This window comes from Chelonia mydas, chromosome 2, assembly GCF_015237465.2.
Source record: "Chelonia mydas isolate rCheMyd1 chromosome 2, rCheMyd1.pri.v2, whole genome shotgun sequence".
Lineage (NCBI taxonomy): Eukaryota > Metazoa > Chordata > Testudines > Cheloniidae > Chelonia > Chelonia mydas.
This window is the reverse complement of record NC_057850.1, coordinates 117,158,650-117,230,738: the sequence shown is the minus strand read 5'-3', so window position 1 is coordinate 117,230,738 and position 72,089 is coordinate 117,158,650. Positions and strand designations below refer to the sequence as shown.

The 72,089-nt window shown below is 41.3% G+C and overlaps 1 long non-coding RNA gene across 1 annotated transcript; it reads left to right on the top strand.

Moving 5' to 3' along the window:
• Positions 1–16,011: 16,011 nt before the first annotated feature.
• LOC122464565 lies at positions 16,012–60,870 on the top strand. The gene is made up of 7 exons (XR_006288729.1): positions 16,012–16,341; positions 27,871–28,072; positions 28,175–28,269; positions 48,445–48,695; positions 52,958–53,129; positions 53,647–53,736; positions 60,259–60,870. It is a non-coding gene; the product is annotated as an uncharacterized LOC122464565 (long non-coding RNA).
• The last annotated feature ends 11,219 nt before the right edge of the window (positions 60,871–72,089 follow it).

The following is a 72,089-nucleotide window of genomic DNA, read 5'->3' as shown; positions in this document are numbered from 1 at the left end:
GTAATTTGCTTTCAAGAATACAACTTGTACATGCAGATACATAGGTGTGCAAATAGGAGGTCACATCTGAAAAATGTGGCTCTTAATGTTTGAAAATATTGACTTTTACAAATATAGCATATGAGAGGTGGAATGAAAAAAGTCCTTGTATGAATTGATCTAGGCACTTAAATGGTACTCCTCATCACTCTGTGAACACCTCCCAAGATTCCCCCCACACCAGCTAAAGGAGTCTGCCAGCAGCTAGTGAAAACCTTCTCACTTCCAGAACACAAATGAACTGTTTTCCCAGATAACTAGCTACAGCACCTGACTACAAAAGGGGACTTGCTTCCCAATCAACTATGCCACATTCAGAGGCCAAAGGATAACCCACCTGCCGCCACCATTGACGGAAAAGGCAGTAGGACATCTGCCTGCCACCATGAACAGTAGAGGACCTAGCTGGTGGGTTGGCGTTCGGGTGAACTAGCATGGAGATGAGGAAGTCTGTGGCAGAGAATGGGCAGACGGAAGGATGTAGGGGTGTGGTGTCTGGTTGGCAGCAAAATCTTTAACTCTAATAATAGCGCTGTTCTGAACTCCTGATGTTAGAGGTATTTTTTATTATTCCTTATGAATAAATGCTAGGGAAAAAAAGATAAAAATTCAGTGAGGACTGTGGAATTGCAACTACTTACACCAGGGCTAAATTTGGGCCTAAAAGATTCTCTCTGCTAAAGGCTTTCCTGTGCTCACAGTTCCCGTATGGCAATTGTGAGTACCCTTGGTGCATAATTTTCCACCTCCATCAAAATGTTATGGAAAAGATAATAACCATGGAAATATATTTGTCACTTGCTGATGCTAACTCTGGTTTGATGGCATCTCAAAGGTGACCCAGATCACTAAATCTCTGAGACCCCTCAAACTATTCCTCCCCGTCAAACAGCTCTTCCTCCCAGCTTCCTGCTCACCTCTTTGATCTTACTACCCCCTTAAAATAGACTCTTTCCCCAGTTCCTGTCCCCAGGCAGATTCTAACTTTCCAATGCACTTCTTCATCTCTCCCCATCCCCTGGATAGACTTGGACTCGCTATTGCATTCTGCTGCCTCTCAAAGATCAGTGCCTTAATCTACCTCGGTTTGATAGTTCTCAGGACAGCATGACTGAGCGGAAAAAAACCCAGCTGACAGAGTTAAGGCAAGTTTGGGAAACTGCAGCCTTATCGCTAATGACTTCACCTGTACCCTGGTAATAAGGGAACAACCTCTTGTTAATGCAATAGGGCATTCAGCTGCCATAGAAACCAGACCATAGAGAAGGCATGAAAATAGATGATTGAAAAAAAAAAAGCCTTCCATCAAATTCAAAACTGCTGCATGGTGTTGAGAATATTATAAAGCATAAATGGATAATCTTATTTTTTTTGTTAGCAACCCCATTGCTTCTTTATCTGTTGTGAATTTAATAATTTTTATAACAAAGGCTATTAGACTTTAGAGTTTATTAATCTCAAATGTAATAAACAACTGAACATTCTGACATCTGACCTAAAGAACTCTTAATTGCTCAGCTTAGAAAAAAATATCCGAGACCCAGCACAGAACAGATGTATGGTAATAAACTTATCTCATAATGTCAAATGATTAAACATTGGATTCTTTTTTGCATTTAAATATACAAGATTTTCCATTAAGGCGCTTTGTTGACTCTGATAACGGTTTCACAACCATTAAGTTTATTTCTACAACTATTTGTTGAAAGCTAATAGGGAAAATAATAGAAACTAATTGAAAAGCAAAGCAAACAGAGCAGAGCCTAGAATGTTTCAGTTAATAAGCAATAGAGATTGTATTGATTTCATTTTATAAACAACATTAATCCTCAGTAACAATTAATGTGCAGACAGGTTGCTTGTTTAAGTTATCTGATAAGATGGCATAATCAGGTCCATACATTTGGAGTATTAATTTGAAAAGGATATGAGGATTCAAGAAATTATTGATCTGTTCACCAGGAGTCTGTGCCTGTGGAAAGCCCTCTTGGGTTGAATGAGGGGTTCAGGTTCAGATTTGATGGCACAAAATCTCAGAAGCTGACCCTACAACATTTCTGCACCCCAACCAGAAATGGAAAATAGGCCTCTTCTGGTTTCAGTTCTGGCTTAGAATCAAACCTGTAGGGTAGGTTTGGAACTGGGAATGTAAATACAAATCTATACCCCACAAATTCAAAGGCATTTGGAGTCAAGCTTCCAATTTGGAGCCAATCTATTGCTTTTATATAGGCTAAGACTTGATAGCAACACAACAGAGTATAGATCTAAGGGCTACACTGCAGCTAGGAGTGAGCCTCCCAGCCTGGGTAGCCAGCCTTGTGCTAGTGGGCTTCGAGCTGCCACACTAAAAATAGCAGTGTGGGCACTGCGGCTGTGGTGGAGACTCGGGCTAGACATACATGCTCAGACCTAGGGTGTTGGATGGGCTTGAGCACCGAAGCTGCTGCCCGAATAGCAATGTTCACACTGCTATTTTTAGCAAACTAGCTAAAAATGTCTATCTGTCTATCTGGGCTTAGCCTATGTCTACACTACGGACCTTACAGCAGCACAGCTGTACCACTATAGCTGTACTGCTGTAAGGTCTCCTGTGTAGCCGGCGAGAGAAAGCTCTCCTGCCAGCATAATGAAACCACCCTCAACAAGCGGCATGAGGTATGTCAGCATTAGAGCCTCTCTTGCCAGCATAGCGCTGTCCACACCAACACTTTTGTTGGTGGAACGTATGTCGGTCAGACGTGTGGTTTTTTTCACACCCCTAACTGAGAAAAGTGCTAGGGTAGACAAAGCCTCAGGGGCTTGCTCCCAGCTGCAGTGTAGACGTGCGCTAAAAGACCTCCCCAGACCTACAGAACTGTAACAGCTCCTGTGTTGTACTTCTGGCAACATTGTTAAACCACTCTACACATTAGTCAATGATTAAAAGTCTCTTAGTGCTATTATCACTGTCCTTAATTGTCCCAGTAATATATATTATCTCTAAGATTTTAGTTGTTCTTCTTGTATGGTAAGGGCACGCCCACAATACAGAGATGTACTGATACAGGAATAGCACTGGGAGGCGTGCTTCAGAGAGCTATTAAGGTGGTCCATTAAGGTGGAGAGTAGTAACTTACAATACCTGGTTAATGAATGTAGCATATTTCTACCCATACAACCAACCAGTTCAGCTGGCCAGTGCTTAAGGTGGGAACATGCCCTTGGCTCTGCACATTCTCCACTACCTTTCCACCAAGTTACTCTTGGAGGTAAGTATCTGAGGTCCAGCCCTTCTCCTTCTAGTGCCAGGGTGACAAATGCTGTCAGCTCCTACCAAGACTGAGGGCCTCAGTCTCTTCTACCTCTTACTCTACTGTGTGGCTGCATGAGGGCCCAATACAATCATGGCCTGATTCAAAGCCTAGAGAAGTAAACGGAAAGGCTCCTGTTGTCTTCAGTGGGCTTTGGATCAGGCCCTACATTATTTTTCTTTAGAGATGCACTTAAATAAACTCTATTTGTCTTACAGAATCATAGAATCATTGTTCGAGTTTCTGGAGATCATTTTAGTGTGAAATTGCTCAAACACAGCAGGCATATTGTAGAAGTTACTTGATGGCAATTGCTTGGGGAGGTGTCTTGAGTTCATTTCTGAAATGAAGTCCTTTATGAAGGTTTTAAAAGAATATCTGCATCAACCGAAAGATTTTTAACGAAGAGGGAAAATGTAATTGGGCCATGTTAGGGGTATGTAAATAAACAATTATTTATTCTGGATAAAATGGATTAGATCAAAGATTGAGATGAAATTAAATGTGAAATAAAATTTTTATACTTTTTGAACATATTCTCATCCATATGTTGTTGAATACTTAAAAAACAACCCACCACAGATTGTCAGTATTGTGAGATGACTAAAAGATAAGCCAGCAAATATGGCATATAAATGAAAAACAAGTTTCATTGCAAACAAATTTCCTTTTATGATGAGATTTCCTGTACTTAGCAGAGGAGAGATGGTGTAACACAAACAAACAAACAAAGCTCTATGATTTTTAGGCAGAAATTAGTTACCTCTTAGGTAAAGATTTCCTGTTAACTTTTGCAATCCTTGGAGAGTAGTTGACTGTCATTGATTCTTAGTTCAATATTTGTGTATTACTCTTTGGCAAATCACTCCATTTGCTATTTGCTCAATCAATGTATAATAGCTCAGTAACTCAACATTGTAAAACTCAATGATCTGTGAAAACATCAACATTTACATTTACATTTTTTTTAAAATCTCAATTTTTTATTAGCAGGAACTAACTAAAATGCCAATCAGATAAGTACAGTGACAATTATTAGCTATTTTCTTAAGTTATACAGAGGCAGAGATTCAGGTAACCTTATTCACACTGAGTAATATGAATGAATGGGACTACTCACAGAGTAAGAAACTACTCAGTGTAAGTAAGGGTATTAGATTCTGGGACATAACTTGTTTAAAAGCGGTGTCAAAGGGGTCCCTCTCAAACCCTGACTGATGTACCACTCTTTTTGCTTTAGTCTGTCAACCACAGTGAATTTATAATGCCATGTTCTAGTTATAGTGCCAAAATAAGCACAATGTGTTTTCTGTCTATAAGTGCTAATCAAGTGCTTTGCGGAATCTTTCTGACTGGACTCAACCAGGCATCTGGTTAAAAATGTCTCTACAATCTTATCATCGCTAAAAATATGGGGTGAAATCCTGGCCCTACTGAAGTCAGTGGCAAACTCCCCAAAGGATACATCATGGGCCTGGTAAGAACAATATGTGCTGTTCATTTAAGACATTTCCAGAAGTATTAATAGCCAGATTCTACCTCTCTTGTTCACAGTGAGTAGTACCTTACTGGGTGAGTAGTCCTATTGATCCCAGTGGGACTTCTCACTGAGTAAGGCATTGCTTAGCATGATTAAATGGGACAGAATCACCACTTTTGCACAAATACTGCAAGATACTGTTATTTGCTATGCGTATTAAGGCAGTTGCTGAAGATCCCAATCAGGATCGGGCCCCATTGTGATAGGCACCATACAAACAAGAATTAAAAAATACAGTTCCTGCCCTGAAGAACTAGCAATCTAGTTAATAGTGAAGGCTGGTGTATGTAGCATAAATGGAGATGTATGGGATAGGAATGGGAAGACAAGGCTAATGACAGAAAGAATACATGTTTACTAGAGATCTTAAGTTGGCAAAGTTGTAATGAGTGATTTTTTTCTGAATATTAGAAATCAGGCTCCGGCCAACCCCCACGCCCAGCAGGAAGGAAGTAACCAGAACTGGGCGGTATGGGACAGAGACAGCCCCAATGGAGAACAAAGCAGAGCCTGGCACAGATCAGGAGCCCACGCACCAGGTCAAAGGCCACTCATTGGCCCAGCTGCCCCTCCGTCACTCATGCAGTGGGGGGGGCTCTGCCCTCATCACCCAACTCTGATCATTGCCATCCCATTGGCGCCCAGCTCCCAGAGCCAATCAATGGCCAGTCCATCTGTCTCTTCTGCCCCCAACCATGGACACCGAGTCACCGTCACTGTGTCATATAACCATGGAGCTCCTTCCTGAGTGGCATGACAGAGCAGTGGCCAAGCCAAATTTGAGCGGTGCTGTGACCTGGCACATGGGCTTCTGCTCCCTATCCTGGGCTTGGCCCCACATTTCAGAGCCTGTGTCCATTGACAGGAGCTGCCACTTCCTGGTGAGCGTGGGGTGGGCTCGCTCTCCAACCTCCCCCCACCCCGGATTCTCCCTGCACAGGCCCAGGTCCATGTGTTAGATTTTGTGAGATTAATGTATGTGAGGCAGGCTTCAAATGTGCAAGTATCACAACTCAGGTGTGAGACTTGAGATGTCTGTGATTACATAGGCTAACTACATGCAAAATGAGCAGGTTTCAGTTATTTTAATTTAATATAACTCTGTAATAAAGTCATAATCAAAGGGTTAACTGGGTTACTAAGAGTATTATGGGTTGGCACCCTGTTCCACTCGTCCCTTACTTCCTGTTTTAGCTGCGGGGAATTCCTCTGCTCCCTGCTCTGTTGTGATGCAGTTTATTAGAACCACAAATTCATAGCCTGGAGTCCTGTGAGCAGACTTTTTCAGTGGCCTCTTTACAAAGATATCAGTTAGTGAATGAGTAATAATTAGAATATCCAAGAAGGCAAATTTTGAATTTGTCAACATAAATATTTGCAGCAGAGTTTAAAGTACACTCCTCCATTCAGGGATCAGCAATATACCATGTGATGTATGTATCCACTCAAAACAGCTCCCATTTTATACACTGAATACTTGTAACAAACTGCTCATGAACAATCTGCAGAACATAAATTGTTCACAGAAATGGGGAATTCCAAGCAACAACTAAATGAGAGAAAATTACTCTTTGGTGGTGGGCAAATCCCAAACAGAGAGAGAGGCAATGTTTATCAGATAAACTATTTATAATGAATTATTCACCTAGCTCTAGTTGATTCAGACCATATCAGTCTTCAGCTTGGCCCTTCCCTTTCAGTAATACTTTGTGTTTCTCCTTGGTACAATGTGTTTTACTTACCTTGTACATTTGAGTACTCAGTAAATATATGTGGATGTAAGTACAGGTTTGTTACATACACTGACTACTTAAGGCTAGGAGCAACTGTTGTGTCACTATTTGCATGAGGAATGTGTGTGGGTTTATCTTTATGCAAAAGCTACCTGACACACCTGCTAGGGTAAACTAAACATTTCTAGAACCAATAAATCGGCCTCTTGCCCTCGTGATGTGAAGTATCTACCATATTCATGGTTACATATTTTGCAATTCACTACGCTTAGGATATAGGAATTGCCACACTGGTCCAGAATAGTTAAATAGGCTTGATTCAAGAAGGCACTTAAACACATGTCCCATACTACTGAATGCCTGAGGGGAAAGTTTTAAACCCCCATAACAAATGACTTTCAGGGATTCTAAAGGGGGGAGAAGGAGGGAATTTCCTTCTTATGCCAGCTCATGACATGAGGACTGTATCCCTTAATTCTGATCCTAGTTTTTGTAACTGGAATGTTCAGATGATTTATAATTATTATTACTTGAGTGCTTCATTTTTAAATCTTTAAATGGTAATAAAATTTATAACAACAAGAAATCAGAGCTGAGTGAATACTGCAAAAATATATATTGAATATTTGCTTGAATTTTTAAAATGCTTTATGCAATTTTTTTCAGTCCAAAGTGGTTCTCTAGAGCAGAGATTTGCAAACTGTTTCTAGTGTGGTCCACTTCCCATCCTCATTTGCAATCATATAACATCCCTATAGTGATGGCTCATACTGAAAGTCCATATGTCCTTTTAGTTGTCTTTTAATACAATTTAGGACCAGAAAGAAGTACAGAAGCCAGTTCCCTGTGACCAGCCAGGTCCCTGTGGCCACAGCAAGTGCTAGGTGACTCATCTATGGTCAATGGATCACAATTTGGGAATTTCTTCTTTAGAATAAAAACTAATTTCTGCATATAAGAGTGAGACAGGGTGCTGTTAGCAGCTACAAATAGAGCCCTTGAGAGGCCAGCACCCCGGTCACTTAGATCACCCAGGCCACTGGCTCTGGTTAGAATGGGATGGAGATAGGTAGCTTGATTAGATGTGAAGACAAAATGGAGGTGATGCAGCTGCTTTTTTATATTCTCTGTCATGTGGCTTGTACGTCCTTTCTCTCAAACACAAGCTCACAGCACATGGGCATCTGGAAAGGTACTTGGAGTCCCCTGTCCATAGATATGACCCTACATGTCCTGCAGACTCATAGGTGTAGCCCCAACGTCTCTCAACGGGTTCATTGTACAGCTGATTGCCCTTGATGGGCCATCAAGCAGGCTGAATAGTGCGGATGCCAATCTGTCTGGGGGTGTCACCCAGAAACAGCACAAATCCGAGACACAAATATATCACAGTATTATAACTCCCAATAAAAAGATGATACATACATATAAACAAGATTATCGTATTTAGAAAATCATATCTTTTTCCACTGATACCTTGCATAGTTGGTTTATGATTGGCACTTCTAGGCACTACCACAATACAAATAATAGTAATAATTAACTTACATTTTTAGGCCACACAAAAAAGTAATTACTCAAAATTGCATGCCAAAAATTTTGAAGTGTAATTTTGAATGCACAGATTTTGAGGTCCGGTTGCGTTCACTGAAAATTTGACTTTATATACATGTTCATGAGATTTCCCTGGATCACAGTTTCATTTGACATTATCTGAAATGTAATCAGAAAGGGTGTAGTTGATGTTGGCAGAGGCAAAGATGGCCCTGAGTAGCAGCAATTCAGAGCAGAAAATCAGGCCATGAATGAGAAGTTTATCACTCATTCCCTGATCTGTTCAGTTCACCTTAGCTAACACTTTTGTACAATGGTATATTCTATACAAGGATGGTGCATAACTAATCACCACCACAAGAAGCCCTAGAAGACATGGTTGCTCAATCCTGGGAATGCTCTGCCTGCCTTTTATTTTCTCTGCATGTGGTGTAGTAAATGCAGCAACACCCACACGCATGTTGGCCTGTTGGGTATCAGTAAGAGAGAAGTTCATTGTGTAAGTGTGCATAAGAAAATTGGTGATATCAATCATAGAGAAAAAAATTAAATGGGGCGTGCCATTTTGGGGGCTTGCAATGAAAAAAGTCTTACAACACATAAAACAATTTGCTAAGGTTGTTCAGTGTCCAAAGAAACAGAAATATTGAGTTTGTGCCTCTTTTGCTTTTTTAATGGTATATAAAGGCCTAAAATGTGATGCTTTTTTTTTCTTGTTGGTTGCTTTTTTTTCTTAAGATCTTATCAACATCATCAAAAGCTTTTATTTCAACTTTACATGCAGTGTTGATCACAGTGAGCTCAGTTTTGAAGTCAAAACAGGAGTATGTCAGGGGTGCGTCATGTCTGCAATCCTCTTCAACAGTGCCATCAACTGTGTAACGTAGTGTACAACAGAAGATATGCCAAGAGGCATTAAATGGACACCCTCTCATCCCTTGAAGACCTGGACTTCGCAGATGATGTCACTCTCCTATCACATACCCAACACCGTATACAAGAAAAAACAACTCGACTCAATGCATTCAGCCAGCAAACAGGACTGAAAATCAATCGCAATAAGACAGATATCATGACCTTTAATATAGCCTCACCATCACCAGTATGGATAGAGAATTATGTTCTCACTAATGTAGAAACTAGGGCTGTCGATTAATCGCAATTAACTCACGTGATTAACTCAAAAAATTAATTGCGATTAAAAAAATTAATTGCGATTAATCGCAGTTTTAATTGCACTGTTAAACAATAGACTACCAATTGAAATTTATTAAATATTTTTATGCTTTTCTATATTTTCATATATATTGTAATCTGTGTTGTAATTGAAATCAAAGTATATTATTTTTTATTACAAATATTTGCACTGTAAAAATGATAAACAAACAAATTGTATTTTTCAATTCACCTCATACAAGGACAGTAGTGCAATCTCTTTGTCATGAAAGCGCAACTTACAAATGTAGATATTTTTGTTACATAACTGTTTTGTTTTTGAGTGCAATGTAAAACTTCAGAGCCTACAAGTCCACTCAGTGCTATTTCTTGTTCAGCCAATCATTAAGACAAACAAGTTTGTTTACATTTATGGGAGATAATGCTGCCCGCTTCTTATTTACAATGTCTCCAGAAAGTGAGAACAGGCATTCGCATGGCACTTTTGTAGCCGGCATAGCATGGTATTTACATGCCAGGTATGCTAAACATTTGTATGCCCCTTCACCCTTCGGCCACCATTCCAGAGGACATGCTTCCATGCTGATGACGCTTGTTAAAAAAAAAATGTGCTAATTAAATTTATGACTGAACTCCTTGGGGGAGAATTGTATGTCCCCTGCTCTGTTTTACCCTCATTCTGCATATATTTCATGTTATAGCAGTCTCGGATGATGACCCAGCACATGTTGTTCATTTTAAGAATACTTTCACTGCAGATTTCACAAAACACAAAGAAGGTACTAATATGAGATTTCTAAAGGTAGCAACAGCATGTGACCCAAGGTTTAATAATCTGAAGTGCCTGCCAAAATCTGAGAGGGACGAGGTGTGGAGCATGCTTTCAGAAGTCTTAAAAGAGCAACACTCTGATGTGGAAACTACAGAACCCAAACCACCAAAAAAGAAAATCAACCTTCGGCTGGTGGCATCTGACTCAGATAATGAAAATGAACATGCGTCGGTCTGCACTGCTGTGGATTGTTATTGAGCAGAAACCAGTCATCGGCATGGATGCATGTCCCCTGGAATGGTGGTTGAAGCATGAAGGGACATATGAATCTTTAATGCATCTCGTACATAAATATCTTGCGACGCTGGCTATAACAATGCCATGCAAACAAACACTTTTCAGGTGACATTGTAAACAAGAAGTGGGCAGCATTATCTCCTGCAAATGTAAACAAACTTGTTTATCTGAGCGATTGGCTGAACATGAAGTAGGACTGAGTGGACTTGCAGGCTCTAAAATTTTACATTGTTTTATTTTTGAATGCAGTTATTTTTGTACATAATTCTACATTTGTAAGTTCAACTTTCATGACAAAGAGATTGCACTGTAGTACTTGTAATAGCTGAATTGTAAAATACTATTTCTTTTTGGTTTTTTTACAGTGAAAATACTAGTAATCAAAAATAAATATGAAGTGAGCACTAAGAAAAGGAGTACTTGTGGCACCTTAGAGACTAACCAATTTATTTGAGCATAAGCTTTCGTGAGCTACAGCTCACTTCATCGGATGCATACTGTGGAAACTGCAGAAGACATTACACTTTGTATTCTGTGTTGTAATTGAAATCAATATATTTGAAAATATAGATAACATCCACAAATATTTAAATAAATGGTATTCTATTACTGTTTAACAATGCGATTAATTTTTTTAATCACTTGACAGCCCTAGCAGAAACATTCACACACTTGGGCAGCACCATCAGCCGGGGTGGAACAAGCCAGGACATCAGGAACAAAATCAATAAAGCCAGGAACACCTTCAGGAGCTACAGTCTGGAAATCATCAAAATACAACACCAAAACTAAACTCAAGATTTATCAGAGCTGTGTACTTTCAACACTACTTTATAGTGTAGAATGCTGGGGAATGAGAAAGTATGACATGTCCAAACTTTCTTCATTCCATACAACCTGCCTGAAGAAAAATCCTCCGTATCTTTTGGCCCAGAACAATCTCAGACCAAGATCTATTGACACAGTGCAGCCAAGAGGATATGAGCACCATCATTGCCAGGAGGTGTTGGAGATGGACTGGTCATGTGCATCAGATGGAAACTGATTCCATCACCAGAATAGCAATAAGGTGGAGACTTGAAGGCAAGTGAAAACGAGGTTGCCTGAAAACAACATGGCGAAGAGCTGTGGAAGCTGAGCTGAAAAACCTGGAGCACAGCTGGGGAACCATTGAAAGACCTGCCAGAAACAGACAGGAGTGGAGGAGTTTCGTAGCTTCCCTAAACGCCAGAGGTGTAATGGGAACATGATGATGATGACTTTGGTTTCCTAATGCATGTCAATCAGACCTTTCCATTGGCTCCCTTCCACAGGTTGGCTGGCTCTTTAAAATGAGTCGAAGAAGGTTACTGAGGTAGTCCTGAGATGAAGACCATTTCATGCAGAAATGTTTATGCTTTTTCTGTTGTAGGAATAAGCAGTAACACTTTTATAAAAATACAAAGCCTCTCAGGCGTCCTTCCCATCCTCTCCTGTGTAGCGTTTGATTTAAGAACCATCCAATGCTGTGCTGTTGTTGTCTTCTCCAGGTACTTGGCAAACAAAGATGTCTCTTCACTTAACAATCCTTACAACTCTGCCTGTTCCCTCACTGATAGATGTTCTCCCACTGCCTCCAAAAAGGGATCTTTACACCAGTACCTGAGATGGGAAAAGCTCCAACACAAGGGCAAAGACTTTGAGAAGAGTCTTCTCAGTGACCTTCCAGAATGAGGCTTTTATAAGCACAGGTCTAGCTCCAACAGACCACTGGTGGAGTGTGCCATCCTACCACTCTAACCCAGTTAGGTCCAACCCTATGCCTTATGTAAGTGAAGCCAGCTGGCTTTTTAATACCAAAGTGGTTACTCTACCACAATGACCATCAAGTTACTCCTGCCCAGTAGCAACAGTTATGATCAAAGGGGCGCGGGAGGACACATAGCTAAGCATTTCATCTGTCTGTTCACACATAAGCTCCTGTCTCCTCATATACAACCATTCTTCACCAGCACCCTGCCTCTTCTTTATTCTGTGCTCTAGAAAGTTAGGGAGTAGGAGCACAAGGGATTTAAGATCTCTGCTTAATGTGGAGGAATACACCTATTACTTAACATTACTTTGTAGTATCCACTCACCCTTACAATGGTAAAAACAACCTTGTGCTCCCTGTGGTTTAACAGGATCAAAATGGACCTCACATACCATTTTTGGATTTATGTGCGTCATATTTGAGGGTTTACCCTGTGCTGTGGTAGGAAACCGCCTTTCCCTCCCTATTTATTAGAAAGTGTTGGGCATTTTGAAAAAAAACCCTCTTATCTCCCTCCCATTACTTAATTTAAGCAGGTGGAATTAATATCAGCTGACAGCCTCTTGGCAAAGTACAATTATGCCTAGCTCTCAGCTTGGAAATTTTGATTGCTGGATAAATAGAGAAGGCAGATGTGTTTGTGTATGTACCAAAGGTGATATTGACGAGACGGAGGATAAGGAGCTGCAAAATATCACTCATCTGTGGAATAAAGAGAAAAATGTGATTTCTTTTCTTTTTATTTGGAAAATGAGGATTTTCTTCTTTGGTCTCTGTCAGTGGTTCTCAACTTATTATACGTTGTGGGCTGCAGAGGCCAGGTGGCAGGGCAGCTGCCCACCCCAGACCCTCACCGTGTGGCTGCCCTGAATCCCGGAGCTCGCAGGGCCAGCTGGGAGCCCCGGACCTGGACCCCCACTGGGCAGCTTTTCCAGACCCCAGGCCCCTGACCCATGGGGCTGGCCAGGAGCCCCAGACCTCCGACCTCACGGGGCCAGCCGGCAGCCCCGATCCCGGACACCTGCCACGTGGGGTGGGCTGGCTGGCCAGCAGCCCGGACCCCTCCACACTGGGGAACCAGGAACCTGGCTGACCCCGACACGTGGTGGTGGTGGTGGGGGTCCTTTAGCACACAGCTGAGCTGGGCCACAGCTGTGTACTAATTGGGCCATGGCTTGAGAACAGCTGGTCTCTGTGGATGAGTATGATATAAATCCAATACACAGAATAAAGAATGTGAAGGATAATGGTTGTAGCTGGCACTTAGCCATTTCTTGGTTCTAACCATGGAATCTCCTTCAACTTCAAATAAAAACATCTTTGAATTTCTATACCTATTTTTATTCCTCTTAAATTTTCTCACAGTTGTATGAAGCTCTAATCCTGCCTCTAAATAGAAATTATAATGTGATGCCTTGTTATAGTGATCTTAAAATAAGAACAGTGACACAAAGAAGACTATGCATGAGAATGTCTGCTTCTGTAATAATTCTGCTTATACCCAAATCATTGTGTGGCCTTTTAATCAAGAGGGGAGAAGTCTAGGGTAAACTATTGCTTGGACGGGTTTAATAGTGCTTGCAGAATATTTGGTTAACCTAGTTCTTTACAAGGTCTGTGGCATAAAGAGCTGTTTGTTCCCCATGCTTAGATCTGCAGGTGGTGATCTAGGGGACCAGCCATGTTTTGATAACAAAGCAAATGAGAGCAACTGTTATCTAACCTATGTCTTAATAAAATAGTGGTGCTTCAAAGGGTACATCTATGCTGGAATAAAAGACCCGTGGCTGGTCTCGGTCAACTGACTCAGGCTCGCAGCACTTGGGCTGTAAGACTGAAAATTGCAGTGTGGATATTTGGGTCCAGTCTGAAGCCTGGGATCTGGGACCCTCCCTCCTCTTGGGGTCCCAGACCTTGAGCTCCAGCCCATGCCCGAATATCTACAAAGCAATTTTACAGCCCCACAGACAGAGCCCTGAAAACCCAACTCAGTTGACCCAGGCCAGCTATGGGTGTTCAATTGCTGTGAAGACATACTCTAAGAACTTAACTGTGTCCTCTGACTCTCTCATTAAAATGCCCATCACCATGGTATCTGAGTACAAAAAAATGTTCATAGAAGACTTTTGTAGGCCCAAGACCCCTATGTCTTTGTGTAGTATGTCATAGAATCATTGAGTTAGAAGGGATCGCTAGGGTCATTGGCTCTAACCCTCTGTCAAGATGCAGGATGTGTTGCGTCCAAGACAGGTGCCTATCCAGACTCCTTTTGAAACTTCCAGTGAAGGAGCTTCCACAACTTCTCTAGGCAGTCTGTTCCATTGTCCTACTGTTCTCACAGTTACAAAGGTTTTTCCTGAGATTTAATTTAATACACCTATGTTTAGATTTAATCATATACTCACTGTACAGTCATTGTTGGGAATGAGTCACCATTGTTCAACTTTACTGAAGGCCTTATTAAAATGTTGTTTATTTGAGACTTTTTCAATATCTTTCTTTAAAGATGGTGGGCCAAACTTAGAAGATATGTAAGAGAGACCTTTTAAAACTAATGTAGACTCCCTTATACTCACGAGACTGACTTGCACCTGCTCTCCCCATGAGTGGGCGGTTCTAAATTAGTCTAACCTATGCAGCAAGGAACCAAAAGAAGGTGTAAGTTAAGTATTTGGAATGTAATTTAAACTAACTTAGTGAGTATAAATAGAACTAAGGAAGTCCAAGTGTAAGAAGTTTTAATGTAAGGGTCTAACTTCATGCATCATTCAGAATTTGGTCCTATAGCTATAGCTGTAGAATTGTTAAAAGCAGACATTTGGACAAACACTATAAAGAATTATTTGAAGTGCCTAAAAGCCATAGCTTTTCTTTGCCTGTTGCTGGTGGTACTGCTGGAGGAGAGCAGAAGAAAGACCTGCGGATGAAAGGGGAGAGAGTAGATGCCAAATGATTACCATTATCTTTCCAGTTTTGCTCTTCATATTTTTGTTGGGTAAGGCGAATTTGTTTAGTAAAGTGAATTGCCATGGATGTGCTTTTGCTGCTCCCCAAGAATAAGGAAACAGCAAAAAATGTGAGAAAAGTATCTAAAAATATATAACATGAGGAAGGAAAAGGAAGAGAAATATATCCAAACAAGCCTTTTGTGTATTACAATACTATTGTTTTTAAGACTGCCATTTTTAAATTTAACTGATTCCCATCAGCTTGTCCTTCATTCATGATTTTAGTTTTCTCCAGGTTCTTAATGTTGGAATTGTTGTTTCATTCCTGTATCTTTGTATCCATGATGTTTTATACTGTGATATCTTGAAATTGATAATATGGTCATTTTTATTTCCCCCTTTTATCTTTTCCTCATCATTACAAAGGCATTGTCTGAGACTTTTCCTGTGAGACATTTCTTTGTTGTGTGTTACAGACTTGCAAAGGCACCTCTGCCTGTACATTCTTGTACAATGTGCATTGTCTGCCTAACAAGGTTATTGTGACAGGTCCTGCTTCCCTGCCTGACATCTTGGCATGATTCTCCAAAGAACTTCCTTGTGCCCAAGGGCTTGTGCCAGTTTTAAACAAAATATGAAGAATACCAAATTATAGCTGCATAATTTTTGGTGAAGTCATTATTGTTACTGGATTAACTCCCTGTAGCGGGGCAGTTGCCCTGATCCTGAAAAAAGGTAGGCTGATTGGGTTTGGCTGCAGCTGTGGCCACTTGGTCAGTCAGGGCACAACTATTCCTGATAAAAGGGATGAGGGCGGAGCTGTGTCAGGGTCTCTCTCTCTCTCTCTCTGGAGAGAGAGAAGGACCTAGCTGCCTGAAGGAGCAAGGGTACGTGAGGCTGAGCAGTGCTGGGGAAGGGCAAAGGAGCTGGGGAGCTCCAGCCTGGCAACTCCCCAGGCTGAGGCCTTGGTTAAGGCCTAAGAAGGAACTGGGTCAAAGTTTTGGAGTACCATGTGTTCTTTTGCCCATGCTCTTTGCAAGAAGGGCGTAATGAAGTTCCATGCTTGACAGATACGATGTATTACAGCTCACTGCAAACTGTAGGTTGTTGTTGTGAGATATTTGCTTAGTTTTACAGTCCTTATAGTGGTAACTTGGCCTTCTATGTGCTGTGCAGGAATGGTAATCTACAAGACAGGTGGGTATATTTGTATAGTTTCGCAAATGAAACTGTCTTTTAATACTGTTAGCTCAGTGGAAAGAAGGAAATGTAAAAATCTTATTTTTTTGAAATATGCATGTGAAAGAAGGCACATAATGACCCTAATTCTCTTTTTACAGCCCTCTGCCTATTAAATCACTGTAAATAATAAATAGTGTTGAATGTTTAGAGGAAAAGTAAACTACATATAGCTTTTAAAGAGCATTTTCTGCCTTGATGGCTTCAGATATTACCAACAATGATAAATCCAAGAGAGAGAACTGTAAATTTACTTCTGTGATTTCTCATTTAATTCTTCCATCCTCCCTGCCCCCAATAGCTTTTTAATGTCAAGGATCTATCTTTTTTGTTAATCTCTAATGAAAAGGGAAAAAAGAGAATAGTTAGAAAAGAAAGGAATAAAGGTGAGTGGGGAGAGTAGTTGAAATACATGGTGTGAACCTATGTAGCATAGGGGAAAATGTCCTTTTCCAAAACATAAAATGTGATAAGATGCAGCCATCTTCCTGTTACATGAACAGAGAAAAGCTGCAGGGAGTGTACCTATGAAATGAAGAAGGAGACAGAGATGGAGATATGCCTGCTGTATATCACAATGGTATATTACATCTATTGGCCTGCGTCCATGAGCCATAAATGACCCCCTTTCACAAACTATTTTGTGCTTAAGAAATATTTTGAAGGAAATTTAGTCACATTGCTAAATATAATTTCAAAGGCAAAAGAAAATAAAGGCCATTGGAAGGAAAGCAGGAAGCAACACATCTTCTAAGAGTCCTGAGGATGAAGATCCAAATATATGGGCCACATCCTGGAAATGGAGCAAAGCCCAAGTGAAAGGACTTTGGTTGAGCAGGGCTAGGGAAACAAATCCTCCTCCCCATTTTTAGCTACAGATCTTCTTACCAATATAGCCAGTTTGTGGCTGGCTGTTGTATGCTGTGGAGGTAGCAATTTACAGGTTGTCTGCTTCTTTCTTCCAGCAGAGATCTGGTCCATATAGATTTTCAGTATGCAGCGACCCACTGACTACATGTCCATAGGCCCATTTCCCTCACTCCACGTTGCATTGTAGAGATCCACCTTAGAGACCTCCTCCTCAGTGCACAGGATGTTGGGAATCTCCCTGAATGGGATTTTCACTGCCTGGCCTACTAATTTAGCAGAAATAATATTTCTGTGGCATTTGGGTGCTTCATGGCTGCACAGACCTCTTAGAATCTGGGCCTATGTCTGCTTAAATATAAGCAGATCAGAAGTGGACCAACTCTCATCCTTCCTGCTGAGTGGCTCTCCAGATACCTTTCCCCTTGAACCCCAAAAGGGGTAGTGTTTTGACCCAAAGTGGGTGGGTATAATCGGTGCAAAACTCCCAGAGGCGCATATGTAGAGGTAAGGAGTTGCAGAATTTCATGAGGACCTGACTGAGAATAACCTTATTCTGTGTCAACACTAGCATGGTGGAAGAATGCAAAGCATTGTTCTGGGAACATTGTTCACATTTTTGAATGAATTCTGTTCTGCTGTATCCATGGCCCATGTGTGTTTGCTTTTCACAAACATTTGTGTGATCAGGTTTTTCCAGCAAAAATGCTCATGGAAATTTGTGACATTTGTTACCTCTTTTTCCATCACTGCTTGTGAACAGCGTGATTCCCCTTCCCCAAATGTATGTATGTATTCTTTGCTCACAAGCAGTTCATAGTGAGTATTCAATATGTGAAATTGTCTGTTTTGATTGGGCAGAGGAGAATCACATGTTGCACAATGGCCGAATGTAACTCTTAGAATCAGGCTTCTGTGTGAATGTTAACAATTATGGGCCAGCTCCTCCGACGGTATATTGGCACCTCTCCATTGCACACCAGCATACGGCAGCTCAGAATCTGGCTGTATGTAATCAAACTTAGCATTCTGAAAATATTCTGCAATATGCACTTCAAATTTGCTGTTTCAGCAAAGCCTTCTGCTAGACTATTTGTATGAATTGTGCACAGTCAAAACAAATTCAAAGGAATTCAGAGGAATACTTATGGCAAATATGTTGTAGTATCTGATCCAGAACCAGTGAGCAAAAATGCAAGAATGGGAATTGAGTGTAAAAACGTGGGGAAGGGGTGCAGCATTTTGTCATGAAAGCTAGTAAAGTTAGAAGCATGTCCTAACTAGAGCAGTGCAAATCTGGTGAAAGATTTCACAAAAAGTTTACTATTTTCTTTGCACAATGTCATGCCCCTCCAATTCCACGTGTAATGAAATCGTGAAATGTGATTAAAAACTACTATGTTTGCATCAAAAACATGCAAACATTTAAATATTATAGATTCTGAGATTTTTTTTAAGGCCAGAAAGTACCATTAGATAGTCTAATCTGACCTGTAGAGTACAGACCAAAGAATTTCATCCCGTTCCTCCCATGTTGAGCTCAATAACTTGTGTATGACTTGAGCATACGTTCAAGAAAGGACCCAATCTTGATTTGCAGACTTCAAGGGCCGGTAGTTTGTTTTCATGGTTAATCGCTCTCACTTAGTCTGAAATAATTTAAAATAATTTATGTTCCATTTCAAATCCTGAAAATCTAAATCACTTTTCCATCAAAATAGGTCCAATATCATTAAGAAATATCTTCATTTGCATTGGAAAAGGAGTCCTTTTCTAACAACAATTTCAAAGATATAGGAAATGTTTAAGTGACGTGGGCCTGTTATGAGTTCATAAAAGAATGTGGGGGGAAATCCCCCAGAAATGTTGTTTTCATCTGTTATTGTGAATAATTCTCACACCTCTAATCACAATGTTTTTTTGATAGGGGACTGAGTCAGTGTTTTGACACAGACTTTCCACAGGTTTGACATATTTCTCATTTCCCGGACAGATAACACACAATTCTGAAGCCCCTATTGTATAATGTTGCCATGCCTCATAGTCAGGTATACTGTACTGTTGAGTGAAATCATTAATTGTTTGAAAGCATCATAGATATCTGATGTAGAAAACAGATTTTTACAGCTTTTAGACACACAACAGTAATCTGCTTCTGATAGTACACTACCGTAGGCGGGTGGTTCTCAGTCAGGGGTATGTGTACCCCTGGGAGTATGCAGAGGTCTTCCAGAGGGTACATCAACTGATCTAGATATTTGCCTAATTTTATAACAGGCTACATAAAAAGCATTAGCAAAGTCAGTACAAACTGAAATTTCATACAGACAGTGACTTGTTCATATTGCTCTATGTACTACACACTGAAATGTGAGTACAATATTTATACTTGGGTAAAAATAAAAAATATAGGGTAAAAATGAGAACATAATTAATTTTTCAGTATAATGTGCTATGACACTTTTGTATTTTTACATCTGATTTTGTAAGAAAATAGTTTTTAATTGAGGTGAAACTTGGGGGTATGCAAAAGAAATCAGACTCCTGAAAGGGGTACAGTAGCCTGGAAAAGTTGAGAGCCACTGCCTAGGCAACCGTCTCTTTACATACCATATTTTAAAAGTGTCTTGTATCACAAATATGTTTAATCTGGAGTGATCCATCATGACACAATCTTGCATATTATCTGTTGTAAACTTGGTCCGTTGACACAGATACACGTGCTTCTGATAATACAAATATCATTACAAAGAAAATTTTACCTCCAATAGGGTAAGAAAATTAGTAGGGAACCCATTGTATCTTTTGACTATTGGCGTTCAAAATGCAGTTTTGCAAACTACTCCCAGAGCCCTGCACCAAGATCTGTATTTGTGAAAGGGCATAATCTGCTAGATATTCTTTTGCTGCTACTCTAGTGCTGAAAGATTTGTCAACATTTTCGTGTTGCACATTCTTTCTGCCAAAGGGCAGCATTTGGCCCTATATATGCAGCCAACATGCAGCACTGTATATTTTTGCAGCACAATTAATAATTTCTGTTTCTTCTCCATTTCACAGCATATTCCAACTGTATATTTTACTTTTCCAGTCCATTTTAGCAATTGCTTAAGTTTTCTCCACTTCTGTCATTTGAATAGAATTTCTCTGAAAAACTGTCCACAGTTATTTCCTATTCTAAGTATTGTGGTATTTCATATACCACTGTGTGTAACTGTTGGCTAAGTGGTAGCCAGAAAATTTCCCTCAAAATCTATTAAGAGAAAAACAGGAATTTATTAATTGATTGATTGCAAATATTTTTGTGGGATTTCTTTCCCCATACTCCATCCAGAGCTGAAATCCTGGTCCCCATTGGAGTTTGGCCATTGACTTCAGTGGGATAAGGATTTCACCCCAGATCTCTAGCTGGCTGGAAGATTTTAACTGAAAACTGGTTTTGACAAAGACAGGAGCAATGTAACAAATACTTTGAGTCTAAGAGTGTTTCAAATAATTGTTTCCTTTCCCCTTGATTTACTCTATTTTCAGAGTGCCACACTAACAGATTTTTAGAATTTTTTTCTCTTTAACCTCTCATTCCCTCTCTGCCCTATTTTCTGATTCTATCGAAATCCCTTTTCCAGTTCATAATATCCAAATCTAAAATTGCCTTTTGTTAATGTTTATTCCCCTGTGTTTTTTATGTATGAAATATGCCAAAGCACTAACAGTTGTTCTAACTACTGCCACTGAAACCAGTGGAAGCAGAATTACATCAATGCTTTTGAAAATCCCACTCAGATGGGTTTTGGATAGCAACTGAGACAGTCCTTTCCTTTCAAAGTCAATGAGAGTTTTGCTGCTGACTGCAATGGCAGCAAGACTGATATGTATTATAAGGAGAGACCCACACAGTAGAGCCTCAATATAAAATTGTGTTTGTGGGATTGAATCAATGAGATGGTTAACAATTGTTATGAAAGGAAACTATGTTCACTCATGCACCACTTCTGTTGTCCCCGGTTTAACATTTTACCACACATTTCCATTATTTCTAGTGCCGGGTAGGCTTCCAAGATTTAGAGATTCAATTCAAGTAAGTATCCAAATGTTCAGACATCTCTCTCAATTCATCAAAGTATTTCTTGGCCTGAAAATAATCCATCTGGAAATAAGGTGAGAACAGATTTTCTTGCAAGGTTTCTAGTAAATCTAGTTTTTGGAGGAGTTGGAAATGCTTCAGAAGCCGTACATTTCTGATTCCTGCCAAAGCCTGGAAGTACAGGAATTACAATTAATCTTGCCCCCCCCTCCACCCGCAAACACACAAAAGCCTCCCTAATTCCAGTTCTATAGGAATTGGTGTGTAGGAATACCATAGATAGAGACAGATCCTTCTTGAATCACAAAAATGTAGATTCTGTTTAATCTGACATTTGGATGAAGACTCAAGCTAGCTGTTGTTCTCTTGGAATCAGTTTCCCATCACTAGTTATTTTATGTGAACAGTAGCCATGGGCCCAACACAAAATCCTTAGCCTGAATATTTCTGAATTTTAGCAGGGTTTAGGGATCTCGATCTGCATTATATTTTCTACACGCAAAGGGGAAACAGACACTTAGAATTATCTTTATTTTAGATGAAAGGAGCAACAAAACCTGAAAGAACAAAAGCAGAGTCTCCATGAGAGAGCACAATATATGTATCATCAGTGACATGTCTGCACTGAAAAGCATTTTAAATGGTTGCGTGTATACACACACACATGTTGCACTCCTAAACATACTATAATCTGGATGAAAAATTGGCAAATGGGTATTTGTGTTAATGATGGGCTGATCCAAACATCCCTGAATTTGGTGGTATTTGAATTACAGATTCAGATTTTGGGGCTTGAATCCATGTTTATTTAACAAGTTAAAATAAAGGATAGACCCATGTTTTTTCACCTAGAATTTGCTTTAGTCTCTTCTTGACTTCTGGTACTCTATTCCTTTTGTCTCCACTCCTACAGAACTTTATTTCCTGCCTAATTTTTTAATCTCTTTCTATTTGAGCCCTCTGGTTATTTAGAGACTTTTTATGGGTGCATTATTTCTGAATTTTCCAATTTCCTCCTCTTCTTCCTTTAGGCCTGTGCTCAGCAGCTGCGTTTCTCACTGTATGAGGATAAATACTTAGATGTGGCTTAATTGTGCCCAACTGCAAATGGTCAATGCCCAGCTTCAGTTTTCAAATGTCAATAAGCAACCTTGACCTTTTTTGACCATAGTAGTACTATATGGGTTTTATGTGAACTCACCATGATCCAAATCAGCATTAGCTAAAGTTCACTGTGTGCATAGGAAAGTAAATTGTGTATCTGTATACGTTTGACAGCAGAATATAGCCCTAAATTTATTGTCTAGGCCTGTCATTTATTTATGATTCCAGTGATTAAGTAGGATTTTAGTGTTTACAAATGATATGTTTAGCAGCAGTGTAGTAAAAGTTGTCATACATTATGCTTGGGTGATTTCACATGGTTATGATATTGGTTTGTTATTGAGCTTAGAAGATGGGGTACTGGGTGAGAGTGCGTGGAATTAAGCTCCTGGAAGCATGTATATCGGGGTGGCCAAACTGAGCCTGAGAAGGAGCCAGAATTCACCAATGTACATTGCCAAAGAGCCACAGTAATACGTCAGCAGCCCCCCATCAGCAGCACCTCCCACCCACCGGCAGCCCTGCCAATCAGCACCTCCCCCTCCTTCCCTGCACCTCCCAATCAGCTGTTTCATGGCATGCAGGAAGCTCGGGGGCGGGGGAGGAGCAAGGGCACTGCAGGCTCGGGGAGGGGGTGGAGTGGGGGCAGGGCCTGTGGCAGAGCCAGGGGTTGAGCAGTGAGCACCCCCCAGCACACTGGAAAGTTGGCGCCTGTAGCTCCAGCCCCGGAGTCGGTGCCTGTACAAGGAGCCGCATATTAACTTCTGAAGAGCCTCATGTGGCTCTGGAGTCACAGGTTGGCCACCCCTGAGGGTATGAACCCAGCTTTTGATGTTATCTGTGGCACAGAAGAGATTCAGAGGTCTCACTAAGAAAGCTCACTGATGGGCAATGGAGTCACATGGTTAATGATGGAAGTAGGGTGTTTCAGGTAAGGCTGAGGCCAGTTTTAAGATTATTTATTTAATTTACAACAAAATGCTGATGCCGGTGTAATGTAGCCAGGCTGTAATGCCTATCTCAGTTCCTGCAATTGGTTCCTGTCTGTGAGACATAATACAAAGTGACACTGCATGATATCCGATCTGGTGTGTAGCAACTTTAAAATTCCTGCTGAAACTTAATCCATTATAGCATGGGAAGGGCCAGTTTGCTATAAGCAATATATTAGTTATACAACACAGCACCAGGGTTCCATCCTTTCCTTATTTGACACTCTGTGACTGGCCTACCCTCTGACCATGTCTGTATACAAGAGAAACAAGCGGAGAAGGGTTGGAGGAGAAAATGGCAGTTTTCATTGCAGTTTTGCCACCTGTCTAACAGGGGCTGCTGTTCTGGCTGTTAAACAGCAGTTGATTAGCTGTGTCTTTAATTTGTCCCCTGGCCAGCTGTTTTCAGTGAAGCGCAGTGAAGCTGGAAGGATGCACAGAGTGCAGGTGTGTAGAGGAAGAGCCTGGCCAGTACTGATGAGGGGGAGAAGAGACTGTTTCTGCTCCCCAATCTGGTCCCCTCCCCGCCCCCTGGCATGGGAAGGCAACGAAAAGAGGCCTATGCTTTATGGAAGATTATTTTTCTTTAGATCTGTATGGGTAGCTATGGGAGGGGAGGGACTAGAAGTTCAACCTGGTGTCCTCCCCCACATTTCAAGTCAGCTCAGCTCTTTGGGGAACATTGGAAAGGACAGGAGAGAATACAGAAGTGATAGAACAAGTACAGAGGAGATTAGAGTACAGAGTACTCTAGTACAAGTACAGAGATTTGTGCTGGAAATGGCCCAACTTGATGATCACTTTAGATAAGCTATTACCAGCAGGAGAGTGGGGTGGGAGGAGGTATTGTTTCATGGTGTCTGTGTATATAATGTCTTCTGCGATTTCCACAGTATGCATCCGATGAAGTGAGCTGTAGCTCACGAAAGCTCATGCTCAAATAAATTGGTTAGTCTCTAAGGTGCCACAAGTCCTCCTTTTCTTTTTGCAAATACAGACTAACACGGCTGTTACTCTGAAACCTACAGAGGAAAAGAGAGGCAAGGATGAGAAATGAAAAAAAAGGAAAGACATGAAGGAAGAGGATGGATCAGGGAAAGCTTAGGCAGAAATAGACATGTTCCTAAAGGACATCATTTTTTCCACTTAGTGATACTGTTAAGTATACCAACTAAGGCCTGATTCTGATGCTGTTTTACTCTCCATTGGCTGCAGTGTAGCCTCTCTTAATTTGCGTTAGTGTAGAATCAGAAGGAGATCCTGTTCTCTTCTGAGGTGCAATCCAGACCACTAAGGGGTTAAGTCACTGCATGCCCTATAACTCAGGTGCCTTAAATGTTCTTCTGCTGTGGCTCACAGCCCAGACACCAATAGCCAGCAGATGAGTCTGTAGTTCCCTGAGGGTATGCACTGCATTAAAGGACCTCTGGCATGTGTGTGTCTGGCCTGGTCAGCTAACTCGTGGGGCTCAAGCTGTGGGGCTATACAATTGCAGTGTAGACGTTCAGGCTTGGTCTGGAGCCCAGACTCTGAGACTTGATGAAGGGGGTGGATCTCAGAATCTGGGCTCCAGCCTGAGCCCAAACATCCACACTGCTATTTTTTTAGTCTCACAGCCAGAGCCCCATGAGCCTGAGTCTATTTACACAGGCTCTGAGACTCAGAGCTGCAGATTTTTTTGATTGCAGTGTAGACATACCCTGTGTGTCTATGTGCTGTGCAACCCTGGTTCAGCACTCTTGCCACAGCAGCCTCTTGACAATACAACAGCCCCACTTAGCTCTTCACCAGCCTTGGTTACTATTTGCAGGATGACCCCTGTACACCCCCAGTCCTGAATTTCCCCCATACCATCTGCCCTAAAATGTCTAGCCCTCTCCTGGAACACTCAGAGAACTAATAAGGTTCATTGCTCCTTTAAAGAGACAAAAGTACAGTTTATCACTTTAACTGGAGCTAACAATTCTTTCAGTTCAAATGCAGAACCAAGCTGGATTATAGTATAAATAAAGCACGTTTATTAACAAAAGGACATAAATAAAGTAAAAGGGATTGAAGGTAGAACAGGTTAAACACATTTTCTAGTGGCTAAAACTTAACTCAGCAAGCTACAGCTTTTGTTCAAGGTAGATTTCTTACTAATATTTTTCTTTCCAGCCATGGCTGACTTTCTCTTAGTCAGGACCTCCCACAGAAGTGCAAGGTGCTGGTTTTCCTGGTCTTCCTAGGTGTAAGATCTTTACCGAAGAGGTTTTTCCACATATATTCGGTTTCCAGACACTTCAACACCCTTGGCTGAAGGACCCATCTTCCTCCGCTTGCAAGAGCTCTGGCCCCTTGTCTGCCCTGTGATGGATGCCAGGATGGCTTCTCATTTCTTCTTATATCTTCCCAAACTCACTGTTTTGACCCCAGATTCAGGATGACCTCATGATGTTCTTCCCTTCCTGCAGACTTCCCATGTCCTTGCTGATCTGTATGTAAATAGTTTCCGTTGGTTTTGGTCACCTTTTGCTTAATTTAATTGGAAACTGGTGGGTAGCTGCCTTCCCTGCTGTCTGGGAGAAAACCTGTTTCTCCCTGTGTTTGATCACAGACTTTAAAGTATAATATCAGTGAATATTCATAATTCCTCATATAATATTAATACGTACATTTTACAGTGATACTAATCACCAGTGGGTCATTAGCTTTCAGAAAAGACCTTACTTGATACACATTTATAATACAGTAATACTGTATACGGTCGATTAAATTGCTTATCATTTGGGGTTCAGACCTCCACAAGAGGCTATCTCCCCCACTTATTAGGTTGATGGGTTTTTTTAACTTCTATGTAAATGTATATCCATTGTCTCTGCCTGATGATCAGGCTGATCAGACAAACAAATATACATTCCTTTGTCTAGGGCAGACTGTGCTTATGTGTTGCTTGCCAAACACATTTTAAGAACATAGTTCTAGCACATATTTATAACTCTTTGTAGACACGCTGTGCATATATCATGCAAGAATATTAATGATCAGTGTTATTAGTTTTCCAACGATATCTTACATGACACCTTTTAGATACAGATTATGACAACAGTGTGTTAGGTGTAGCAAGTATGACAGGCCTGGTGAGAGTTGTTCACACCGAGTAGTGAACCACCAATGGGTCTCTGTCTCACAGGTCCTAAAAATTTAAATACTGCAAAACAGCCTTATCTTCTTCCCTTAATTTTTCTCCAGGACTCCAATGCCAGTTAGTTGGAGTTCTGGTGAGAATCAACAGTAGTTTATGACCTTAAATTCATAGACCTGACCTCAGACCCTGATTAAAACTGTATAACTTGGTCCTCTCCACCGAACAATTGTGAGACCCCTGCTCTGGGGTCAGCTCAGCCGCATCTGGATCTCCTTTTAATATTGTTTGTATTGAAAGAGCTGTAATAAGGAGTGACACACAGCTGCTAAGAGATTGGTATTTATTTCTTGGCCTGAGTCACCTGAAATGCAGCAGTTTTCAAAGATCAGACCTCATCACCTGATCCACTGACTGGTGGCTGCTGTTACCGGGGCAGAAAAAGTTTAAAAATAGTCTATATTAACTTTAAGATCCTTGACCAATGCAAACTGATGTATGCAGCATAGATAAGTCATTTCATCTCTTTGTGCCTGAGTTTTTCTGTCTGCAAAATGGGTGGTAATGAAATTTACTTCCTTCGTAAAGGGCTTTGAGATCTTTTGATAAGAACCCAGAGCCAGGTAATTAATACAGTAATAGGAAAGAGGAATGGATTTTACAAATCTAATTAATGCTCTTGAAGCCTGATCAAAAGTGCTGTTTTCTTTTTGCATTTCTTTCAGCTTGGGCAATGAAAATAAATTAAGTTTCACTTTTGTTTCTAACCAATCTCACTTTCAGTTTCCCATGTAAGAGAAAAATATTTTTGTTGCAAACACTGCAGGAAATGTTTATTTCTTCAAAACAAAAACCAAGAAGAAATTAATGGACACTTTTCCCCCCAATTCTGTAAAAGGTTATGCATTGTTGCCAAATCTTGTGATTTTTATCACTAGTGTTGTAATAAGGAATGGTCCTATAAAATCCCCAGAACCTAGAGTCCAATCATTAAGCAGAATTTCAGCTTTCTTTAAAAAAAAAAATAAATAAAGTAAGTTTTAAGCACTTGTAGTTTCAAAGATAGAACTTGAAAATGTGACTCATGTGTATTCTAAAGGCTCAAAGCTAAACCCTCTCCACCCCAACCCACCAAAAAAACCCACATTTTATATGGGGGGGGGGACACCATAATGAATTTCACATTTTCTGCTGTTATCCCTCCAAATCAGCAGAGTTATAGACACAGTGCACCTCTTGTGTTGGTTTTTAAAAAAGGCATTATTGAAAACCGGTGACTTTTGTTGCTGACTTTTCTGTTTCCATGTCCTTTGTAGTGTGAAGGTTTATTCTATGTTCTGGTGGAAGAGAATGGTATTTTCTGTAAACTAGTGCACCTCAGCTGGCAGAAAGGAGAAATTCAATGTGAAGATGAACAACTGAGACCTGAAAGCTGTAGGGTACAGGACTTCATTTTTTCAACAAGTTGATAAAAAGGCCATCCTAGGATCCTGGTGGAATGCTGTAACAATTCTAAAAGTGAGAAAGGAAAACATCAAAGTGGAAACACTGAAAAAAGCAGAATTTAAAGATTCCTGAGCCTGTCCAATTATCACATCATTCTTTGTGTCAACCTGCTAGGCTTCGAGGTGTCAGCTGTGCAAAAGGCAATGAAGAACTTTAAACTGAGCCCAGCATCAGGTTTAGGATGTGAAGCTGTGAAGAGCCCTGTGTAGGTAATTGACTTCTGTTTATTCTATAATGCAGCAATTTGATAGTTTTGTGTAGTAGTAATGATTACAGTAAAAGGTGTGGGGGGCGGGAAGGGAATTCCATCAAGAAATTGAGGTAGATGATGAAATCCTTGCAAACTATGAAATGTTTGTGCTGGTCCTAGAAAGATAATACTGGCAGTTCAAAAAGACAAAGCAAGTATTTTGCACGTCATGAAAGTTAGTGCTATTCTATACATACTGTGAGGGAAAACCAGGGAATCTGCATTTGGTTATTCTGAAGTGAACCTTCCAAAGTTAACAGGATTCTTTATTATAATAAATCCTGTTTAGCCTTCCACCTAAGGATCTTAAAGCAAGTCACAGACATTCTTGGATTAAGCCTTACAACACATCTGTGAGGTACAGTATGTAAAGAATATTCATCTCCATGTTACAGAAGGGGAAACTGACACACAGAGGACAAAATTCATTCCAGGGGTAACTCCATTGATTTCCATTGAGGTCAGTAAAGTTACAGTAGGAATTTAGTTGGCCCAGATAGATTTGATCTTAAAGTTTGAATCAGGCACAAAATTACATGTGCAAACTTAAGAGTTCACATTGTGCTCACTAAAGGGAGAGCAACTTGTTCGAAAATTTGGCACCAAGTGAGCTGTGCACGGTCACGCAGGAAGTCTGCTGCAGAGTGAGAAATAAAGGCCAGGTCTCCTTACTTCCATGTCTGTGGCTAAGGCACAAGATGATCTTCCTATTTGGTGTCCACGGGATCCATTCTGTTTTCCCCCACCATCCTCACACATCACACCATTTTCCATCAATGGCAGACTTGGCCATTATGGAAGTGCTCATCAATATCTTATATAAAGAAGGATTTCATTACCACTTCTACAGCACATTAAGGGCAAAAGTGCCCAAGAGTTGTATATAGTCCACACGAAAAAAATCCCTGGTATTTCTGAATCTTTTTTGAGCCACCTTGTTTCAATTTGAAATTTCCCCATAAAATACAACTTCTTAAAAGCTGCATGTTAATATGTTGTGACTTAAAATTAAAAACATCATAATTCCTTTTATTTTGTTAATATTCCAAAAATAAATGATTTTACTCATAAAGGTTTTGGGAAAATTCATTCCTGTTTACAGTCCCAGCACATGCACAGTGCTGGTTCCAATTCTGTCAGCCAAACAGCTGTCCTTGTTACGCTCTTAAGCAGCTGTGTTCCTTTTGCTATCTAGGGACCTGTTACAAAGCATTTACAGAGTTTCATACAGACAGGTGTCCCTGCAAAAGTAATGCCGACTGCAAAGGAATGTAATAAGAGTGATTTCTCTTCTAACACCTTCAAATATTTAACACTTTAAATAAGTAATAAAGAACAAAATGAATACGGTCTCCACCCTCCCTCCAACAATAATTAAACAAGGAGCGGTACCTCTGCAAAAGTGTCAGCATTGGTGGAAAATTTGTCTGCTTTTCTTTGCTTTTGTAACATTCTCTGGGATGACTGTGTAGGACGCGAGGAGGTGAATTGTTACTGCAGCAGCAAAGGGATTTGTTCTCTTCAGGTATATTCTTAGCTGATCCCTTATTACATATCCTAACAGGATTAGGATGCTTGCTCTAGCACTTAGATGCTCTGAGGATGGGCATCAGGGTAGATTCAGTTGCAGAATTGGAGCCTTAAACTTTCAAGTTCTTTTAGGAAAAGAGTGTTTCATTTTCTCCCGTATCTTGAAGCCAAAATATATTTTGCCTTACGTTAAAATGAATCAAATTACAGCACTGGCAATGTCTGAGCTCAGAAAAAATAACTTGGATTACATCTCGGTCATAATTTTTCAGTTAAATATCAACATACATAAAAATATTGGTCAAGCCAGCTTAAACCCTAACCAAACTGTATAATGTGGGTAAGCCCTAGCAGAAGCAGTTTGAAAGTAATTACTGAGCCAGATTTTATCCTGAGTGATAAAACTTGGCTCCTCAAAGCACATTAAGGCACCTAAATAAAAGTTGCTTGATCTTCAGACATGCTGAGCACCCTGCGTCAATATGGCTTTGCAGTCAATATGGCTTCGTCAGTCCTTGACAAGTTTTCTTACCTATTTTTGAGAATGGTCCCTGTAATTTTTTTTTTAAGTTACTACCAAATTAGCAACATCAAATGGTTGCTAGGATGGATTCCCTTGAAATCTGTAAGGTTTCCCCCAAAGGTCTGATGGACATAACGAAGTCCACTTGGAAAGGTGACCCACAGGTGCTCATTTCATAGCATGAATTGTATGTTTTGGCGGTGGCCCTTGGGGAGCGACCTGGTGCAGAAGACTTAGGAGAGAGCTTGGAGTTCTAGTCATAACTTTGCCTTGAATTTTTTTAACTTGTCGTCTGACCCTTTCCCCATCCTCTGTCTATTTTGTTTATTTTGATTGTAATCTCTTCAGGGCAGGGACCATCTACTATGCTGTGTTTGTATAGCACCTAGCCCAATGGGGCCCTGTTCTTGGTTAGTTCATAGGCACTACCAGAATGAATGTGTTTAATAATATGGAGAGTTTGACAAATAATATTGTCATGCCTGAGATAGGTAAATATTATGACCTCAAATTAAAGGTGAGGAAACAGACTCAGAGGCAAGGTAATTGTCGTCTATGGATCTTGTGGAAGCCATGCAGTGTTCTCTCACAGTTTGAAAGCCTTCATCAGTGGTCTGTAGTACAACCCTGACCATGAACATCTGTCTGCAGATGTTGATAGGAGGGATATACAGAGGGCTGCTATCTCCTTTGCTCATAGGAAGAAAAAACAATGGGAGAAGAACTGCAAGAAAACCAAAGAGAAATGCAAAGTGTCTTTCTCTTGCTCTCTGGACTTTGGTTGAAGTGAATCAGATACTAGGTCTGTATCTTGGATTTGGCTGAAGTGAACCAGGTTTTATACTTTGTTTTTGGACTTAAGTTGAGGAAAGCCCTATTGTATCTGTGTTTGGCCTTTAAAGAAGCAGGGAATTCTCTATATATACTTTTCTATTTGACAATAAAGCACATCAAAGGAGTTCAAATTGCAGGATCCCATCCTGCTTCAACCAGCCTGTCACAATTTTATTAAATTGCCGTTCCAATTCTTTTTCACCCAGTTAGTTCCCTGACATATCAGCAGTTCTCAGACTGAGGTGCACAGGTGGGAATGATGTATTCCTCAGAGATCATGGTGGCAGAAAGCTGGATGAAAAGCTGAAGTACACCAGAAATTTGCAGAAGGGGATACAATTGATTTGTTTTCCACCAGTTTGACTATCAGAGCATGTGTAAAGTGAGGGTTGGGGACAGGGTAAAGAAGGAATAATCACTGGCATTAGCATGGCAATTCTTCTCTTTTCAAACTGGCTTTCAGAGTTTATATTTTTAAATTAAACTTTTAACAAAAAGATCCAGTATCACTCTCACTGACAGAACAACAGGGGTTCAGACAGAAAGGGAACAGTACAGGGAGAGTATCCTAAAATTCTATCACAATTCATTTCAAATATTGACACAATGTAGCAGCTTCACAGAACTTCTTTCCAACCTCCATAAACCTAGTCTTAAAATAAATGATGCAATAATATAGGGGAAAATTCACCCTGTCCATGACTTCAGGGAATAGTAACTTTTTTAAAATGTATATGATTCGTTTTTATCCTGTAAGAATTTGGTTCAAAGAGATGTATTTGACTTAAACTCAATTGGAAAAGGAGGGGAAAACACATTCAATATATAAATTAATTGTAGTTATAACACCATTTTTATGGCTTCTAGCCAGCTTCACTATATTAGGTTAAGGGCCAGATCCTGCAGTTCTTACTCAGGCAAAACTTGGATTGAAATAGGTTTTTTGGAGTAAGGACTGCAGGATTAGACCACTAAGGGAGACCACTGAGATGCAGGCATCTCTTTCCTTGTTTGTTAATTTTACATTAAGAGAATTATAGAAGGCTACTAATAAATACACTCCCTGTATTTCAGTCGTGCTTTATTTCACAAGGTGCATGATGACGTATTAAGAACTAAAATTTCTTAACCTTTTTTAAATAACCACTCAATTGACTGCAAAAATTGGTGGTGGTTTTCTAATAATGGTGGAACAGATTTGTGATAGTGTGGGGATATGTTAGTGAGGTCTCCAAAGACATGCAAGAGATTGCTTAATACGAGGGGGGCTGCACCATAAAATCCCAAGGTGGTGAAAAATGATTGTCTGAAGAAGAAAGCTTCATATATAGATAGAAAAAATAAAAAGATCTCCTCAGTTAGAGTTCTTAATGCTGCACCGAGTAATTTGTGTTAATACCAAGTTGATTAGGACTCAAATATAGAAAACACTGTCATAAGAAAGTATTTTGATTATATGGAAAAGGAAGCAGGAGAGAGGATAAGGTACAAGGATAAGAGTAACTCGGTCCATTCCTTTATGTAGGTTTTGCACTCTACTTCATTTTGTTCTCCCCTTACTTGTCCACATCCCTAGTTGAAATTCTTTTTACAGCATTCAGAAGAGATCAGACTGTGTATTTTTAGGTTTTAACATTATTGCCTCAAGGCCTAAGTTCTTGAACCATAAATGTACAATATCAACAAATTAGTGTGTGTGTGGGAGGGGATTTCATTCCAGCATATTTCATGTTGTAAAACAGTGACACACCTTCACCCCTCTACTCCATGCACGTGTCTCCACAAGCACATACATGTGAGTATGCCTGCATTTTCAAAGTGACTAGCGATTTTGGTTGCCTCAGTTTGAGACCTTTTAAAGGGGTCTAATTTTCATAGGATAGTGGGTGTTCTGCACTTTATGAATATCAGGCTCCTTTAAGGCATCTCAGCATGGGCACCCAAATATTGAAGAACAACCAGTCACCCCTGAAAATAGGACACATCATATATGTATACAGACACACACACAGGTATATGCACAAGCACAATACTTCTGGATGTGAAGCAAGGCTATAAATGGCAATTTCCTATTGTAGATCAACTCAATGCTAGGAGATTACCATGAGTTTAGCTCCTAAATGCAAGATATATCAGCGGAGGAACACCGAGCTCTCTGGATGTTTTCTCTTTGTTTACATCCCTTTTTGCCAGAGGGAATCACTTTTTCTTAGCAGCTTGCTGATGCTTTACACAGCTAACGCCAACAGGCAGCAAGCAGACTTTCCACTTGAAACAGTGGTTTACCTAGGTCATGTTATGGCATAAAGCTAATGAGCATGGAGCTGGGCACTAGAAATACATATGAGCTGAATTTCTGTACATTCCAGGGTGGGGTGCATTTATTCCACTTGAAGGATATGCGTTGACTACAAGGGGAAATACTTATGTGTTTTTAGGAGTTGGAAGGTGGGAGGGAGGGGCATAGGGGAGAATTGGGCCCAAAGGTATAGGGTCTCCATGTACACTTCTGAAACCCTTTATTAATAATTATTATTATAGTATAGAATTTAAGCTTTCATTTAAAACAGGCCAAAAACATCAAAAGTATCCACTAATTTTGGAAACACCCAGTTTTAGGTGCCTAGCATGAGCCCTCAAAGGATGAATTTATTCCTGCACCGCTGCAGAGATACATGGCGGGGTAGCTTATGCCCCTGGGGGCTAGTTTGTTCCCAGTATTGGTTAAGGGAGCCTTGAGGGAGGCTGTAACTTGCACCTGATTACCCAAAGCCCCACCCCACATGGTGGGGAATAGCAGCAGCACAGGACCGCCCAGTCAGACCCTTCCCACTCCTGCAACATGTTCCTTTATTAAACCAGATTTGACCTGAACTTCCTAGTTTAATGTAGCTCAATGTAGCTCAGATTTCACTAACTATCCAGATTTACTTTGCCTGGAAGGATCCCGGTGTGTGTGGGGCAGTGGAACCATAGTATTACCAAAGGAAAACTAAAAATGTCTCTCACACCAAAAAAGAGAGAGAACTTATAGGCGTCTCCCTACTGTAATACTAAATAACTTTGAAATATCAGCCAAATCCCAGTGAAAGACGCATGGGGCAGGAGTAAGTACAGTACAAACCCCGCTTTTTAACATATAAAAAGTGATACTAGCAATTGTAGAATCTTTCTTTTCCCCCAGCAATACTCTCTTTCTTCTGTCATTGGAAGTGACTGTGCACTGGATCCCACTGTGATAACACAACGACAAAACGTTACACAGGGGGCTGTGCTGGCTCCCTAGTCAGACCTGGATCAGGGGCGTGCAAGAGTGACTTTCCTTGCTCTTTCCTCGTCTGTGCTGAGCTGATGCTTGGTGCAGCTGAAGATTGCTTCCGTTGTAAGCAGTGTAGCTGCTTTCTTTATCTGAGGTAAAGGCTGCCTGGTTCTTCTGGGATAGTGCTGGGGGAAGACACTAGCACCATGCAGAGAAGTTCATACTAATTTTCTGCTTGGCAACTAGAATAGTGTAATCAAGCAAGTTGTTTGCGGGGGCGGGTTATTGTAAACCTGATAATTGGTCCAGATTTGCAAGCCTTTTGGTGAATTTGAGATGAATTTTGGATGAACTGGGGCCAGTGTATAGCTTCAGGTTGGAACCATGTGAAATGTGGGTTTGCATGATTTTGATCAAAACCAGACAAAAGAACACTTTCTGCTAAGATCCACTTCATGTCTTTGGATTCTTTCAAAAAGTGAACCTCAGAAGTGCAAACTAGGGTGGTTTTGAGATTTTTATTTTTCTTTCAACAAAAGATTTTAATAAAACAAAGTGATTGTGTTAAATAATAAAGGAGAAATCCACAAACTTCTTTCAGCATTTTTGACAAAAAGAGTATGTAATTGTGGGAAGGCCTGCCTTGGCTCAGTTTTACTTTTTTTTCTCCTAGAGAAGTGAGGAAATGTTTTTTGTAAAGTTAAGAGAAAAACATTTTCATTTTTATAAGTAATGCTTTTCACTTTTAAAAGTAAAACTTTCTCTGTTAACTTTTTCTCACTTAAACCAAGACAAAGTTCCCAGTTAGCCTAGCCTTTTCTCGCAGCCCCAGCCCTCCCCCAGAGCTGGCTTTAACCCTTTCAGGGCCGGAGCGGGATAACCGCCCCGTTACACTGATCTTAGCATAGTTCAGTGAAACTGTAGACAGGGGTTCCAGTAATGCTGAGCACTCTGAAGACAGGAGCAAGACTTTAATGAACCTCAAGAGGTGTGTGTGTTCCAGGTTACAGGGAACTCTTTAAGTCAAGGCATTCAGAGTTGATAGTGAACAGTGAGGTATATACTGGGAAAGCACTAGTTTATATGGAAATACCAGGACTATGGAAAATTGAACTTTTTATGTTTCGAGTGGGTTTTGTCTTTAAAGTAACTTCCCTCTATGAAGATTTCAGAAGAGAAGATGTGTGACTTATAGCCCAGTTCCAAAATAGATAAATTGCAGGTGCCTTGTCTCTAAGAAGGATCTTGAGGTGATGAAACTGAATGTAAGTTTGACCTTATTTTTAATTTTGTTAATGAATGAATTTTGAGTGACTAGTTGTTGCTAGGGTTCTTTTTCCAATCAGCTGTTTTTTATAGGATTTTTTGTATGGAACTTTCCATATACCTGTGACACAACATCATCCCAAGACTAGCACTGGTTGGAACATTTTCAACTAAATGTATTTTTGGCAAAAATATATTTTGTTGAAGCCAGATTCAATTCACTTGATGTATTGGTTTCAGCAATGTTTTTGATAGGAAGGTTTCTGAAATCTAGAGTGGATTCCTTCGTCACTTTTGATGAGACAGAAAGAGACCTGAATCAAAAATCTGAATTTACAATCTGCAAATGTGAATTTTGGCACAATTCTATTTTGCAAAAATATTCAAAAAGACAACATTGAATGAAAACAAATTTCAAAACCTCAAAAGCTGATGTAAAATGGAATTGCTATGCTCTGGCTGGCTCTGCTCAAGACCTTTCATCTGGATGTCAGCTCCCTCCAAAATGATTTCATGTATCTAGAGTTTTGATATTTGGGGGTGGGGAGCAGGTAGGAGTCACAGAAGTCAGTCTCCATGGTATGCAAAAATTAAAAAAAATTAAGTAGGATTTTCCCAAACTGATGGTCATAAGGATGCCCTAATTCAAACCTCTTTGCACCAAGTTGTAAGGGTCCACACCTGACGGGCCTCACACCTGACTTGTCCAAAGACCTTGGAGGGTGGAACTGCCAGAGTGAGTAAGCTCAGTTTACAAATCATAAGAATCAAGAGTGAGGCCAAGGAGTCTCCCTTTTGAGTCAACAAGCCACCTGAGGAAAGACTGACATTCCAGAATCTCCAAGACTGATACCCTTGGAGAGAGGAAGTCACAACATCAACAAACAGGCCACTCCAGCCTGTGACCAGTCTCTTTCTGCACCCAAAGGAGACGAACTGGAAAGAATCACTGTGTCAGCAGAACACTGTGGCTGGTTCCTTGACTGCGTTATTAATTATTATTATTTATTATTTAATTATTCATGGGGAGACATAAGGCTGGGACTAGGATTTTTAGGGTATGAAAGTATATCTGTGTGCATGAATGTGTTTGAGTAGCCATAAACCCCAGGGGGCAGCGCCTGAAAAAAATGTTCCCCGGGTTTAAATAGATCATATCTCAAATATAATCTTATCTCAAATATACCCATTAAACTGTGTTCTGTGCCTAAAACTCTTGAGAGATGTGAGCAGATGAGAGACAGCATTACCTGTAATTTCTGGTAAATGAATATAACTGTATCTTGCTCCGGGATAGTTTTGGGTTGGAGTGGAGTGGGGGCTGGCCATAAAACCAGGAACATAGCACTGTACCAAATGGGGGATATTGGCAGGGAGGGTTGCGGGTAGAACTACTAACCACTTAAAGTAATAATACAGTCATCTGTATCTACAGAGTGATGAAACACGCCCCACCCCCGACAACCTTGATCTATTTCAATCTTGGGCTTAGAGCGCCATAAGTGCATTTAGCACTGCCCACAATGAACAGTGTGTATGGGGGGGGCGGGATGGGAGAGTAGGTGAACCCCTTCCCCGCTCCTTAACCAAATGTTGATTAAAATCATTAGTGGATTGAGTGTTTCCCATAACAGAGGTTTGTAAACAAGCGTCAATATTAATGCAAGAGTGTTGCACAACGATCACAACAAAACTCAGGTGCCTCCCTCCATCCCTACAAATCCCACTCATAAGGTGTTAACCCAGTAGAGGCACCTTCTAAAATTCTCTGTAATAGGTGAATAGTCACAGGAAAAAACAACTAATGACTATTGGCTACAGGGGACCAAAACCCTCACATGAAGCTCCACCAATATGTGCCAATGTTCTCTTGTGTTTTTCCAGCACTTGCACAGGGTGTGATAGTGTCCCTCGACACAGGCAGATGTTGCCTTCTACCTCCCTACTACGATGTGTGGACATCTGGCCTCTCTGATTTCCCTTGCCTGCTGGGAGCTAGGACCAGTGTGCACATGGGTGGGATCTGGCTGCTTGTACAGCATTTGTAAACCAGACTTGTCCCATGCCCACTCCGCCAGAAACCCTCCTCTGCACCCTCACAAATGTTCTACAGTGCACAGCAAGCGATGATTATGTGAATGGTGTTGGCCACATTGGCATCCACACAGGTGCGCAGGCAGCAGATTTGAGCTTTCAGCCTTCCAAATGTGCACTCCATGGCCAGTCTGCAGCTGCTGAGTTTTAAATTTAATCCCCCTTTTCATGGGTCATTGATGTCGGGATATGGTTTTTTTAGCCAGGTTATGAGAGGGTGTGCAGGATCCCCCAAAATAACTGTTAGCGCAGACCACTGTAGAGAACCATGTAACTTCTGGGGAATAAAGTTCCTTTGGTGGGCAAAGCACTGGGATATGGGTGCCACGGATGGTCCCTGCATGGTTTGAAAACCCCATCCTCTCAAATCCAGCTATTATTTCCTGAATTTTGCTTATGGCAACCACCCATGGGTAGATCACAGCATTAATTGACTAGCAAACCTAAGCAACAGGGACTCAGACAGTGGATTTTCCAAACCCAAAGTGGCTTGCAGCTAACCGGTAGCTGTCTGGTGTTCCCAACTTCCACAGGGCTTCAGCCACTTGCTTCTGCACCAGTATGGCTTCTCCGAATGGTGCAAGCTCATCACAAAAGTCCAAGGAGGTCTGTTTCCTCATTTGGAAGTTATGAAGCCACTGCTGGTCATCCCAGGTTTCTAAAATATGATCCCACCACACCGTGCTGGTTCTCCGGCACCAGCAGCAATCATCCACCCATGGGCATACCATGGCAGTACCAGCAGTCACTATCTCTGTTGCATGACCCTCATGGTCAGCCATCAGAAGTGCTGCCAAGATTCCATCCGGCTTCTTACCGATTGCCTACTCTACAGCATAAAGATTTGTCCCAGAATAAGGAGCAGGAGAAGAACCAGATCATCATCCACTTGCTCCAGGTTTTCCACCCAGTTTGGCAAGAGGGAGAGGTGAATAGCAACTGCCATCAGCAGATATGTGAAGGCAGGGGACAATGCCAACACAAAGCAAGATGATTCCATGAGTGTCTCCTCTGATGCACAGAGCCTTGGGATACCATTCCTGAAATAGTAGCGCTAATGTCACATAACAAAAGAGGCTGAGTGGACATGGGTATATGTGTGTACACAATGTTATACCTTTCAGAGTAGCAGCCATGTTAGTCTGTATCCGCAAAAAGAACAGGTGTACTTATGGCACCTTAGACTAACAAATTTTACAGCTCACTTCATCAGATACCTGTCTCCAGCACAGCACACGTGGACACTCGGCATTGGTACGGGGAACATGCGCAAGCATGTACATGTTCAACTACCTGAGTATGCGTACAAGTGTAGACACAGACTCTGTCTCATTGAAAGTCAATAGGAGTTAGGCTCCTAATGGCCTAAGTCACTTTTGAAAACAGGACTTCAGCTCCTAAGTCACTTGGGTGCTTTGAAAATTCGAATGTGGACAATTAAGTGTGAAAGTATGCACCTAGACATCCTGCAGGTGTATTTTTAACAAGTCAGTTCAAGATGGCAGCTGTTACAGAGTAACTCTTGCACTCTGAGTTCTCTGTCATGGAGACTTTATTTTTTTATCTCCTATTTTTCTCAATTTAAAGTAAAAAGAATGCAAACTGAAGATACATGTTCTACTACAAAACAGTCAGGATTCTGAAGGGGATGTCACCAGGACACAGCAGTCAATTTAGGAGAAAATACCTCTTGAACTAAAGAATTTCTCAGTACAACCAGATTTTATGATGGATGTCTAATACAACTACTCTTTAGTCACAAGAAAGTTATTTTTATCCCACAAACTTTATACTGTTTATTTAACCTTGCTGTGACTCTGCTGACGACTTTGGAGTTATAATTATAATTAGTAATTGAGTCACCCTGATGATATACTGCAGCAAATTGACCAATCAGTTTGTAGGAAACTGTACTATGGCAGTCATTAGAAAATAAATGGCGCCAACCAACTTTAATTAGAGATTAGTGTGTCTGCCTCCTCCATGTTTAAGTGTTGAGTACAAAAATACTAACATTTGTATTACCTTGTATGATCATGAACACTGAAGAGTTGTTAAATGCACAAGTGAAGGCATCTCCTTTTTTGAAAATAGGGCCTTATCCTCTGACATGTTGAGTGCTTCTTCAGATGCCATTGAAATTAATGGTAGTTGAGGCCACTCAGGACTAGAGCTAGGTGAATAACTAATTTAGGTTCAGTGACCAAACAAAATGAGAAAATTTCAGATCAACCCAGAACAACTTTTTTAACCAAAGAGTTAAAAAGTTGTTTTGGGCTGAATGAAAGGTTTTGTTTGACTAGAACCTTGCAAGATCTGTTCCATAACAAACAATTTTAATGGGAGAATTTATGACTAAGCAGTAGATTGAAATGTGTTCCTCAAGTCTATTGAATGAATACTTACAAATGACAAATAGATCTGCAGCAATCAGGGTCATTTCACAAACAAAGGAAAAAAGATAAACTTCCCAAGAATAATTTGATCAACTCTCTGAATTATGAAAGAGGGCAGAAAGGTTTTACTCTCCTCTGAAGCACTGAGTGCGGCCATTTCCAGAGGCATGAAAATGGACTTGGATCAATGGTTTGACACAATATGACAAATCCTCAGGCAAGTGCTCCACTACGTCAGTGATACCAGTCTCATCGTGCCTGTTTGTCAGCCTCTCACACAAATGTTTTCTTCCACACTGTCCCTTACACATTAAATGCCCTTGCTTGAATTGGTCTGCAAGGCCAACCACTCTTTCTTCTTCAAATCCATCCTCAAGACCCACCTCCGCTATGATGCATTTATCAGCCACTTTATGATAGCCACATGGGCTGTTGAGAATTTATATTATTTATAATAGTAACAATTATAAATGTATGTATGCACATACAACTGTATGTATTTTACTGAGCACCCTTCTGATCACCCTTCATAAGTCACTTGTCTTCTAAGCTGCCCAAGAGAGAAACCCAGCCAAACTGTTTGTACAGCACCTAGAACAATGAAATGCTGATCCTGATTGGGGACCTCTGGACAGCACTATATTATAAATATTTAGTAATACTATAAACTTGCTGAACTATGAGCCATATTCTCTCTCCTCTCCAATTCCGATTTTTTAGTGAAGTTTCACTGTAAAATGAAGATTGTTACATCTCAGTGAAACTATCATAGAATGCTAACAATAGAGGCACACGCGTGACTTAATCAAGAGCAGGCCTCACGGTGTTTGGTGATATATAAACACGTGTAGAGTTGAGGTAATTTTTTTTTAAAGCATCTAAGTGAGATAGGAGCCTAAATTTGTTTAATTTTCAATGGGAGTAAGCATCTGAGGTACATAAGAATGGACCATTGGTCTGACCCAGTATGGCCATCTTGCAGAGTATCCTGTTTTCCAACAGTGGCCAGAGCCAGATGCTTCAGAGGGAATGAGCAGAACAAAGCAATTTTGAGTGATCCATCCCGTGTTGTCAAGTCCCAGCTAATGGCAGTTGGAGGTTTAGGGACACCCAGAACATGGGGTTGCATCCCTGATCATCTCGGCTAATAGCTGTTGATGGATGCATCCTCCATGAACTTATCTAATCTTTTTTTAACTCAGTTATATTTTTCACCTTCAAAAAATCCTGTGGCAATAAATTCCAGAGTTCCACAGGTTTACTGTGCATTGCATGAAGAACTACTTCCTTTTGTTTGCCTATTAATTCCATTGAGTGACCCCCTAGTTCCTGTGTTACGTGAAGGGGTAAACAACACGTCTGTAATTACTTTCTCCATATCATTCATTATTTTATAGAACTTATTATAGCCTCACTTAGTCATTTCTGTTCTAAGATGAACCGTTCTTTTAATCTCACCTCGTATGGAAGCTGTTCCATCCCCCAAATCATTTTTTGTTGCCTTCTCTGCACCTTTTCCAATTCTAATATATCTTCTTTGAGATGGGGCAACCAGAACTGCATGCAGTATTCAAAGTGTAGGTGTACCATAGATTCATATAGTGGGATTATGATATTTTTGTCTCATTATCTGTTCCTTTACTACTGGTTCATAACATTGTTAGCTTTTTTTGACTGCTGCTGCATGGTGAGTGGATATTTTCAGGGAACTATCCACTATAACTCCAAGATCTCTTGAATGGTAACAGCTAACTTAAATCCCATTGTTTTGTATGTATAATTGAGTTTTTTTTCCCAATGTACATTTCTTTTCACTTATCTACATTGAATTTCATCTGCCATTTTGTCACCCAGTCTTTAGTGAGATCCCTTTGTAACTCTTTGCTGTCAATTTTGACTTAACTGTCTTGAGTAATTTTTTATCAGCTGCTAATTTTGCCACTTCACCGTTCACCCCTTTTTCCAGATCATTTACGAATATGCTAAAATACAAAGGTCCCAGTACAAATCCTTGGGGGACCCTGCTATTTATCTCTCCTTTGTGAAAACTGACCATTTATTCTGACGCTTTGTTTTCTCTCTTTTAACCAGTTATTGATCCAAGAGGACCTTCTTTCTTATCCCATAACTGCTTACTTTGCTTAAGAGCCTTTGGTGAGGGACCTTGTCAAAGGTTTCTGAAAGTACAAGTACACTGTATCGACTGTGCTTGTTGACTCCCTCAGCAAATCCTAATAGATTGGTGAGACATGATTTCCCTTTACAAAAGCCACGTTGACTCTTCTCCAACATATGAAGTTTATCTGTGTGTCTGACAAAATTGTTCTTTACTATTTGCCTGATAATGGAGTAGGTTTACTGGCCTGTAATTGCCATAATCCCTTCTGGAGCCTTCTTTAAAAAAGGGGGTTACCTTAGCCATCCCCCAGTCTTCTGGTTCAGAGGCTGATTTAAGCAATAAAGTTACACACCACAGTTAGTAATTCCACAATTTTGTATTTGAGTTCCTTCAGAACTCTTGGGTGAATACCATCTGGTCCTGGTGACTTATTACTGTTTAATTTATCAATTTGTTACAAAATTTTCTCTATTGACACCTCAGTCTGGGACAGTTCCTCAGATCTGTTGCCTAAGAATACTGGTTCAGGTGTGGGGATCTCTCCCATACCCTCTGCAGTAAAGATTGATGTAAAGAATTCATTTAGCTTCTCCACAATGGCATTGTCTTCCTTGAGTGCTCCTTTGGTGCTTTCACCATCCAGTAGTCCCACTGACAGTTTGACAGGCTTTTGAAAATGCCACTAGGCTTCTGTCTACATCTCTAGGTGCCTAAATACCTTTGAATATCTGGCTCCTAAATGCCAAAATGACTTTTGAACACTCCTAAATCATGTAGTACTTCTGGAACTTTTATCCTTCATTCCTGCCTTAAAGACCTTGTAATGTACATGACAGAGGAATATGTGAGACAATGCATGCTTTTTTGTGAGCCAGATGCAAAAGCTCTTATAAGTATACTCTGTGGCATACTTGGAGAAATGGTATGAATCTGTGTACTATACCTTTAAATGTAAGGCGTTTTCCTGTCTGCTGTGGGGGGAAGTGCTGTCAGGCAATTCAAGGTAGAAAATGTTAAAGACTGAGACACTCACACTTTGCTCTCACCCTCTTTCATATAGGTGTTTGTTCTTTAGTGTCATCCTTCATTTTAATACAATCATCTGTATTGAAATTGACATGTTGACTCTTGCTCTGTGAGCCATGATGGCTTTCCCCCTTACACCAGAAACAGAAAAGAAGATTCAACAAATTACAACATTAAAAAGTCTCTCTCTCCGCACCCCCATGGGTGTTTCAAAATGTTATGCCGCTGCTTTCCCAGATTTTCCAGCAGTATCTGTTTGGGGTCCAAGCTGTCCAGTGATGTCACTTTGCAATACAGATGAGCCGAGGAGGCAGTGATTTGACCTAGATCACAACTGGGTTTAGGCTTGGATTTGGGTCTGAGAGTAAGTCAGAGCTAGGGTGTGGGCCGAGATTTTACAGCACTAGTATCATGCCAGATATACTGCTGTGATTTTTCAACCGTCTCTGAACCAGGATTGCAAAACAGACCTGTTCCCTTTTTAGATCTAACTTGAGATCAAAATCATAGTGGCCAGCTTGAATCTAAGGTGATGCATTTGAAGTGATTGCCTCCAAAATCCAAATGGTTCAAAGTCAAGGTTTTGGTGTCATCCTACCTCCAGTGTGGGATCAGGTGAATAACAATTCGGGGAGTAGGATAAAAGTAATTAATGGTTTGAGGGAGTTGCCTTTGTGAAAATAGTGAAGTAACTGAATAAGGAATGTGAAAGGATTTCATTGTGATTGCTGAGAGGATTAATATAGGATTTTGCTGTGAACGTGGAAATGTTTATCTTATCAACATATGTTTAAATAGAACCTACAGTAGAATTAAACAACTAACTAAAATCTTGAAAATGTTTCCACTTCAAAACTGCATTTTGTATAAAGTACTGCTGTGTGTGTCCAAGGGGGTGCATTCGCTCTTGGGTGTAGTGAATGGTGTTAGGATAAATCTGCTCGCATCTCAGTTCCTTTTGTTTAGGGATTTTTTAAAAAAAATCCTGGCAAAGCACATATTTTTCCACAAAACCTCACAAATTCTCAGCTTACAGCTTCTCACAACATGGGCTAGTTAGTGATTAGAGTTCAGAATTGAGACTCAGGAGTTCTGGTTTCTATTCCCAACTCCGACCTGTGACTAACCTTACACAAGCCACTTGATTTCTCTCCCCATTGGTTCCCCTCCTGTAAAATGGCTATAGTGTTACTTAGCTACATAAATGAATTGAGACCTTTGGATGATGAGTGCTATGAGAGTGCAAAGGACTATTACATGATTTATTGCGGGTAGAATTCTCACCTGCCTCTATGACAACCTGTAGGACAACTAAGAGCGTGTTGTGCCCCTTTCTCCACTGTGTAGGGCTGCTGTTCCCCACTTGCACAGGTGGTCAGGACTGAGGGAATGGGAGGAGCCAACACTGCTCCCTCACCTGCACAACATAGCTGCACTGCCCAGGAGCAGGCAGGGAATACATTGTGACTCTGCGGGTCACAATCTCTGTTCCTTCGTTTTCTCCTTACTCCAGGGGAGAAGTAGTTTGCTAGTACTGATCCAGACCAGTAATGGATTATTACCCTCCTCCTGCCTAGGTCAAGGGTGGAAGTAAGGAATAAAGTGTGACTCAGACACAATTCGCTGGCTGATTTGTTCTGTTCTTTGCAAATTATATCAATATGTAGTCCTGGGATACCATGCAGTGTCTTGGTTCTTTTAAAACACATTTAAGATTTTGGGGGAGGTATGTTTTTCTGGTAATTCCAGCCTCTCAAAAGAGAGAACCTGTATGGGGAAAAAACATAATCTAAAATAAAAGTCTTAGTTTAACCTGCAGATTTAGAGTTTACTAAAACAAAGATTAATGATCCTAATTAGAGCCAGGCATAAGGGTCTCATCTCCTCTCACAATATGTGCAACTTTCAATGACCTTAGTGAAAGTTATATTTGCGTTTTAAAAAAGGAAACAGACCACAAAAGCCTGGCAAATGCTATGCAAGTTTCCTCAAACAACTCTGCCAATGTACTTCAGTCCAATCCTGCTAAGCCCTCTTTTTAGCAGAAAGAGTGCTGATCATGCCAGTGTTTTTGTGATGAATACAAATGGAGACTAGAATGAGACCACCAAACTCATTTTCACTTGTGACCTCCGGCAAGATTTGAACCCAGATGAAAGGCTAAACCCTGAACCCATTGAATCACTTGGCCCTCATAAAAAGGGTCTGAGGAATCAAGAACACATGTAATTTATAGCATAACAGTAATGGTGGAATTTTATAGTAGTTTTCAATTATAGCATTGAAATTGAATTTTATACCTTCTTTACATGAAGCATGCATAACTCTAAGTGTAGCATAGGATTGTACCAAGCCAAACATTATATATTAGACCCTATTACAGTAAGTATATGTACCTGTGTAATATCCCCTCATCTTCATTTTGGGCGTATGATGCATATTTCAAAGCTCATTTGGTTCAAGTATGCATGATCGCCTCCTGATGTAAATTTCAAATCCTAATGTTAATAACAGCACCAACCATGTCTTTTTTTTAAAAAAAGGGCAGACCCTATTATAAATGTATGGAGACATCTGGTTTTGATCAAAGGAGGAGATATTTTCATCATGCGATTGAGGAATAATGCTTCATTTCTCCACAACTGCTGTTCTTTTTGAGAAACATAAAAATTATAGCTAAAAAGAAATAACTTTGCACATTCTACAATTTAGTTATTTCCAATTTTAAAAAAGGAAATCTCAGTCCAGGCTCTAGCTTCCACCTTTGAGGGTAGTGGAAATGGTCCTGAAAATGTCTCGGGAGAAATATTATGAACAAGTCTAAAGTTCTCCCCCCCCAAAAAATCTCTCTTATGCTAACTTTGATCACCTGACACTTTCCTAAGGGAAACTTTATTTAGAGAACAATGTTAATAAAGTTTCTTTCTGAGCTTATCTGTTGCCCAGAGCTACAGCATTTACCTGCTCTACATCTGTAGTTTGATAACACTTTACAAGATGAGATAAAGACACTTAAAGCCATTAGTAATACTTCCACAGTAATAATCCTTGATTAGCGTTACAGGCTCATTTATTAGCAGCAGCAGTTTCTATTTTCTGCTGCAAACCAGTTTACCAGGATGAACAAACCTTACTTTGTACATACAGCTCCAGTATAAGTATGACCAAGCACATTCATGTGTTTTGATTAGATCTAATTAGAACAGGAGGAAAGGCTCCATTTGCTTTACTTTCTTATGAAGCCCTGAAAACCTGTGGACAGCTGTCTTGATGTGACAAGGTAAGGTAAAAGTTAGTGCATTTGTCACACAAAATTTTAGCATAAAGCAAATATTGTTGTATTCACTTGTCTAAGGGCTTGTCATTTAGTTCACAGCAAGCTGAGGTATGTATCTACCCGCATTAGTCTGCCATGCACTAGTCTAACTAGCCATGTGGCCCTGCTGATGTGCACTAAGACACCCTTAGTGTACATTGATCTAGTCCTATTTCAAAGCAGGATACATCAAAGTGCACTAAGGAACTGTTAGTGTACATCAGCAGGGTCCACACAGCCAGTCAGTGTGGGGTAGATTCATACTCCAGCTTGCCACAAACTAAAAGTCCACGTAGACAAGCTCTAAGGCATTTTTAGGTTTATTATATAGTCTATTTTAAGAGCTGACAGGCCTTGATTCTGGGCCTAATTCTCCACTCTCTTGCAGTGCACCTTGGTGTAGCTACTCACATTTGTTCAAGTTTGGATATGGAAATGTGTCAATACCAGACCTGGCCCTCATTCTGAAATTCTCCAGGTTTACCCTCCCACAGTTTAGGAGATGAATAAGCTGTTGTAGTACTAGACCTACCACGCCTGATTCTCCACTGTCCTGCTCCTGATGTGGTTATTTACATGCCTACAAAGGGGGTGTAAAATGCTACCACATCAGAATGGTAGCTTTAAACTCTCACTTTGACCTGGTGTAAATGACTGCACACGATGCAGAGCACTGGAGAATCAGGCCCAGTCACTGACCATTCTGATTTGGTTGCATTTTACACCTACTCTGTATGAATAACTACATAGAGAACAAGGCAGTGGAGAATCATAATTTTTGAAGGCTGCTGGAGCCTGCCGGACTGTCCCTATTCAAATCAGAATTAGCAGCCTGATCCTACTCACATTTAAGTCACTGGCAAAATTTCCATTGATTTCACCAGTGATGCCAGGGTGGTCCCTGAGTGACAAGTGACACCAGTTTGGTGGTTTAGATTTTATTCACTTTGCAAGGTGAAACATAGTTGGCATAGCTGGTCTCTGTTCAGGAAAGACTTTATACCTAGAGCTGTTTCAGATCAAAGTTTGGTTGCTATTGATTAGCTGTCTAGGGAACCTTGCTCAGCAGGTTACAAATCTCAGCTGGATAACAGTAGCTTCCAGAGTGAACTCTGTGGAGAAATACCCCACCTTATTCTGTGTGAAAAGTCAGCTGGTTGACATTCACCCCTGGGGGAAGCAGGAGGTGCTCGCACTCTCTCACAACATAATCTTTTCAGCTGAGTTTCCCATCCTAGACACTAGCGAGACTAAGCTTTAAATGAGCCTTGCAAAATTCTTCTTGCCCACTCACCCAGTGTGAAAAAATGTTGTGACAGCTGAGTAAGATCTCATTTTTTAAATTAACATAATCACAGCCACTTGCCTACCATTTACTCTCTGAAGTATAGCCCAAAGAGGTTTGTATTTAAATCCCAAACAAAATATCTTTGACAGCTTATTTTTTCATTCATTCTCCTGTTAGAGTCCATTGCTCAGAGTTACTAATTTAAGATGTCATGTAGCCTCTCACCGGAAAGAAGAATTTCACAAAATATCCTGTTTCCCAGGCCTATGATGGGAATGGAGTGGGGCGGGAGAGAGAAAATGAATCAAAGGATGATCACAAGGAATATAAAGTTAAAACTGTATGAACTACAATAAGGGTCTGTTCTCTTCTACTATAGTCTGTCCTAAGAATGGATTCCTGGTGTGCCATTTCCTGTTCTCATTACACTCTTTCTCATGAGAATCAACTCTTAGATCCTGTGCCTCTTGTACTTTCTGACAGATGGTGGCATCCAACAGGACTTTGATGACTGAGTGAATCTGGAAAGTGGAATCAACAACCAATCAAATGACAGATTACTGAAAGAGTCAGAGCATGATGGACAATCCGCAGACGATACTCATTTTACAAGTCTGCAGCAAGAGTAAGAAGACATGACATAATTCCTTTTGGCCGCTCCAGACAAAAATAGTATAATAAGCCTCAAGAGATTAAAAGACTTGGAGGAACTCTGGTCTGGTTTTATTTTAAAGGTCATTTCTGGATACAAATGTTAATTTATAGTCATTGGGGCCCAATCCTACTGAGAGCACTTCCTGAGAGATACTGAGTGCCCTCAACTCCCACTGGGGATGCTCAGCACCAAGCAAGAAGTGCTCAGTACTTTATTTATTTCAGAAGAAATCATACAATGTACATCAAGGCTACTGTACAGCGGTTTCCCCCCAATCCAATGGAAAGGCTCCTGTTGACTTCAGTGGGCTTTGGATCAGGCCCTAAATGTGTACTTCAAGGGTAGGTCTACGCTGGAGCTTGAGGTATAATTTCCAGCTGAGGTAAACGTACCCATGCTAGCTTTGATTGAACTTGTGCACCAAAAACAGCAACGTAGCTGCAGCTGCAGAGGTGGTGGGAGGGGCTAGCCACTCCAGCTATGTACCTTGGGTTTCAAATGGGATAGCATTTTTAGTGTGCTAACTCGATCAGAGCTTGCATAGGTATGTCTTACCCACGCTGGAAATTACACCTTCCAACTCCAGTGTAGCCAGACCCTGAATATATAAAGTAAGTTAAAACATTCCCAAATATAGGTTTTTGTATTGCTATGTGGCTTGAATGAGATATTTCAGATGTAATTATCTCCCTCCCCATTTTTTCCCCTGACTTGACCTTTGTCACATCTTTCTTCTCTTTATTTTTTAACTTGGAGTAGGATATGCCAAATAAACCATTTCAGCCAGAGAAAAACTAACAAGATGGGAGATGAGGTTTGTCCAAGTGGCTTAACAATAGCAATTTTGGTCTTTTTTCTCCATGGAGAATGGAGAACTATTAAACAGTGTTTGCTAAACCCTTTATGACTAGAGTCTTGAGCCTGATTCTTGATCAGATCTGGCCACTGGAAAGGGCCCACTGTTAAAAGAAAGCCGTAAGCAGCAGGCATTTGGAGGGTATGTAGAGTTTAGAGAATTCTACCCAGTTGTGTAGTGGCAATTAAGGAGTTTTTGAAATGGGTATTGTGCATGTCACATAGAGAATGTGGGAACCTTGTAAGGCCATTACTCACTAAAAAACCACCCACAGCCCATTAATAGATTAAATGTTTTTGGCTTGGAAAGCTCTATATGTGGTTCAGTGGCTCTTACGGTTCATAGATCCTAGTAGATGCCAAAGGACGCCCACTTACATGACAATTGACCTTCCAGAAAATAGTCTGAAATGGTTTGTTCCATCTGCTGACTGAAAACAATTCCTTTAACATAAAAAGGTACAAATCTCTTCTTGCCACTGATTCCAGTCTGGGGATGACCTACACGTTTACAGCGTCAGAGGGGTAGCAGTGTTAGTCTGGATCTGTAAAAGCTGCAAAGAGTCCTGTGGCACCTTATAAACTAAGAGATGTATGGGAGCATGAGCTTTCGTGGGTGAATACCCACTTCGTTGGATGCATGTAGTGGAAATTTCCAGGGTCAGGTATAAATATGCCAGCAAGAATCAGGCTGGGGATAACGAGGTTAGCTCAATCAGGGAGGATGAGGCCCTCTTCTAGCAGTTGAGGTGTGAACACCAAGGGAGGAGAAACCAATCTACACAGGAGGTCCACTTCCTAGACACCACGGTGCAAATAAGTGACAGTCACGTTAACACCACCCTATACCGAAAACCCACCGACTGCTATGCCTACCTTCATGCCTCCAGCTTCCACCCCGGACACACTACATGATCCATTGTCTACAGCCAAGTGCTGAGGTACAACCGCATTTCCTCCAACCCCTCAGACAGAGACCAACACCTACTAGATCTTCAAGCATTCTCAAAACTATGATACCCACATGAGGAAATAAGGAAACAGATCAGTAGAGCCAGATGTGTACCCAGAAGCCTCCTGCTGCAAGACAAGCCCAAGAAAGAAACTAACAGAACTCCACTGGCCATCACATACAGTCTTCCGCTAAAACGTCTCCAACACATCATCAGTGATCTACAACCCATCCTGGACAACAATCCCTCACTTTCACAGGCCTTGGGAGTGAGGGCAATCCTCGCCCACAGACAACCTGCCAACCTGAAGCATATTCTCACCAGCAACTACACAGTGCACCATAGTAACTCTAACTCAGGAACCAATCTATGCAACAAACCTCGATGCCAACTCTGCCCACATATCTACACCAGCGACTCCATCACAGGACGTAACCAGATCAGCCACACCATCACAGATTCATTCACCTGCACATCCACCAATGTAATATACGCCATCATGTGCCAGCAATGCCCCTCTGCTATGTACATCGGCCAAACTGGACAGTCCCTACGTAAAAGGATAAATGGACATAAATCAGATATTAGGAATGGCAATATACAAAAACCTGTAGAAGAATACTTCAACCTCACTGGACACACAATAGCAGATTTAAAGGTAGCCATCCTGCAGCAAAAAAACTTCAGAACCAGACTTCAAAGAGAAACTGCTGAGTTTCAGTTCATTTGCAAATTTGACGCTATCAGCTCAGGAGTAAACAAAGACTGTGAATGGCTAGCCAACTACAAAAGCAGTTTCTCCTCCCTTGATGTTCACACCTCAACTGCTAGAAGAGGGCCTCATCCTCCCTGATTGAACTAACCTTGTTATCCCTAGCCTGATTCTTGCTTGCATATTTATACCTGCCTCTGGAAACTTCCACTACATGCATCCAGCGAAGTGAGTATTCACCCACGAAAGCTCATGCGCCAATACGTCTGTTAGTCTATAAGGTGCCACAGGACTCTTTGCCGCTTTTACACGTTTACAGGCTTTCCTCAAGTCAGCTCTCTCAACTCAGGTGGAATTCTGAATGAAAGGCAAATGAATATAGATAGGCCTATCAAGAAGGTTGGGGCAAAAAACATCTACAAAAAAAAATATCCAGTGGCAGGTAAAAGGGAAAAAAAATCGAATAGTTGTATGAAACTTCGAGGCGGTTGAACAGAAAAGAACATCTCAAAAATGTAGGAAAAAAGGGATATTATCTTATTATGAAATGGGAGTCACTTCAATAACAGACATTTTTAAAGGAATACTACATTAGATAATTAGGAAAATTTCCTTTGGTTGTTTAACTAGGTACTTCCAACCTAAACTATTCACTATACTTGCTGGAAGTACCTTTTGATCCTGATTTCTTGGAAGATACAAACTTTCAAGAGCAACAGGATGACAGAGCTTTTCTATTGACCCACACTATTAGCAGGTGTTGGAACCCAGTGTAATGCTGCTGAAGTTCTGTTGGCTCCTTGCGGCAGCTGTGGCTTATTAACTCCACCTGGGTATAAAAGAAGGAAGAGCCCCTCCTTTTCCCCCCCTTCTGCTGGGGAAGACAACTAGGTTGATGGTCCTAGAAGGAAACCTTAGTGGCCGCCAATCTCAGAATGTCTCTTGTAAAGTAGAGTTAAACACTGTGATACAGCATGGCCAGAAGGCAGCAGGAGAGAGATGTAAGTCCCAGCATAAGGAGAAACCTTATTCCCTGTAGAGGGAAGAAAGGTTTCCATAGATTAATTAAAAGCACCTGAAGCCAATTAGAGCACCTGAAGCTAGTCACCTGATAAAACCCCCTGCTTCAATCAGCCAGAGAAAGGAGTTGGAGCAGAGTGCAGTCTGGAGGGGTTGAAGTAGAGGAGAGTTTGGAGAAGTGCTGTGGCTGGCTAGAAGACCAAGACCCTAGGTAAAGAGACACGCAGCTTATGCAGAGAGAGAAGGCAGGAAGCCCCACGAGCTGAAGAGCAGGAGAGGGAAGTAGCCCAGGGGAAGGAAGCACTAGTTCAAGTGGTTTACCACTATTCCTAGGGCCCCTGGGCTAGGACCTGGAGTAGAGGGTGGGCCCGGGTCCCTCCCTCTCCACTACCCTTCTCTGGGTTACTAGTGGGACAGTAGATACCCTAGTTTGGGGCAGGAAACTGTGCCCCGAACCCCTCCCTCCCTCCCCCCAAGAAGAGGAAGCACAGGACCCATCATAATCGTACCAGCAATTTGCCACAACACACACACTCAAATTCTTGCTTTGATTACACCTGTGCAGCATACCCCAAAGTTAGTGGGATTTTGTGCATATAACTAAGAACAGTTTGGCCCATCAGCAGATGATGGAAGGTTTATCAGAGTTTGCATTTTGGAAACTCTCATCACAAACCTTGGTACCCAATTCTGCTCTTATTGAAACCTGTTGCAAAACTCCTGTTGACTTGAATAAGAGCAACATTGGGCCCATGGACTGCCTGTGTTGGAAGGCACTAACTTCCTTTTGAAAATTTCCAGTGGTCAGCTTAGAAAAAGAATTGACATTAGCAAGAAAAGAGTGATCTTATCAGGTATTCACCAAAATCAACATATGAAAACTATCAAGAGAAGTCTGAGAAGCTGTATTCTACCCTCTGGATGTCTGAGGGGGCTAGATACAGAAATCCATTGAGCAATTTCAGCAAGAGTGGTAAGACTATAACATTACATTGAAATCTATTTTTTGTTTCCTGAATGAAAGTGAACTTAAAAGCTGGTTAAAATAAATTGAAATATGCATTCTTATGCATTTCAGCAGGCAACCACTGTAAAAACAAAATTAGAGTTTGTTGGCAAAGTATCTTTTATTAATGGAGAGTTTTATATGGTGAAATCTTGGCCCTATTATAGTCAATGGGAGTTTTGCCATTGACTTAACTGGAGCTAGGATTTCACTCAGGGTTTTTAGTGTATTCCCTGTACCGATAATTTTTATTATGACATTAAGATAAGTGGTTTCTTTACAGAAAAATTTAGATTTGTGACTACTAGAGCTGGGAGAAGAGTTTGTCGTGAATAATTGATCTGACAAATTTAGCTTCTCTTTCAGTTCACAAATTTTCTGGGAGCACTTCATAATTACTTTGAACATATTTGTTATTCAATGTTATTTACGGAATGTTTTTGGCAAAAAGAATTGGGGTTTGTTTGTTTGTTTGTTTTTTCAGATTTTGTACCAGAAGCTTCATTGTTAGAGCATTATTGGTCAGGTTCCACTGGACAGATAAAGCACAGTATATTTGTGTTTCTTGATTTGGGTGAGTATTACTCTTAGATTACTGGTGTGAAACCTCACACTGAAGTTCAAAATGCACTTCCTATGTCTGCGGTTGTATAAATTATTTGTATTACTGCAGCACATACTAGCCTCAGTCATGGGCCGGGTCTCCACTCTGCTAGATGTTGTGCAAACATAGAACAAAAAGACAGTTCCTGCCCCAAAGAGTTTACAATCTAAGGATTAGACAAAAGACAGCAAGTGAACACAGACAGACTGATGGGAGGGCACAGGGAAACAAATTGTCTAGTATTTCCTCTTTCTGTAAGCAATCTTTTGAGTCAACTTCTTCCCTAGGATATTCGTGGAAAGAGAACTCAAGAAGTGATCCCTGAAATCAAATCAGTGTGAAGACGCACTGAAATCAAAGGGGTTTCTGCCAGTCACAAAGGTTTGCCCACCCAAATATGATTGCAGGATAAAGACCAAGGTTACTTCATTTAAAAAGTCTATCAAATGTTCATAGATAACAGGACCCCTCCAAGAAAATTAACTCTAGGGCTATGCAGGAACTGGCATTTCCATTTCACAGGAAATTCTACTATTTGTTCTGAATCAAAATGAAAACAAAATTTTGAAATTTTCATTGAAATTCAATTTAAAAAAATTAGGTTTTGGTCAGTCAAAATGGTTCATTTTGATAAAATCAAACCTTTTGTTTTGATTTTGTATTTTATTTATTTATTTTATTCATCAAATAAACAAAATTTTGAAATGAAAAGTTGTTTCAGAAATGAAATATAGAAATATTTTGTTTCATAAGGTCAAAATGGCATTTCAACCTTATCAAACACTTTTCTTTAAAATGACATTTTGTCAGAATCCACACATTCCTAATGAATGTTTCAATTTTGGAAAATGCGAATTTTCCAACTGAAAAACACATTCTAACAGAAGATTTTTGACCAGCTCTAACTAACTCTCCTGTGTGCTATGGAATACAGCTATTGTTGCTTTTGCAGTTATATTTAAATCTAAAAAAACGTACTTGGTTCTTTTTCAAATGATTGCTTATCTATTTGTCCAGTATGTGGTGCACAATTAGAGGGGAGACTAGAAAAAACCACAACCAAAGAATCAAGAATATTACTGATAACACAATAAATCCAGATTCCACATTATTCTGTAATTACAATACACCTGGACACACCTTGAGAAAAAGATCTGACTAATATAAAAATGCATGTATTACTCACTTCAGCTATTGATAGCATTGCTTGCTTTTGCAATGTGGTGAGAGATTAAAGTAGATGACATACTCTTCAGTGAAGAATGACAAAATGAATGTTAGATTATAATGGTATTTTCTCCCCTATGATTTAGATAAACACCTTAACTTGAGCTCTGTGAAATATGCAGACCCACAGAGAAACTTACCTGAACAATTTATAGGCATCTAAGACAAACCCACTAAAGCAGAGAATTTTGCAAGTAAAATTTATCTACTGGTTTTCAGAGGGGCTTCAGTAAGGCCTCCTGTCTAGTACATTCGTTTTTGCATTCCCAAAGAATGGCAGAAATATTTCACAGTACTTAGAAATCACTGAAGACTTAAAACCCAAACCTGCTTCCCTGAAATCAAAAGCAAAATCCTCATTGACTTCAGTCAGTGCAAAAACAAGCTGTTTGACTCAAGTGCTGAACTGCTGTCTCTGTACAGACAAGGTGAGTGAAGCACCTGGCACTGGCCGCTGTCAGAAGACAGGATACTGGGCTAGATGGACCTTTGGTCTGACCCAGTATGGCTGTTCTTATGTTCTTAGTATCCTTTATAGCAGTGGTTCCCAAACTTGTTCCGCCGTTTGTGCAGAGAAAGCCCCTGACGGGCTGGGCCAGTTTGTTTACCTGCCGCGTCTGCAGGTTTGGCCGATCACAGCCCGCGCCGCTTCCAGCAGCTCCCATTGGCCTGGAGCATCGAACTGCGCCCACTGGGAACTGCGATCGGCCGAACCTGCGGACGCGGCAGGTAAACAAACCGGCCCGGCCCACCAGGGGCTTTCCCCGCACAAGCGGCGGGACAAGTTTGGGAACCACTGCCCTGTAGGACCAACTTCTGTTGGTGAAAGAGACAAGCTTTTGATTCACATGGAGTACCTTTCCCAGACCTGAAGATGAGCTCTAAGTGTCACAGCTAAATACAAGTTTGGACAGATAGTTTAGGATAAGTAGTTTGCACATATTCTAAGGGACCGTATAAGGTGAAGTGGCCCATTAACATTCCTGTAGTCGTAGGGGGAAAAAGGGAGATTAGTGGGTAACAGGTTGTTGTAATAACCCATAAATCCAGTGTCTCTGTTCAGTCCATGATTTTTATTGTCTAGTGTTTAGTTACGAATTTAAACTCCCAGGCTCCTCTTTTGAAAGTTTTGTGCAGGGTTTCCTTTGTGGATGAGGACTGATACATCAAATATACAGTGAATGCTTTATGAAGACTGTTCACTCTCACGTGATAGGGTGTTTTTGTCTTTTATCATTTTCCTGTGTGAGTTCATTTGAAAGTGTAGTGATTGTCTGGTTTCACCCACATAGTTCTTCTTGGGTAAGGCTCGGATTGTGTCAGGGATATTTTTAGTAAAAATTAGTCAGATCATGGGCAATAAACAAAAATTCACAGAAGCCCATGACCTGTCTGTGATTTTTTTTTTTAACTAAAAATATCCCTGACAAAATGGGAAGGGAGGAGGATCCAGCACCCAAAGCAGCTGGGGGCTCTGGGTCCCCTCACCCCCTCCAGTGGGTGGGAGCTCTGGGGCTCTGGACCTGCCTGTGGGAAGTGGGAGCTCAGGGGTTCCCTCGCCATCTTCAGTGGCTGGAGCTGTGGGGGCCCACCAGCAGCAGCAGCTGAGAGCTGTGTGGCCTGACAGCTCCAGCCCTGGAGCAGGAAATATCATGGAGGGCTCTGGAGTGACCTCCATTACAATTCTTGGGGTATTTAATGCACTGGATGAAGTACACCACATGTTATGATAGGCATGTGTAGGACCCATGGATCTTGAAAAGTGGGTTGTGGGGTGTGCTTATTGAAGGAATGGAGATATGTTTGTCGGTTTTGCATCTTTCCTGGCAAGATCTGGTACCGATTTGAGTTGGTGTGTCCTGGTCTATGGGGAGCTTGGAGAGGTTGGGAGGTTTTTTGAAGGCCAGAAGAGGGGGTTCAGGAAAGATTTTTCAGGATGGGGTTCACATCCAGTATGGGTTGTAGTTTGATACCCTGTATAGGTTCCAGTGTGGGGTGATAGGTGACAACTAGTGTGTGGTTGAAGAGGTTATTTCAGCAGCTTACACTTAGTTGTAAGCAAATAGCTATTCCTGAATAATTCCATGTGTGGACGTTCTTCTTCTGGAATAAGAGAGGCTGGTTCCTGTTTAGCTTAATCCACTTTGAAATCCCCATTGAGATCAATGGAAAGCTTACACAAAGACTGAGAATGGAATATTGAGGAAGTGGTGTGTTTAGTTACACATACACACGCACACACAAACACATTTCCTTGGTTTGGTGAGATTGTCTCAAGCCTCCTACATTCTTTTTATATTTTATTTGAATTTCCTTTTTAAAAAAAAAACATTTATTGTGCAGTATCAGACTTTTCTGGAACTGCTTTATGTTCAGCAAATGATTTAATTGCAAAAGTCACCTGATTAAATCTTTAAACATAAAGACCCCATTAGAACACGCAGTACTAATAGAGTATGTACATTTTTTATGTATCACATTTTTAGTAATTTCTTTATTTGATGTAATTGCCCTAAAGTCCAATCCTGCTATGGGCTTTGAACCCAAAAATGATTTAAAGGAGTGGGCTGCCTTCCACTGGCGTGACCCAGGACTGTACTCCTCAGCAGGTAGTAATCCTACCTGGAGTGCGGTGATAGCAGTGTAAGGCAGCAGCAATCCCTGTCCCATTGTGGTGGGGCTGGATCCAGTCAATGCTCCACCAAAAACAAGCAGTGCTGGCTGAGGATGAGCGGAGCATAACTAAGTTGCCCAGAAGATGGGTTGATTAAGCACATACTTGGGCAATCTCTGGTGGTAGGGCTTTGATGGAGCACTGACCATGCTTTAAAGATGGCTTCCTTCTTGGGGTCTTGCATCACCTCTCCTCCTCTGTGGCGTAAGGACTCCTCCTCACCCCTGCCCCGTGTTACAGGACAGTACAATTTTTACCTCCCTTTGTTACCAGGGGTGAATGAAGCTCATCGAATTGGGTGGGTGCTTTGGGTGCACTACACATGGCAGAATTAGATCCCTAATATATTTTCCATAAATCCATTAAAATTTCACCAAACTATCTCAATCCTTTATTAAAATGTTTTAAGTGTGCAATGTAAAAATTCATAGTTTACCATTTCCATTTCTGCTATAATCATTGTCATTACTTTAGGAGCAAACAAAAACCAGTCAGCAAGCACTTGGATAACTTTCAAAATAGAATTTTCTGATAGAAATTTTTATAGAAGAGCAAATGTGCTCTCTGCTATTGAAAGGGGTCAAAGAAAAGAAGTTCAGGTACAATAAAACCAAGTTAGTTGAATGTGCTGCATTTGCATCTGTCCACAACCAATGACTCTGAACACACAATCAGATCTGGTAATGTGGAGTACAACTAAAGTCCTCACTAGCATATGCAAGGGCAAGATTGAATCCTAAATTTTATAATGAACCAAATCCTACAGCTTTTATGCAAGCAAAACTTCCTTTGAAAGCAGTGGGAGTTCTCACTGATAAGACATCATTCTTTGCAAAAGGCTGTGTTGCATAAGGCATGCAAAGTACAGCAGGGGAGGTGCTTGTAGGTTTTAATTGAAAGCAAGCTCAATTAATGAAAGAAAAGTCCCAGAGATTCTGGTCTATAACGGAAGTTGCTGAGGGGGGGGGGGGGAAATCCACACTTTACCAGAAAATTTATTCTGATCTCTGCACATTCCCAGATTTAAAATTCCTCTCAAAGAATTTATTTTCATTTCTTTTTTTGTCACCCACCCCGTTCTTTATCCACCAGTTTTTATTCTTTATCTGAAATAACTGTTTATATCATATGGTAGTTTATCATTCAGAACACCTGTGTGGGAACTGGAGGTGATAGTGAGGACATAGTCACTGTGTCTCAGTTTTTCTATTAGCAAGGTGTGAGTAAATGTAGGAGTTATTATCTGTCACATATTTAAGTAAGATAAGGGAATTATAAAATGGGGTGTGCTCTACCTATAGTCAATATGTAAAATCCCACCTGAAGAGATAAGCACTTGGAAACTGTAAATTAAATATAAAAACAATGTCTTGAAACATTCGGTCATGGTTTCTATCAGGTACTGGGTCACTTGAGTTGTGCTGAGAAAGAGCTGCTTTTGTAAAACCTGTTCCCTCACGTATGCCCTACTTGTGGATTACGTGTCACCACTTTCTCTCCTTGTTGTGCTGAACTGACACTTGCAAGGATGTTTTGGTGGATAATCAGCAGACTGTAAAGCAATGGAGGTGATTAATAAGGGAAGCTTTAATTAAAGAAATATTTTTGTCAGATGCACCCAGCAGGCTTTTCCCATTGCAGACGCTGCACTACAGGTACTGAATGAATAAAAGGGAATCATCCCTATAATGGCACGTCAGCTAAAATAGAAAGGGAAGTCGCCATTTAAAAATGGACCCAGCTTGGAAAACACCTGTTGAACATAACAATGCAATTAAAAGGAAGGATTGTCTTGGTTATGGCATTGAACTGAGGTTCAAGAGCTGTGATATCAATTCCTGTCTCTGCCACCATCTCTCTGTAGGTTTTGTGCAAGTTGCTTAATCTGTGTCTCAGTTTCCCAGTGGTAAGACACTGGTAGTACTCCTTTTGTCTCTCCACCCCTTGTCTGTCTTGTTTGTTTAGACTGGAAGCTCTTTGCGGCAGGAACGTTCTCTTGTTATGTGTATGTACAATGCCTAGTGCAATTCAGGATAAATTTGACAATTTATTTCTCTTGAACGATCTGTGCGCCTAAGGCCTATGTTCTTTACATACACATATACTTGGTGTCCATTTTCAAACATAGGTGTCCAACATTACGTATTTAATTCCATATTTAGGCATGAAAAAAGTGGTCTGATATTCAGAGGTGTGGGGCACCCGTAACTTCCCACTGACGTTTGAAAATGTTGTCACGTGTGTGTGTATGTGTGACCCTTTCAACATTTCAAAATGAGATCATTTTCTGTTGCAGATTGTAAAGGTTTTATTGGTCGCATACTGCAGAGAAACCTGCTTCAAAGAACACTAGCGTACCGGTGCCACTTTTAACCTGAGTGGTTAGCTAATACTCAGGGCCTTGGAGCGTTGTTTCAAGTATAGTCTCGTTGTAATAATGTTTATTTACAAAGAATGTACCCAGTGTCATGTTGCCCTGAACACAGTAGAAACAAACAGCAGCAAGCAGTTTCCTTGCTCCAAAATCCTTACAGCTGCCACTCCAGTGAATTCTGTGCCCAAGCAGTGTTTGTTTCTCCGCTTCCTCTCAGGGTCATGCTCCCAATTCCTTCTCTGGCCTTCTGCCTTCACCGCTCAGGCTGCAAACCACTATCCACCCCCTGCACTCGCAACGAGAGACACCCCTCTGAATCTGCCTGGGTTGTTGGATTGAGAGAGTCACTTTCTCAGCGGATGGGTCGAACAAATCTCTGTTAAGGTAAACCACTCAGAAAGGAGTGATCAGTGGGAAGCTCATCAGGACAATCTCATCACAGTTGCCTCCAGCACCGGATAATATAGTTTCAGCTTCCTTTTCTTTAGGCTGAATTATTTATAACTTTTGTTGTCTTGAGCATATCTATTCGTTTCTTATTTCCATGTTAACTCTCCTCCCCGGTCAGTACAGGTTTTGTGGTAGTTCAAACCGGTTTCTTCTAGCTTTGTGGCTACTTTATCTTTTATTTTCCTCATGAACATGATTCCTCTGCATCTTTCTTATAGGTGCACAGTTCTGCTTACGCTGTTAAATGGTATCAGAACAGACACTTAAAGTTCACAGGAGGCTTCTATCAGACCTAAATATGGCTTCACTCTCAACATGGGTTAGCTTTGCTCCAGGCTGGCCATGTGCTTAGTGCCTTGGGCAGTAGCCTCCATTGTCTGCAGTAGTTTCACTACATAAAGGGGCTTAATTGCTCCTTCTTTGAGCTGGAAAGAAAGTGCTTGGGATCCCCATAGGCTTTAACAAGGTCTGTAGATGTCTTTGGATCCAAGACTCCCATGATGGCAGCCACTGAAATAACACTTTGGTTAAAACAACAGAAGAGAAGGAATAGGCCAGATTGCCAATGTGTCCCAGTTGCATTGCATCACTCTGCAATGCAAACCTGAGGTAACTATCACGTGAGCATGGGTTTATGGCTGTGTTGCTGCAGCAGCACAAAGCAGCCAGAGCATACTGGCAATTCTGGCCCAATGTGTGTGAGGAAATTGCAGAATGACTGGCTCATAAGTGAAGAAACTGGGGCAAAATGCAACACTGTTGCAACTCATTTCACTTCAAAGACTCTGTATTTTAGACTTTTAAATTAACTGTACACTTTATGCAAAGGCTACACTCTATTGCTTACCATTATATTGGCTACTGGTATTTTATGAAGCATAAAACCATGGAAAATGAAATCTAAATGGCACCAAAGTACATGTAGATAAAGAGGCATTATAACGTGACAGACCATAGTTTAGTAAACATTAAAGCCTTGGACTTCTAAATATGACATCCCTGGTGATGGAGAATACATGGATTGAACCTGGGAACCTCCACAGCTGAGCTAAAGGGCTAGGCTCTGCAACACACTCACATCCTTTGTGGATGGGATACGGAGGGAGATACACAACACACATTTACTGGGGGATATACACGTACAGAGGAAGCTTATCCTGAGCATTTGAGGCCCACAGCAGTTTGAATCCTGTTTGAGTTCCTGCTTATGTGATGGCAGCTTTCTAGGCCAACACCAAGGATTGAACCTAAGACCCCCTAGAATTTAAATCATGAGCTATTATAGCTTGCCCTAAAGAAGCATACAGCAGCTGAAAGAGATTCATATCTTCTATGGATTTGGCACAAAGAGGGACACATAAGACACTGAACAGTGGACTACACAAACACATACATGCTTGGTCTAGCTGAATTGACTTAAAATGAAGGCGCTAGGTCCTTGGTTAATAATATTTTACTTCAGTGTGGCTACTCACATACTTAAGGTTAACAGATGCATAAGTGTTTGCAGAATCAGGACCTGAATTTGTATTTAGATAGAAAGTATAGAAATGGGGTGGCAGATTCTATTTAGATTTATCTGAGACAACTGTCCCTACAAACTGCAGCTTGTGAATTGTATCCAGCTACTGGTTGCTTTAATAACCCTATGTGGCTTGGGGTGGAAGTTTTCCATGATAAACCTTAGCTCCACTGAATTTACCAGCTTTTGCCCAACTGCTACACTGAGGTCAGTGAAGTTAGTGTGGTGTAAAATGAAAAGACACAGAATTTATGACAACAGAAGTTGTGGCAGCTAAGTGGATACCTCATTTATCCTAAATGTAAATCAAAATCCCATGCAAGCTATTATTAACAAAACAGCTGGCTCCTTAGGTTATTTTAAACCTGGACTTCACCAAGTGCAAATACAATAAATAATAATTTTAGAGAGAGAACTAGATATGCTACTCTAAACTCTATTTTTATATTTTTTATAGAAATGCCAAGACTATTTGATCAGCATGGGAGAGCAATTTGTTGACTCTCGAACGTAGCTCTCTCTGATTACTGCTTACATAGCACTTTGGGAAGGTTGGCCAAATACCTTCAAGTCAAGTACCTTGTTGTTATGAACATGAGTGCCAATAACAAAGAAAAAATAGTCCACGTGTCACTTAATAATAAATCATGGAGCCAAATAAATGTTTTTTCTAACAAATGCTGTATTTACATTTCATCATGTGACACAGCTTTGTTTATGTTCAGAGATGTGATAACACCTAAAAGAGAATATTTCCCTTTCAGTGCAGCATTGTGACATCAATCATCCAAATATGACTACATATTATGGGATCTGTTTGCAATCAGGCAAGCTAAGCAGCAAGGGAGATTTACTAACTTTTAGTGTAAGTTATGAAGATAAAAAGGTAAATTTTGTTGGCCATATTCTGCAGTCATGAACTACCTACTCCCTTCACATCAGTCTTTGGCATAATTAATCATGTAGAATAAAGATTCATCATCTGTAACCACTACACAAATGAGGCCATGGTAAAGTTATGTAAGCAAAACGTGCATCCAATCTTATGAGTCCCTAATAATAGCTGGTATAATTTTCCATAATATTAGTTTAGATTCTGTGTCAAATATAGCCTGCTGTAAGTGGTTGGAAATTCATTGATATCTGTAGGGCTGTATATTTGCCTCCTTTACATTTACTTTTTAGTAGCCATGTTCTCCCGTGGAAATTCCTTCTGTAGTTTCAGATGTAGGACACTTTTGTGTCCTAAACTATCTGCAGCATTGCTGTTAAACTGTTAGTTGCCACATTCCTATCCCAGACGTGGCAACCTATTAGTGATGGATAAAGCAATTGATATAGTTTGTATATAGAGAGCTTAGAAGAGTGAAAGGAGTTAAATACCTAGGATTGGTGGTTGCTGACAATGGGGCTCTCTAGAGTGGAACATTGTTTCAGAGTTGACGCTAGGTCTTTGTGACAAAAAGATGCCAATAAAGTTAAAAGACAGAGCATATAAAACTGTAATTCAACCCATCCTAATGCGTGGAACAGAGACTAGGCCATCCCCTAGAAAATAAATCCGTGTGCTCTCTACCGTGGAAATGAAGATGTTGAGATGGTCAAGTGATTGGATGCTGTGTGATAGGAAATTAAATGAGATTGTATGGGACCTACTGCAGATTGTTCCACTTGAGGGAAGCTAGCCTACGTTGATATGGGCATGTCTAGTGGAAACCTGTTCATAGAATAGCTTTTTCAATAATTGTGGATGGAAGATTACTGAAGGGGAGACCAAAGACTTGGCACGTGGACAGTATATCAGAGGACCTCAGAAAGACCAATCTGCATAACAGTCTCATGTATAATCATGAGTTTTGGAAGAAGGCTATCAACGTTACCAACACTGAATAGGGAAGTAGCAAGGAAGAAGAAGAAGAGCTTATGAAATATTTTGGGATGATTCTTCAGGATGAAAGGCGCTATATTAAATGCTACAATTGTCAAAAAACATATAATTATGTCTTTTTTGGTAGTAAAATAAATGTTGTGTTTCCTTACATCATTTTATTAGTTTACAAAATCTCCAGATCTCCTTTGATATCATTTTAAATATTATATTTTCTTTTGAATTATGAGAATTTTGTCCAAATTTTTTTTTATTTGTGCTTGAAGTCTTGAACTCACTTTGTCTTGCAAACACACCAAGCTATATATGTGAGCTTCAGTATAGGGAGGCAATATATAAGCATGATATTTACGGTGATAATGTACACCTTGCACTTGGAAGACTCTGGGCCCATGAGTGAGGCTCTGACTAAGTGAAGAAACTTCTTGATAGTATAAGATTGTCATTGGATGCCAGTAGGCCATTGGTAGGGTTAACTGGACAGACACCTTCCAAGTTCTGAATACAGCTGAGTACTATAGTTATTGGATACAGATTTTGTTGTTATTACAGTGACACATGTAAAACTAAGCAGAGTAGCTAAAATAGAAAACACCCACAGAGGATGCCTTCTTTCACGCTTCTCTTTTACTTTAGCAATTGAATCCTTAGAAACTAATAATAAGGCAGGTACAGCAATCTAAGGCGTTGTCTCAGAGACACAACCAAAAGAATGCTAGCTAAAGCTTGGACTCCAAGGCATCACTGAAGCCATAGAAGAGGGGCAAGAGTCATTATGGCTGATGGATAGTCTTTTATTTCTAGCAGCTCCCCTGTGAACTGTGGGGTTTAGGCAGTGATGAGCTGCCAAAATCTTAACTGGTTCCTTCCTCACCCCACGAGGGGGTCGTGGCCCACCCCTGCCCCCCAGGGACTCCTGCCCCATCCAACACCCCACATTCCTTGACACCCCCCCCGACCCCTGCCCAATCCACTCCCCTCCGCTGTCCTCTGACTGCCCCCAGAACTGGGCAGGAGGGTCACATGGGCCACCGTAGTGGGTGCCCACCCCGCCCCTAAGAGCCAGAGGGTCCTGCTGGGGGTGAGGTGGGGAGTCCCAGAGATGCTTACCTGGGGCAGCTCCCAGGAAGCATCCGGCAGGTTCCTCTGGCTCCTAGGGGCGGGGTAGCGTAGCTAGGGGGGAGCAGGGGGAGCGGCTGTTCCCCCCACTGATCACATCAAAAGTGGCGCCTTAGGCTCCGACTCAGTGGGTGCTCCGGGGCTGGAGCACCCACCGGGAAAATTTGGTGCAAAGCACCCACCAGCAGCTCCGCACCCGGCCCCAGCTCACCTCCGCTCCGCCTCCTCCCCTGAACGCGCTGCCCTGCTCTGCTTCTCCACCCCCTCCCCCGGCTTCCCGTGAATCAGCTGTTCGTGCGGGAAGCCGGGGAGGGCAGAGAAGCAGGCGGTGGCTTTGCACTCAGGCCCAGGAAGGCGGAGGTGAGCTGGGGTGGTGAGCAGTTTCCCTGCGCGCTCCCTGGGTTACCTGCCGTGGCGCGGGCGGCCCTCCTCATGCCCCCCCGCCACAGGTCACCTCCGCCTCCCTGGGCCTGAGCGCGAAGCTGCCGCTTGTGTCTCAGCCCTCCCCGGCTTCCCATGCGAACAGCTGATTCGCGGGAAGCTGTGGGCGGGGGTAGAGAAGCAGAGCGGGGCGGTGTGTTCAGGGGAGGAGGCAGAGCGGACGTGAGGTGAGCTGGGGCCGGGCGCGGGGTGGGGAGCTGCCGGTGGGTGCTCTGCACCCATCAAATTTTCCCCACTTTTGGCCGTTTGTTACATTTAGAAGCCTTTTTAGAACCCACGCGGGACAACCAGTTCTAAAAGGGCTTCTAAATTTAACAACCGGTTCTAGCGAACCAGTTCCAGCTCACCACTGGGTTTAGGGGCTATACCAGCTTCTACTCTGGGTAAGCGGCATACTTCATCCCTTCCAATAATATAATTCAGCAAAAACTCGACAAGTGTGTGGGAAGGCCATAATTAGACCTTGTATAGCATAGCCAGATATAACTGTATCAGGTCTTAGCTAAGTCCTGGCGCAGTCAAGGAACTATGATGTGATTGGAATAACAGAGACTTGGTGGGTGAACTCACATGACTGGAGTACTATCATGGATGGGTATAAACTGTTCAGGAAGGACAAGTGGGAAAGAAAAGGTGAAGGAGTTGCACTGTATGTAAGAAAGCAGTATGATTGCTTAGGGCTCCAGTATGAAACTGGAGAAAAGTCTGTTGAGAGTCTTTGGGTTAAATTTAGAGGCGAGAACAACAAGGGTGATGTCATGGTGGGCATTTGCTATAGACCACCAGACCAGGATGATGAGATAAACGAGGCTTTCTTCGGACAACTAACAGAAGTTTCCAGATCACAGACCCTGGTTCTCATGGGGGACTTCAATCACCCTGACATCTGCTGGGAGAGCAATACAGCAGTGCACAATCAATCCAGGAAGTTTTTGAAGACTGTTGGGGACAATGTCCTGGTGCTGTGCTCCTCTTGACCTGCTGCTCACAAACAGGGAAGAATTGGTAGGGGAAGTAGATGTGGGTGGCACCCTGGGCAGCAGTGACCATGAGACGGTGGAGTTCAGGATCCTGACAAAATGTAGAAAGGAGAGCAGCAGAATAAGGACCCTGGACTTCAGAAAAGCAGACTTTGAGTCCCTCAGGGAACTGATGGGCAGGATCCCCTGGGAGGCTAATATGAGGGAGAAAGGAGTCCAGGAGAGCTGGCTGTATTTTAAAGAAGCCTTATTGAGTGCATAGGAACAAACCACCCCGTGTGCAGAAAGAATAGCAAATATGGCAGGTGACCAGCTTGGCTTAACAGGGAACTCTTCAGTGAGCTTAAACCCAAAAAGGAAGCTTACAAGAAGTGGAAACTTGGACAGATGACTAGGAAGAGTATAAAAATATTGCTTGCGCATGCCAGGGTGTAATCAGGAAGGCCAAAGCACAATTGAGTTGCAGCTAGCACGGGATGTGTAGGGTAACAAGAAGGGTTTCTACAGGTATGTTAGCAACAAGAAGAAGGTCAGGGAAAGTGTGGGTCCCTTACTGAATGGGGGAGGCAACCTAGAGACCGATGATTTGGAAAAAGCTGAATTACTCAATGCTTTTTTTTTTTGGCCTTTGTCTTCACAGACCAGGTCAGCTCCCAGACTGCTGCACTGAGCAGCACAGTATGGAGAGGAGCTGAGCAGCCCTCAGTGGTGAAAGAACAGGTTAAGGAGTATTTAGAAAGTCTGGACAAGCACAAGTCCATGGGTCCAGATCTAATGCATCCGAGGGTGCTGAGAGAGTTGGCTGATGTGATTGCAGCGCCACTGGCCATTATCTTTGAAAACTTGTGGTGACTGGGGGAGGTCCCGGACAATTGGAGAAAGGAAAATATAATGCCCATCTTTAAAAAAGGGAAGAAGAAGAATCTGGGGAACTACAGACCGGTCAGCCTCACCTCAGTCCCTGGAAAAACCATGGAGCAGGTCCTCAAGGAATCCATTTTGAAGCACTTGGAGGAGAGGAAGGTGATCAGGAACAGTCAACATGGATTCACCAAGGGCAAGTCATGCCTGACCAACCTGATTGCCTTCTATGATGAGATAACTGGCTCTGTGGATATGGGGAAAACGGTGGACATGATATATCTTAACTTTAGCAAGGCTTTTAATATGGTCTCCCACAGTATTCTTGCCAGCAAGTTAAAAAAATATGGATTGGATGAATGGACTATAAGGTGGATAGAAAGTTGGCTAGATCATCGGGCTCAATGGGTAGTGATCAACGGCTCGATGTCTAGCTGGCAGCCGGTATTAAGCAGAGTGCCCCAGGGGTCAGTCCTGGGGCTGGTTTTGTTCAACATCTTCATTAATGATCTTGATGATGGGATGGATTGCACCCTCAGCAAGTTTGAAGATGACACTAAGCTGTGGGAGAGGCAGATATTCTGGAGGGTAGGGATAGGGTCCAGAGTGACCTAGACAAATTGGAGGATTGGGCAAAAAGAAATCTGATAAGGTTCAACAAGGACACGTGCAGGGTCCTGCACTTAGGACGGAAGAATCCCATGCACTGCTACAGGCTGGGAACCGACTCGCTAAGCAGCAATTCTGCAGAAAAGGACCTGGGGATTACAGTGGACGAGAAGCTGGATATGAGTCAGCAGTGTGCCCTTGTTGCCAAGAAGGCTAATGGCATATTGGGCTGCATTAGTAGGAGCATTGCCAGGAGATTGAGGGAAGTGATTATTCCCCTCTATTCGGTACTGGTGAGGCCACATCTGGAGTATTGCATCCAGTTTTGGGCCCCCCACTATAGAAAGGATGTGGACAAATTGGACAGAGTCCAGCAGAAGGCCACAAAAATGATTAGGGGGCTGGGGCACATGGCTTACAAGGAGAGGCTGAGGGAACTGGGCTTATCTAGTCTGCAGAAGAGAAGGGGAGGAGGGATTTGATAGCAGCCTTCAACTACCTGAAAGGGCGTTCCAAAGGGGATGGAGCTAGGCTGTTCTCAGTGGTGACAGATTACAGAACAAGAAGCAATGATCTCCTCAAGTTTCAGTGCAGGAGGTCTAGGTTGAATATTAGGAAAAACTATTTCACTAGGAGGGAGATGAAGCACTGGAATGGTTACCTAGGGAGGTGGTGGAATCTCCATCCTTAAAGGTTTTTAAGGCCCGGCTTGACAAAGCCCTGGCTGGGATGATTTAGTTGGGGTTGGTCCTGCTTTGAGCAGGGAGTTGGACTAGATGACCTCCAGAGGTGTCTTCCAACCCTATTCTTCTATGAGTCTATGATTCTTCTATGGTTCTAACAAGAACTGTGTGTAAACTAGTAATTGACCTAATCTCTAAGTTTGGATCCCTCTTTCCCAGGGTTCAGTGCTCTTCACATTCAGGCCCATACCTCACAGTTCCCTGAAAAGGTGCCAACATGGTTTCAAATCTCTCTGTTGTTGGTAACCTGCTGTTTACAACATGTTTTATTTTTAATGAAGAGAAAATCTGAGAAGATATTGCCCAGGAGCATCCAAACTTAGTCAGTTTCTTTTCTTTTATGTCTTTTAACTCTCAATTAATTTCTGAAGTTAATTTATTTGTCAAATATTGTTAGACTGGTAGCACTAGGAGGTGAAATCATATCCACACTAGAGTGGGATGGGAAATGCTTTTCCCATCCTGTGAAAAGTTTTGAGATTTCAAAATTTTTCCCTGCATTGGGATGAACCCAAGACATTTTGGAATTGTTTGTTAAAAGCCAGAGAGAAACAGAGAAGGCGGTGGGGGTGGGGGAGGGAGAGGTCCTGGAATAGGCCAACCTTTTCAGGGGCTATCCAGTCAGTCACTCTCTGGTCCAATGAATACTTATGTCACCCTCCATCCTGGACCTGTGGAAAGTTTCAGTTACACTGCAACATCCATGTGAAAAGATTTGGTTTTGATAAACTGGCATTTTTCAGCCAAAAAAAAAAAAAATTAAACAATTCTCAACCAGGAAATTTAATTCACAGGACAGGTAGTTCCACATTAACCACACGGCATCTCCAATGTGCCTCAAAAGAGGGAGGAGAGTTAATTCTCCATGCCTATTCAGCACTTCCTCTCTCTGCTGAGAGTACTAATCAGGGCCAACACTGGGGGTGGTTTCGTGATATGCACAGTCCGTAGGGATGAGGTTGAAAACATAATGCAAGCTCATAAGCATCCAGTCCCCAGAACTCATGAAGCAAAAGACTAATGTATGAACTCATTACATTCTATCAAGCCCATTTTTTAAATTTAATCACAGCTGTACCAAGATTTTCAATGCCAAGTTTCTGCCTGGAGCTAATTTTACAATGGAATTATAACAACCTGAACTGCGCTGGGATTTATAATGAGAGCAATGACACAATTTTAAGTACAGTATGGCTGTAATAAACGGCGTTCTACAAACAATGAATGCCTTTATCAAAAGGTGTATACAGACTCCAGCGCCAAAGAGAATTATATTTGGAAGAGTTTATCAAGAAGATCTGGTGGAATTTCTTAACATAAATCTCTTTTTACAAGTGCTTATCAAAGCTGCCTGATGGCAACTTCTTAATCCTCACTCACATAGCTTGTCAGTGCACTCAGCTGTGTCCTCAGAACTGCTTTCTGAGGTGATTAAGAGATTGTGGAGCAAATACTCTGTTGCGTAACTCCACTGAAATTACTGGAGTTACTGCAGAGGATTTGGCCCGCCTTACCTTCATACACACTGCCTCAGAGAGAGAGAGAGAGAGAGAGAGAGAGAGGATGGCTTGTAGTTAAAGTAGTGGACTTGGACTCAGGGCAGCAGGGTTCACTTTCACACAGTTTCTGTGTAACCTTTGGCAAATCACTTAGGATTTGTCTACACTGCAATTAGACATCCACAGCTGGCCTGTGACAGCTGACTCAGGTTCGCGGGGCTTGGGCTGAGGGGCCATTTAGTTGTGGTGTAGAAGTTCAAGCGCAGGCTGGAGCCGAAACATGTTCACTGAATTAAAAAGCCCCTTAGCCAAGCCCCTTAGCCCGTGTCAGCTGGCATGGGCCAGCCACCAGTGTAGACATACCCTTAATCTTTCTGGGACCCAGTTTCCCATTTGTAAAACAATATAATGTGTTCAGTAATGTTGGGATGATAATCCTGTGTCCTCAGCCTTTGTCAGGGTTAACTGTAAGATCTCTGGGGTGGGAACTTTCTCTTACTATGTATTTGTACAATACAATGGGGCCCCGATCTCAGTTGAAACCTATAGATGCTACAGCAATGCAAATAATTGGCATGTTTTGCCTAATACAGCAACGAACTGGACATGTTAAACTATTCAAATGCTCTGTCTTTAACGTTCACATTCTACACAATTTCAGGGCTAAATGTCATGGATACTTTACTGCTTTTGCTTATCTCACCAATTTCATGAGCAGTTTAACCTGTAGCGTTTAATCAACCAAACAATTTAACTTTAACTTCAGAAAAAATAAACAGTTTTTGTCCGTATCCTTCTTTAACAACAGCAAGAATTCCTGAGACATGCAATGGGGAGGGTTCGATCTCCAGCTCTGCTACTCAATCTGTGAGAAAATATGTCCTCCTGTTAGTGCCATGTTAGAGAGGAGGGCTGAGTGTTTCCTGTCAAGTGGAGCTATCATCAAGTTTCAGTCCAAATAAAGCTGAAACGGGCTGCAGATTGGGGGACTTTTCTGGTGAGACTTGCTCTGTACATTTGTTTGTCTAGTACTATAGTTGCCAATCAAAGGGACAAGCAAGTCACTACTTAATCCAATGCAGACTAAACACCAAGAGGACTGGTTATGGGAATTTGCTTACAAAGGGATTTCCGGTTCAGTTTGGCGGTCAGCTCCAGAAAAAAATAAGATAGTTAAAGGATTTACCCACTGGCTCAACATGTAAGTGTGGAAGTGACAATTCCATTCTAATATCTAAAAATAACTAGCAGGATCCTATATAATACCCATAGAGAGATTATTTTATTCTGTTACTGTTCTGCTTTCGGAGTGCTTAGTTTGGAATTCAAGAAATACTATACACGATCAACACAATTTAGTTACCTTAATTTTCAGGCTTCAGTGATGGCTCATTCATGCTTAGGTTTTTTTGAAAGAAAGGTTCTAGTATGGTATCGCTTTGTAATCGTGTTGGTAAAAATGTTTACAAGGTGATGAGCCAAATTCCTATTACATAAGACTTGGTACAACCCCATCAAGTTAGCCTGGATTTCCATGAAAGTAAGGGAGTAGTCACTTGACTGAGAGACTGGTGCTATCGAATCACTAGGCATAGTTTGGGGGATTAGCTAGAACACATAATTGTTTCAAATGATGCATTCATACACTAACAAGTGGGTAAAAATGAGCAGACTATGTCACTTGCCATGCCTCAGAGAACTCCAGGATATAATGTATGCACTCAGGCTGGCATATTATGAGAGATGGCTACAGTGAAATATAGATCAAGAGTCATAAAAGTAGGAGACTTTTAAGCAGTAGTGATCAGCTCAGTAACAATCACTGCATGGGAATGTTTTGTATGAGTCAATAATAGTTTACTGTTCTATTATGCTACACGGAAATACAGTCGGAGTTCACTTTTCCACAATGAATACCAAACTAACACCCTCTTCC